Source organism: Mangifera indica, chromosome 3 (genome assembly GCF_011075055.1).
Source record: "Mangifera indica cultivar Alphonso chromosome 3, CATAS_Mindica_2.1, whole genome shotgun sequence".
Classification (NCBI taxonomy): Eukaryota; Viridiplantae; Streptophyta; class Magnoliopsida; order Sapindales; family Anacardiaceae; genus Mangifera; species Mangifera indica.
The window spans coordinates 20,850,940-20,915,389 of record NC_058139.1 but is presented as its reverse complement, the minus strand read 5'-3'; the positions used below and the strand labels follow the sequence as shown (position 1 = coordinate 20,915,389).

Below are 64,450 nucleotides of genomic sequence, written 5' to 3'. Positions count from 1 at the left end.
CACTGCGAATGCCAACAAGGAAAAGAATCATGTTGAGAACTACATTAATTGATCGTAGCTTTAGATTCGAAAACAATAAAATTATGTATACAAATTTTTGGTATATAATTTAGATATATAGATGATATATCATCATGTGATTAGATAATTTTGAATTAAAGATAAAATAACATCTATCATATGATGATGCATAATTTGTATATTCAATTTGGATATTAAAATGTGAGAAGATTTGTGCAATAATGAGGGTGAAAGCAAGAGTTTCTTTCGGTAAATCATAAAATTAAGGCCAAAGCACTATTTCCCACCCAAGTTTTTATATGTTTTCAAAGTCCTACCAAATGAGATTTGAAAAACTTAAAGTCTCACCTATAGGCTAATCACCGTTAAAATTTTCTATTAGAAGGAAGGATAAAATCGTTGTTTTATTAATTAACCCTAAAACCTTAAAAATTTATATTATTTTCCTTCTTAATGTGGAAAATAAACAATTTTTCCTCAGAAAGTTTTGAAAAAATCACTTTTCCCTCTCATAGGGTTTCAAAATCCCCTTTTATTTTCTCCGTTGTTAACAATGGACAACAACACCCTACCTCTACCAACGACAAGGCAACTTGGATGACGAATTAGACAACGAATCATCTGATTCATCTTGATGACTACAAAGATCTTGTCTTTGTCATCGTCAAGATGAATTAGATGATTCATCGTCTGATTAGTCTTTTGGATGACGAAGGCTTTGTCATCCAGATGAAGCCTTCGTCATCCTGGTTGTCTTGTCGTTGGCGCAAGTAGGGTACTAAAGCGTCGTTGCCGATAGCCGAGGATGGTGGCCAGAGAGGGGAAAAAAATAAACCCAAGGTTCTTTTTGGGGGGGAGAGGGAATGTTACTTTTGAAAGTTAGAAAACCTTAGGTAAATGTGAAGTTGTTAGTTTTTTAAATTTTGCAAGAAAATAAATAAGTTATATATTTTTTTAATATTATTAATAAAATAACTATTTTACTCTTGTCTCTAATAAACAGTTTTAACTGCAATTTATCTATGTGTAGGATTTTGGGTTTTTCAAACCCTGTGGGTATGACTTTAGAAACACATAAAAACTTAGGTGGGAATAAGTCCTTTGGCCTATAATTACAGCTCTCTCTTTAAGTATTCCTTGTTGATCTCCTTAAAATTCCCCAAACAAAACAAGGACAAATTGCATTATTAATGTCCCTACGATGAAAAAAAATCTTATCAAGAGTTATCAATATGATCATTTCTTAAGAGAGATTGATGTTATTGCAGGATTAGTGCTAAAAGAAAAGAAAGTATGGCTATAAGTCTAAAGGGTGTCTCTTTTTGCTTCCCACTTGAGAAAAAAAGGGGACGTGAGTGGTGTGAGGAGCTTCGTCAATGAGAGGCATTACCCCCTAATGATATAATTCTGAGCTTATATGGAAAGATATAAAGGAAACAGGGTTGGCCTGTTACAATTTTATCATACCCAACATTGACGTAAAGTATGAATGTCTATCCTTTAACTTTAAAAACTTATTTATCTACTCATAGATAGTTAAGTTTATTGGTTTTAAGAATAAAATCGTTATTTTACTTATAATATTAAAAATAAATTAATTTTTTTATTTTTTTTCTTTTAAATTCTAAAACTAATAATTTCATTTTAAGATTAAGTTTTAAAAAATAATATTTTCCCTTATAAGGTTTAGTTTTCAATTTCTAATAACATTTTTTACGATATTTAATTATATGATAATATATAATCTATATATTAAAAATATATATGTATAGTTTTATTAATTAAATAAATTTAATTGTGTAAACTGAATATTATATGCTAAAAATTTTGCACAAAACAAACACAAATGCAAACACTCCATTATTTTTGTAGTAAAACAACCATCAAACGGCCATGATTTCATTCATAATAGGGACCTCGAGAAAAAAAAAAATACAAGCAAATCCTAATTAACATTTAATCATATGATAATACAAGTTGAACATCCTCCATCATTTATTATCTCAGACTAAAATGCCTCATGATATAACAAGATTTTAATATGTCGCGCTAGAGAAAATTTAAACCCATTTTTCTATATATAAATTTTCTTTTTGTCATTTAAACTACCTTAATTTTCTTTTATTCAATTGAGTTAATGGTATGCTTAGCAAATTTTTATCTTTTTATATGGATTTGTAGCCCATGAAACGGGGATATTGATTAAAATAATTATTTATTTTACCTTTTATATATATAACTATTTTTTTATTATATAAATATAATTATTTTTTAAATTAATTTTGTTTTTAAAAGAAGAAGATTATGAGATTTGAGGTTGACCAAGTTGTCAGTTGGATGGGTCAGCTGGCCGACCAACCACTCAGCCAACCAATTTTTAAAAATAAATTGGTTGGCCAACCGATTTTTAAAAATAAATTGGTTAGCCAACCAATTTTTTAAAAATAATTTGGTTGATCGGATACTTGGCTGATCGGCCGATTGATTGACCACTTGGCTAACCTTTCCACCATCAAAGTCATCAAAAATTTTTATATTTTAATCTTATTTCACCTCATATTTTTGTCTTAGTTGAATGAGTAAGTGAATTTTATATCTTGATTGAATGAGTTTATACTTGACTGAATGAATTTTAGTTGGATGAGTACAAAACTTATGAATATTTTAAATATTTTATATTTTAGGTTATATATATATATATAAAATTAAAAAAACAGACTCTATGTATATATATATATATATATATATATATATATATATATATAAAAGTATTTTAATCAATATCCCCAAGAAATGACCCTTAACCATGAGTGACCTAGCCCATATGCAAAACAAAAAGTCTCACTGGTTAACCTTCCTGAGTATTTTTAATTATTTGTGCATGTTGTCTTGTCTGTATCTTGGAATGGGTGAACAATTCAATTACATGGTGGGCAAAAATATTGTTCTTTTCTTCTTGCTTAGACATTCTGAACTATGATTAAAACAGGGTCATGAATTCTACTTTTTTTTCTGTAGAAGCATATTGAATGTATCTTAAGCCTTACTCAACTTATGATGGACCTGTTAGAACCTGTAATTGATATAAAGCAACCTCAAAGTGTACCATCTGGTTTGTAATAAATCATTTTGCTCATATCTAAATGTAGTTTAAGATAACCTCAAAGGTTAGCAAAATTGGTGAAACATTATAACTTTCAAGGTGAAGACATGAGTTTAAACTTTTATCACACTTGTAAAACTTTGATTTATCTAGTACAATAATTATAAATCCGGTCATTGTGTCTCGAGTTTATCCGTTCAATAAATACAAATGAGGTCTTCAGTTATAAAAATAAATAAATAAATAAATGTAGTTTGAGATGAGCAAAATGATATATGCATTTACCTGAAAAGTAGTAACACAAATTGTTGATGAGAGGCTCGAACCCAGACTTTTTCTGTAAAAGTTCTAGCGCTGAAGTAACCCCTGAGTCTTTGACTAACAATTGTCTCTCCAATTGGGACATGTTCTGCTCAAAACTTTTTTTTTTGCTGTTTGAACACTTGATATAGCGCAACAGTAAGTTTTTTACGCCCTACCAACATCTTTTTCTTTTGCTTTTAGAGCCCGCTTTTAAGAAGCTACCCATAACCATTTAAAACAGATACTTAATATATTCCATCAAAGCACAATTTCCACCATAATAAAACCACAATTAGTGGGCTCCTCTGCCTCTTACTTTATACCTCTTCAATGGATTAAGTAACCAAATAGCACTAACATTACTTACAACACACTAAAATACAAACTGACCAATGAGTTCAGAATCTTCACTAGTTTCAAACATTTTGAAACCAATGTTACAAGTACAATTTGGATAATGTCACTGCACCAGATGAGTCCCAAAACCATATTGAACGGTCCTAGGCAACATGCCAGCACCCTCCGGCAGTTTCTATCCAGACAACCACTTCTCAATTCCAGATATCGTTTTCAAAACTCAGCCTAAAATTAATATATGGATAAGGTCATAAGAAAGAAAGAGGAAAACAAAACATCTGCAATGTTTTTCCATGCATCCAGAATCTAGAAGGAAACCGAGATAGATTTCTGGCAGCTGTGAGATTATTCATGTATAATTTGGAAGTACAAAGAGAAGTAGCATGATTATTGCATAATGGACTCTTTATATATAAACTGACATAAGTTACAGGAAATTTACACTTCATAATTACACAAACATTGCAACTTAAACAGAGTAAAATGCACAACCTCCAGAGCAGTCACAAGAAAACAAGAGAAAATAAAGACCTATTCCCTCTTTTAATAAATTAGAAAACTCACCAGAAAGTTAAGACTGGACATCAACAATGTCTGCATTACCATGCCCACTTACCATGGGCAGAATTACATCTTCCACATGACTGGGTTCATTGAGTTCACAATTGGAATAACCATTCTGGATGTCGCTTAAATCCTTTCCATCTGTGAAACCAAGGGGGTTGGTGTCTTCCAAGTATTTACCAACACTCTGAAGATTTCCCCGATGACAAGCTCCTTTCACTTTGTCTCCTTGATTTGAACTGACCGCATCACTAATGCTCTTTCTTCGTCCTAGCTTTGGTGATTTTGCACGAGTTGGTGGCATCTAGCATACATTCAGAGCAACAAAATACAATTTAAGCTGATACATATAGGAGAAAATAAATTTGCAATAGATGAACCCTGCACATAAAATTTTGTACTTCTATTCATCATTAAAAAGTCAAATTTTCTCAGCAGCTTTGAGGAGAAAGTGGTTTGAATAGCATCTCAGAATACTATACTTTTATATGACAAAAAGAACCAAACAAAACCATGCAATACCTTTCTCAGTTCAGCTTTTGGTGGTGGTCCCTCATGGTAGAAGCTTGGCATTGGGTTAGCCTTAAAAGTTAAACTCTTTCTAAATTGCTTGATAGCCGACTCTATCTCTTCCTTTAAATATTAAGATTTGGAAGAAGGTCAAGGTAACAAGATGGGTCAGAATCATCCAACTCAAAAAGGCTAACATAACTGATAATGGGAACACAAAGTAAAGAATTGCAAAATAATTAATTTCCATTAAAAATCATATGAAAGAGAGATTTCTAACTATCCTAATTTACATGAGAGCCATACCTTGGTCCTTGCTTCGCTCTGGCTTTTCTCAGCTTCCATTGCTTGATGTTTTTCCTCCAATTTTGAATAAAACTAAAAAAATGCAACATAATAGATACATTATATATGAAAAATCAAACTACAAAATCATGTGAAAAATAAAGGCAGTACCTCCTTCCGTTTCTCTGCACGTTCTGTACATCTAAATGCAGGAGCTGCTGCAACAGTCATCATGGACTTAATAGTCCGAGAAGATGCTGCAGTTTTATGCATAGTCAAGAGATAACATGAATTTTGAAAAGAAAGAGAGTGGAGAGGCAATAGAAAGAACAAGGAGGTGTAGAAGAATAAGATATCAAACAATAATTCCTGGGGGACAAAGGATATGAGGAAGCTACAGAACAAGAATCTTCCTCATCAGGATGCTTCTTGTTCTTGGGTTGCAATGGTATCCTCAGCACCATAGGCGGCTGCAACCAAACAAATGAAGCTAACAGGTCAGCAATAAACAATTACATCCTGAATTTGTCAACTCAATGATTTTAAATAAGACTTTGTAAAACTTTTAACCATATGAAAAGTTTACAATTAGAAAGCAAATGCAAGTTGCTCATGGACCGCCATGAGATTTATTTTGACCTGTTAGGAAAGTTTTTACCACAATTAGTTGTATTGAATGAACAGGCATCAAGTTAGGGAAACCAATCTAATTAATAATCAGGTTTTACAGTTGCAAAAGAGATTATTTATTATGGGAAATCACCTGATTCTTCTTTTTTGTGGTTGGTTGGTGCACACCATTTGCACTAGATGATTTATTCATTGCAATGGCAGCATAAGGTTCAGCTGCAGCAGGACGAGCTCCGTTTGAAGCACGCTTTTCAGTTGCCAGAGAAAATGGCTGTGGAATAGTGTGTTTTGTCCGAATATTTCCAGAAGTGGCATGTGATGCATCTTTTGGTGCACGTTTCATAGCTACTCGCGACTTAGTATTATCCTTTGTTTTCAGATTTTCTGGTTTGACCTTCTCCTTCGGCAAGCCAGCTTTCAGATTTGAGTTTGCCATGTGCCGCTCATCTTTATTTTTTTCCATATGATTGACTCCAGAATTTTCAATTGAGGTTTCAGTAGTACACAACTTCACTTCATATTCTTTTACTTCAACACACTCTTCCACACCCTGTTGTTTAGGATCCCCATTAACGTATAATCCCACACCATCATGTTGATTGGGAATCGTTTCATGATCAGAATCATGGGAAACACCGTTTGAATAAACTATGACACAATCAGCTTCCTTGTCCATACAAGCATCAGCAACTTCTATCCCCATTGCTCTGCAACAAAGCAATTTAGATGCCTAAGTTGTATCAAATTTGGAAAATTATCAGCAGTCACATATGATCTCTGTACCAAATTTATGGTAATCATCTCTTAAATTATGGTCATATTAGTTGGTCCAATATCATGCTGACACAAGAAAACCTCTATTTTCAAGGCAATGAGGAAAAGGAATACCTAAGCATACTCATATAAGAAGTAATCATAATGTCACAAGTCATTAAGATCAACATTATTTGACAAAATCCTTCTGAATCCACTATGTTATATATTTTATGTTATCAATTGTCAAAACAACAAATACCAGTAAAAGGACAAAACAATAACAATCTATAGAAGCCACTTTATAGTTAATAAGAATAAACAATAGAGACACAAAATGCAAGTAAGCTAGTACAACAAAAGGGAAAAAAACAATATTAGTCGATGCAAGACTAGAGAAAGCCTTCATGACAAAGTCTATTATCCTACAGGTTTAACCAAGTCGTTCCATACTAGAAGACTTGAAACTTTAGCTAGAGACAACACCATACTTTAGTTGAACAAGAATGAGGAATCCACAACATTGATTTTAGGACCACCAATACACATGCATATTGAATATGGATGTTGTTGGATGTAAAATGCTTTTCTGATATTACTATGACCTTATAAACCATGGGTGAGAAATAAATTTCCTTGAATAATATTGTGGAGAGCCATGTGTTTCCTACGAGAAAGAATTAAGCCTTTGGGGTGCTCAAAGAATTGGTTTTAATGATAAGGTAGAAAATATGATAGAAACATTGGAAATTGACTTATGATTCCAAATAAGAGTAATCAAAATTATCATATTTTACCAGGCAAAAAGAATTATTTCTGGTATCTGTTGTCAATCACTAGTAGCAAATAAATTTCCAGTTTGCAAAAATTCATTTTATCCTTGGCCCTTGCAGCTATCTACCAAATGGTCTCTTTTCTAGAAAAACAGTCCATTTTACATACAAAAGTAATCACTAAATAAAACTCATTTTAGTGGCAACTAAACATTATAATGATTTTACTTAAGACCAAAGTAGGTTACCCACACTAATAAAAGATATTCAAGCTTGACCAAGAAAAAAAGGCAATGTGGAATGTTGAAAATATTAGGAAAAAAAAAATTAACCACAAAGGCTTTGGCAAGCTTGAAAAACATTTTGTTGATTCTACAAGAAAAAAGCAGTGGCAAACAGAATCATTTTCCTTGGTAAAACCGAAACGTCAAGACAGATAAAACAAGAATAATTAGAGAAATGAATCTGCTCAAACTAATGATCATGAAAATTTTCCTACCAAAAACCAGATTATACTCTAAAAAGCAATAAATTAACCATGTGGGGACCTAGTCAAACAAGAAGAAATCAAGTTTAGATTCAATAAAGAAGAAAGCAAGACTCAACCAAAATTAAAAAATATTATTAAAATTGAAACAAACCATTCCAGAGTATATATTTGAAAATAAATAGACATCATTAGCTACAGAATTCATTCAAAATTCAAACCACCCAATCTTTAGTTGGTCACATTTATTAATATTTTTTGCACAATAAGGAATTGACACATCCTGAGCTTGAATTCATGTACAAACATGTACACGACAATGTTAAGACCTCACTAATTTATCTGTAGATACACAAAATACAGAAGAAGCATAAATCTACGGCCCAAAAAAAAAAAAAAAACGAATCCCATTCTGATTTCTGACCCAGAATATCTTTACTCACAATACTGCAGAAAACAATTTAAAAACATGAAATTTCAGCCCCCTACGAATGTGATATCAAGCTTCATACTTGACATTAACAAAGCTAAAACAGAATCAAATTTTAAAAATTTTCCCATCAAGGAAGAAACTTCTGATGGTAAGAAACACCCAAAAATTCCCAGAAGCAAACAAACAACATCTACAGATCGGTTGGCAACGGAATGCAGGAATCATTAAAGCTACATTACGTGCATGGAGATGAGAAACAGATCAAGAATTAGAACAGCGAGATAGAGAATGGAGAATAAGGAAAATTACTCACGGTTTTGATCGGATCTGTGAAGAGAGCAGAAGTGTGAATTATGGAAAATAGAGCTGTGTTGGAGTCGGTTGTTTCTATTACACACTATAGTTCTTTTTATACCGTCGTTTCTATCCTAGTTTCTCGTTGGCGTTAACGGCGTTACTTCACGGAGTGATTTGGTATTCGTTGGGACGGTAAGACTTCCAATTATCATATGTATTCTATTTCGTGGATATTTTTAACATATAATTTAAATTATAAATAATATATTATTATATAATTAAATATTATTTTATTTTTAATTTAAAATTATTTAATTACATAATAATATAATTAAAATTATTTTATCATTAATTTAAAAAAATATATACAAGTAGTCAGTTTACTGTTTAGAAGGGTTAACTTATAGATTAAATCTAGAGTTTGATTCCTTGAGCCCTTCATTCAAACTATAATTTCGAAATAATAAAACTGTATATATAACTTTTATACATAATTTTGTATACAAATAATAATGTATCATAATGTGATTGGGTATTATTTTATCTTTAATTTTTAACTATATAATTATATGATAATATATCGTTATTTATGTACAAAATTGTATACGTAATACTACTTATTTTGATAACCTCTTTTTCTATACCATAAGAGTAATAGTATATGTACAAAATTTTATTAAGTTATTTATAAACCCTAATTTAGTAATATGTGATTAAATGACTTCAAAAAGAGAGAAAAAGTAAATAATTACATCACTTAATTAGTCATTGTTATCTCAGTTTATGTAAATTAGTAAGATTTATTTGTACATATAATTTTATCATTAGCAAAATATATAATTAAAACTATTTGTACTAACAACGATATGTTATAATATGATTAAGTGATACTTTAAGTCTAATTCAAAATTATATAATTATATGGTAATTGTCCAAACACTTATTCCTTCTTGAGGTTTAGTCCATTCCCAAACTCCCACATGCTAAGTTTTGAAAACTTAAATACTCATCTGTTATCCAACTTTTGTTAAATTTTGTTGTTAGCATAAATGGTAAAAATGTCACTTAATGATTTTATATTTTTTTTAAAATTATCCCTTTTTTCCAATTTAGTTTTGAAAATTAACAATTCTCTCTAAGTTTAGTTATTAAAAAAGTTACTTTTTGTCCCATCTACGGTTTCTATATTTTAGGATTAATAGCTACCACCCTTAAAGTTCAAAATATTGTAGTTACACCCTCACAAAATGAATTCTCTATTTTTAAAGAATGTTATTCTCTATAATTCACTCTGGTATGCCATCAACCTCACCATTGACATAGGCAACCTAATCAAAATCGAGTGAGGTCTCTTACTTAGTTTCAATCAGATTCGCATCGATGCGATGTAGTAGGGAGGAAGACTAGCGTCGACAATGAGAATAGACCAAAGTTGCTCAATCACGGAGGAGAGTGACAAAACCCAGAGGAGGAAGAGATGCATAACAATGACTAGAAGGGGAAACGTTGTGTCGAGAGTGTGCCAGAAGGAGAGAAATTGCCAGATATAAAGGCTGGGTTGACAACGAATCAGTCTCAATAGAGGAGTATGCTAGAGACAAAGGGAGAAGGACGCCAAAGGTGATCTAGAAGGTTGGGGGTGGCTAAAAGATAAGAGTTTGCAACCCTAAACTTGGGGAGAAAAAAGTTATTTTTTAAACCTATAAAATATAAGTTAGGGGACAAACAAAAATTCAAAACTTAAAGGTAACCCTAAAATATAGAAACCCTATATGAGAGAAAAAAATAACTTATTAAAACTAAGGTAGAGGAAATTGTCAAGTTTTCAAAACTAAAGTAGGAAAAGTGAATAAATTTTTTTTTTTTTAAAATAAAATCATTAAATAACGTTTTTACCTTTTACACTAATAAGAAGATTTAATATAAGTTGGATGACGAGTGAGTATTTAAGTTTTTAAAATTTAACAGAGATAGAAGTTTGAGAATTGACTAAACCTAGGGTGGAAATAAGTCTCTTGTCTTATGATAAAATATTATTATCAATATACAAATTAATATACATTATTTGTATGTATAGATTTATTAGATATACCTGGATACAATTGTTTTTAAACTTCTTGTTCGGAAAAACCAATTTCAACAATTTAATTTTTACTTACCATTGAAATGATTATTTAAATTAATTTTTAATTTGGCATGATCAGTATACTCATTAGTCATGTCTTAATCTTAGTGTGTCCCCATTAACCCATCAAATTATAAACATGATTTAGAAGATTAGTTGAGATGCGGAATTTAAGAATTGGAGAAGGAGACTGTTGATATCTTAACCAAAAAGCAAATAAAGAGAAAATGTTCCATTCAAATGATTGCTTTGGCCCCATCTTGATTATTCCTTTTAACCCTTTTGATAAAGCCATAACACCCTCTAACTAATTTAATAATAATTAAAAAGAAAAAAAACCAAAGGACTTATTCCAACCCAAAGTATCATATTTTTTCAAGTTTTCACTCTTTAATTATAAAAATCTTATTTACCTATTTATGAGTGGTTAAAGTTAATGAAACTTAAACACCTTACAAATTTATCTCATTTTCTCCCCCTCAACCCTAAAAACTAATTATTTCATCTTTAGATTAAGTTTTAAAAAATAACATTTCCTCCATAGGGTTTAGTTTTCAAACTCCAACACCATTTCTGGTTCCATCGCCAGTAGCTTTCCCTCTCAACTCTTTCTCTCCCTTTAGTGATCTCTCTCCTCTCACCTAGACCTCTGACTGACATTGATTGAAATCGAAAAGATGATCATTTTCCTAAAAGAAGACGAGCGTCGTCTTCATAGACGAAAACGAGATCTTCGTTTTCGTTTAGGAAGAGAAAGAGCTTCATCTTCCTGACCTCAATCAACATCGATCGGAGTTTCTGGTGAGAGAAGAGAGATCATTGGAGGGAAAGAAAATGTTAATAGGGAGAGATCGTTGACGATGACACCGGAGTTTGAAAACTAAACCCTAAGAGAAAAATGTCATTTTTTAAAAAAATTGGTCTAGGAAGAAAATAGTTAGTTTTTAAGGTTTTGGGGGGGGGGGGGGGGGGGAAGGGGAGGAAATAAAATTTAAGTTTATTTTTAATATTATATTTAAAATGATGATTTTACTTTTAAAACTAACAGGCTTAACCACTTATAGGTGAGTAAATGAGATTTTCAAAGTTAAGAGGTGAGAACTTGGAAAAGCAGAATACTTTGGGTGGGAATAAGTCCTTTGGCTAAAAAAAACCAAATGACTATTTTCCACAACCAATGTTTGATGAAATGACAAATTTCCATTCCTTAAATTTCAAAAAGTTAAATTCTCATTTGTTATTAACTTTTGATTTGAATTTAATTTGATTTTTTGAGAAATAACTATTTTACTCTTTTATTAAAATTACGAAACTGCAATTAATATTTAATATAAATGTTAAATTACTAATATATACTAATCAATCTAAAAATTTATCTTTTGTGAAAACTTTACCAAACCTTAAATTATTGTGGTTTGTTCAAATTTTGTTTGGGTGTAACTATCATTTTGAAATATTGAAGGGTTTATTAAACTTTAAAAAATCTTGAAACACTCCCAAACCTTTTTTAAATTTCCAAAACCCTCTAAAAAATCTAATTAACACTTCTAATATTTTTAAAAATTACAATTTACCCTTCAAACATGTGCCATTTTGAAAGAAAAATAGGATAGAAAAGTCTATATAAAATAATTTTCTTGCTCTTCACTTAATGAAATTCACTAATAGAAGTGAATGGCGGATGTGAATCTAACTTTTTGAAACTTAAAATATGAGAATTTGCCATTTCAACAAATCTTTGAAGGGAAATAGTCTTTTGGCCTAAAAAACAAACACCCAATGCTTATTTTCTTCCTTCACTTTATGCATCTTCACCTAAAACAATGTTTGGTTGGTTGAATTCTTATTTTGAAGAATCAAAAGTTGTTTATGTATGAACTACTTCTACTTCTAACTACTACCACCTTTTGCAACTAATCCATAATCAATCACCAATCATGTGTTAGTATTGCATTAACAATTCATTAAAAGAAAAAAAAAACATGTTTTTGAGTTTAAATATTTTTCATATTGATTTTCTGAAGAGATTCTCTAAGAAATGTTTAAACGTTAAAACTTATGAAATTGTATTGATGCGATTGTTTCGAATATGCTTTACGAAAGTGGATTATAGTCTAATAAATCATGCATAAGTATCTAGTTTAAAGCTTAAAATGCTAAAAATGAGTAAAATATTACTTGAACATTCATCCTCCGTGACAAAATTATTGTATATTATCCTAGAAATCAATTTAGAATTAAAAAAAATAATGAAAAACCTACTTCTAGCAGAAGTTAAGTAGATGATATATATATATATTTTAATCATGTCAATGGTTGGCTTGAATTTATGCATATTTAATTTCATAAATCCAGATTGTTGTAGACAAAATCAAGTGGGTTCATCATAAGTTAATTAAATAATGAATTAATGCTTAATATTAATTAATGGGTAGATTGCCAGCAATTTGTAGAGAAATAAATTAAATGAAGAGGAAGAGGAAGAGGAGATATGGAGAGGGTAGGGGGAAAAGGTGAGGCCCATGGGCCATGGGCGTAGAGTTGCGAGCTGTAAGACTTGTTTTATAAGTCACATTAAAATTAAGGGCAAATTCCATTTGAATTGAGTTGATGTGAAAGTCTATTTGAGTTAAATTCAAATTCAAATAACCCTATTGATTAGTTTAAGTGGCGAAGTAAAAGGGTCATTTTATCAAAGGTCAGAGTTTGAATAGCATGAACTTCCTTTCTCATGTGAAAAAATTATGGGTTGACTAACTTGGGTCTAAAAAGTGGGACACAATATAGCGAAATTATGATTATAAAAATACTCATATTCAAATTAACTGGTTTGACTTCAAATTCACGTAAATAATTATATCATTCAGTCACATCTTTCCACCTTAGTTTGTATAAAAATGTTAATAAAATTTGTATATACGTATAGTTTTATTCATTCTAGAATTATACATGCTTGGTGAAACAAGATTTGGTGTGATATTGATTTTGAACCCAGTTCAAGATAGATGAGTGGAATTTTCTTAGAACAATATTATGTGCGTCCAATTGTAATTACCCAAGTAAGTACCCAAATAATGCAATCACCCAAACTCTTTTCATCATTCCTTTAATCTTAAATTTGAAGTGAATGATTTGATAATTGTATGAGTCCCATATTTTAGAAGAGTAATATTATATACACAAATCACTTGTTACTGATTTATCCATATAATCTCTATGACAATATGCAATTGATTGATTTTAAAGATAGATAAAAAATAAATAATGGCATCATCCACACACACACACACACATATATAAAACAATGGGGTTTGTGTATTGTCTTAATTAACTATTAAATAATGCCCCTGTTATGTTGGGTGGGTAGATGGGTACCCTACCCTAAACCAACTTCAATTATTCTAGCGATGATGTTAATATTTTTTCCAATTGCTTCTCGTTTTATATATGAATAATAGTATGTGTATATAATTTTGAGTTTATAGTTAAATATAGGTCAAAGGACTATTTCCTATCCAAGGTTTAATGAAATGACAAGCTCGCACTTTTTAATTTTAAAAAACTCAAATACTTATCATTATGTTAAAATTCACTGTTAGAATTAAAGGTAAAAATGTTATTAAACTAAAAATATAAAAAAAACTAAAAATTTATCACATTCCCCCCCCCCCCCCCCCCCCCCCCCCCCCACCAAGTTTAAAAATTTAGGCGAAACCTTGTGTTTGCTAGCCCTCTCACAAGCCTCTAGCATGAAGATGTCGCCATGAAATGACCACAAAGCTGATGAATCTATGTGGCATCTTCAAAGATCTATTGCATGATGGAACTCAACTAGGACGATTCGTCTCCCACCGTCAAGGGACAAATTGTCTTAGTCGAGATTTGTCGTGTGATGGATCTTCGACAATATCGCTTGGATTTGTTGTCATTTCATGGTGGCATCTTCATCTTGGAGGCCAGAAGGAGCACCGACATATGAGAGGTCAGCCAGAGAACGATCGCCGAAAATGAAGGAGAATGAATGAAACCCAATGAGGGAATGGGCACTTTCCAAACGTTAGGTGGAGGAAATTGTTAGATTTTTAAACCTAGAGGGGAAAATTGTGATAAATTTTTAGTTTTTTTAAATATTTTTAGTTAAATAACATTTTCACTATTAACCTTAATAGTGAATTTTAACAGAATGGTGAATATTTAAGTTTATCAAAGTTTATAGGTGGGAGTTTGTCATTTCACTAAACCTCAGGTGGAAAATAGTCTTTTGGCCTTAGATATATAATTGATATATCATTATATAATAAATAATTATTTATCCTTAATTCAAAATCACTTAATTGTATAATAATATATTATTTATATATTCAATTGTGTATATGATAATATATTATTAGTATATCTATATAATCATTTATGTCAAACTTCGATTTCATCTCATTTCAAGATAAGAATGATCCATTGAATAAATTTATAAACAATAATCCATTCAATATGCCTAAAAAAGAGGCAGATCAGAAAAGAAACTCACTTGCCAACCTACCATGCTGTTGTCGGCTGCTAATCAATGATATTTCGTCATCGGCCGATGATTGGTGAAGGCTTTTGGTCGTCACTCACGGGATTGCTCTTCCTTTGGTGCTTTAGTTATTTGAGTTGCCTTAAAAGTTAAAATTTCTCTTGAATTAATGACTCATAAGAAAGTAAGATGACAGAGATTCCTTTACAAGGTTGTAAGTGTCGCGTCAAGGGAGGGAATCCTCCATAATTCTAGACAAGGGTATTTTGGAGTTTTTATAGATTTTTTGGTATATTTGCTAAATCTATAAGATGTGTGGTATATATATATATAGGTGCTCCCAAATTAGGATAAAAATTTCAATATCCCTATGAAAAATCTCTACTCAGCATTGCATTTGGGTTGAATCCATGTTTATATTTCATAATAATACCAAAAGACCAATTTGGGTCTAGTTTTCCTTTTTGCTTTTGAAATTGTTACGTCGTTTAAAATTTAGAATATATATTTAAAAAAAAACATTATAAGCATTTAAACCTAAATAGGATTGAATTCGATCCAAATTAAATTCGAACAAGATCTAATTTGAGATCAACTCAAAATCAAAATATTTGGTTTGAGATTTGAGATTAATGAACAAAGACTTGAAGTGGTAAAAAACAATTTAATTTTAAATTTAATTCCAGTAAGTTCAAATTCGATGGTTTGAATTTGCTTGAACTCAACTAATTTATGAAAAACAAGCCCAACTTAAACTTAGTTTGTTTGACCTGAACTCAAGTCAAATCCAATCCTAAACCTAGGATATAAACTAACTCAATGCAGGTTAAAAAGTATCTATACAATGTACAAAAGATTAAACAAACCCATGCTACACTTGGAATTCTAAACAAATAATAAATGAAAAAAATTATGTGTACTAATAATGAGTACTACTTTGTGTGCTAATAATGAAGTTCATAATGTGATTGAATGTTATATTTTTTAGGCTAAAGGACTATTTCCCACCCAAGGTTTTGTGAAATGACAAATTCTTATTCGTTAATTTTAAAAACTCAAATACTAATCCATTTGTTAAAATTCATAGTTAAGGTTAGGGATAAAAATGTTATTTAGTAAAACTATTTAAAAAACTAAAAATTTATCACATCTCCTTCTTTAGGTTGAAAAATCTAACAATTTCCCCCCAACCCAAGGTTTGAAAAGTGATTAAATCCCCTCTAAGGTTTTCTTTTCCCTTCTCCAACGACCACTGACAAGCACTCTTCACTATATCTTTCTCTCTCATTAGAGATTAGGTGATGACATGCATTTTTATCAGACGAAGACAATTCATCTTCGTCTGACAATTTCAGCCAAAGATCAATATGTTTTGGTTGGAGAAGAGGAGTTTGTGCAGACCAACCATAAGAGATGATCACCGAAAAAAGGAAAGAAAAACCCTAAGGGGGATTCAATCACTTTTTAAATCCGAGAGAAAATTGTTAGTTTTAAATTTTAGAGGGAAATATGATAAATTTTTAGTCTTTAAAAATATTTTTGCTAAATGACATTTTTGCCTTAATCTTAATAGTCAATTTTAACTAATAGATGAGAATTTGAGTTTTTTAAAATTAACGGATGACAGTTTGTCATTTCATAAGACCTTGGGTGGGAAATAGTTCTTCGACTATTTTTTTATTTCAAAATCATTTACTCGTATAATGATATATAATTATTAAATACATAAATTAATACGAATTGTTAATAGATTATCTATATGTTATATTAATACTCATATGGATAATAGATACGATTAGTCTCTCTCTAAAGATGAACTTTTTTTTTTTCTCAGCTTAACTTAATTTCCTTCTTCCTTACCAAACCCTAAAATATCAGATTTAAGTTACTGCAAAGCCTGCCCTCAAACACCCAATGGATTAGTTGGGCCCCATAATATGGGCCTTCTTTTTAACCAATTTCCGTTAATTACTTATCAATCTACACTAACTTGCAAGGCTGGTCCCGCTACTTCCCAGCATTCTTCAAAGAGAAACAATCAGAGAAAAAATAATACAGTTCCTAACAGTATATCAGATAAAAAACTGCTGCTAATGGTACCACAGTGTCTAATACGGAATCAGACCAAGCAATTGTGTAAGAATTCCGTTTCCACCGTCTTCCATAGACATATAAGGGGGTTGAATAGCCGGTGACACGGTCCAGACGCCCCATTTTTGGCATAACCCGAGGATATGACTAGCCAAATTGCGGGTTTTGCAAGCTGTGTTGGGGGTTTTGGGGTAAAGTTTGCAGTTCTATCTAACAAAAATATATAATAAATAATTAAAAAATTAATTAAAATAAAAATAGGCCAAAAAACTTATTCCCACCCAAGGTTTAGTGTAAATCAAAACTCATATTTGTTAATTTTTAAAAATTCAAATATCTATCAATATATTAAATTTTATTATTATTATCAGAGATAAAATTGTATCATGTTTAGCCACACTTGATTCAGCCAAACATGACCTGTTGTCGTGTATAGTCTTTCGCATAAATGTGCTTGTCTAGTTTATACAAGTTTTTTATAGAGATGTAAATATGCCCATTAGTGTTTGGAGTTTCTATTAGAGGATATACTAAGATGATGATTTGACAGAGATGGAGACATTTAAGTGGAGCAAGATCTGAAGCTGAACCCATATGGGTTTCTTCGTATTGTTAAGAAGATTAATCGGGTGCTTAACGTTATCTTCAGTCTTCAAAAGTATTTATCTGACTAATGCTAGAGAAACAAAACATTTCCTGACTTAAGCACACATCTTTCTTGACAAGAAAACTTTAGAGCTTTATGGCAGAAAATTAGTTACGAGTTTGATCATTAAAGCTAGTTTTCTCAAACCGAGTTAAAATTTAAGTGCTATTGCATGATTACTATTCTAAGTCGAGGAACTTGGTATTTCCAACACTTTATTTAGTATTTGATAGCTTTGAAAACCAAAGGTCAAAGAAGGAGCTTGTAATTCATATCAAGTCTCATCTATTAATCACATGCACCCATAAATCCTAAGGCACAAGTCTTAAGAGAGAAAGAACCTTACCCTCACACAAAGATAAGGGTTTTATTGTGCTTCTCGTCATGGATGGCTGATAAGACCTTTCATCAAAATGATGAATGGATAATTTCCTACTTCATGCTTGAAAATTTCTATATGTAAGCTAACATTAATTATAGTTTTGGTTTAATAAACCAAGTACTAGAATAGTCCAATAATAGTTTATAAATGAATTTAAGTAATTAATGAAAATAAATTTAATATACTTATGTCATGATTTGGGTTGAAAATATTAGTGCGAGACTTAAGATTTTTATAACTTTATCAACTAAGAGTTGTCATTCAAAGATGTTTCAAGACTAGAAGACTAGCCATTTCGATGCAGGTAATCTTGATACTGTGAAGAATTTAAATTTTCAGATGGTATGATGTTTCATGTATTTTTGTTGACTCAAAGAGTCATTATACTTTTATTTTGATGATAACAAATTAATATGTCCCAAATTAGACTAACTAATGACTTTATTTGAGTGTGAGTTTAGATTGTAAGAATTCATAAAATACATTTGAAAGACTATCAAGATGAAAATCAATGGCAAGACTCAAATGAAAAATTCTTGAAAATTTGAAGAAAAACTCAAGTTTAGGAAGATATGTTTGTAATCTTGAAACATTTGTTTTGATTATAATATTTATTTGCATGGGAAAACTCACTCAAAAACTTATTATCATACCTTTCACATTTTGGGTTAAAATGCAATTTTTCAAACTTATTAGGTTAAACCAAATTTTTATCAAAATTTATTAACTCATTTAAAGTGATAAAGTTTTGTGAATTACATTTTCATATCTAAAAGTTGGTTTTGAAAGAGTTTTCAAAAATAGGTTAAATTATCACTTTTCAAAGGTTCAAGGGAAAATGAAATTTTAAAAAATTCAAGGGTAAAAATTAATAAAATTCAGTTGACTGAATTTGACCAGCTGAATTCTTCAATAGCACTTCTGAATTATCCAAAAGCCATGTATTTTAGCTTTTAGAATTTTGGTTGATTGAATTCCTTCTAGTTGACCGAATTGTGTTATAAATTTTCTAACGGTTAGTGTCACGTAGACACCACGAAAATGTCATGTCACATTCGGTTGACCAAATTATATCTGATAGACCAAATTTTGTGTTTCCTAGAAAATTAAAACAGCTAATTTTGTACATAACGGTAACTTTCCTTATTTTTCCCTATATAAACCCAATCAAATCTACTTGGAAAGGACTTTTGCCACTAAAAACTTGCATATATTTGAAAACAAATCAATTTTGAGCTATTGACTTACAAATCCTCTTTTCTATTCAAAACCCTTGCTTATATACTTTTGGATTTCATTTGTATTGAGTTGTACTAAGCTTAAATTTTTATATATACTTTTTGAGAGAGATTATATTTTGAATTCATACAAAAATTCACATTATAAAAGTGTAAGGTTCACTTTTAAAGAGACTCAAAAATTTTTAGTAAGAGAAATTGAATTCTAGCAATTGTAAAGGTTAATAACACCTTAAAAGTTATTTTTGTTGTAAAGAAAAGCTTGATTGAGGTTTTTTCAACCAAGGATTAGTGAAATACGTCAAGGGAGATAACTTGAAAGAGTGGATGTAGGTCAGATTATGCTCAACCATTGTATATCACGTGTTTGATTTTCTTATCCTTCAAACTTATATTTTATGTTATGTTATTTTTATTGTGTTAATTATTTGAAATATCTTTTGACATTCTCATAAATTACATTAAAATAGTCAACATTCATTAAATTAAATAAATTAGTTTTAATTCTTTAATTTAGTAAATATTAGTTTAGATTGCCTAATTCACCACTTTTTAGGCCATTCAACCCTTCAATTTTTATAATCATAAAGTTTTCACTTCAGCGTTTTTTAGCCTACGTCTATGTAAATAATATCTTGCATTTAAAAGATACAAATAGAGTGGCAATGAATTGGGTGCATAGGCTGCTTAGGAAACAGCTGCAACATCAAGATTCTTTAAAACTACCTATAACGCCATTGTTGCATAGAGTTTTTTACGGTAGAGATGGCGCTGGGACTATTGCTCATAGTAGAAGGGTTACTGTGCATCATCAATCTACGAGGAGTAACATGATAATCTTGACAATGCTACTGCATGTCTTTATCTGCACATACTGCTTCGCCCAACATACCCAAGTAAATATCACTTTCTTGGATCAATTATTTTGTGAAAGAAAATAACCACAAAAGTTTACTGATTCACATGTTCATTTCTTGTGGAATAGTTGGAATTGCTTTTATGTGTATTGGTTTCTTTACAATCTTGTGTAATGGGCTTAAGTTTTATTTTTTGTTCTTGGCTTGGTATGTTTGGTTGCCGAGAAAACTATAGGGGAAATATAATAAGAATCCTTGGATTTAGAAGAATTGAAGCTTTATTATCTTCCTCTACATTTTCAGGCTTCCCTTCTGAAATTTTTTGTTCAGTTGTGATTTTTTTCCCTTTTTCTTAAAGAATTCACATGAATGAAAATGATGGGGTTTCAAGACATTTTTAAGTTTTCAGATTTCTTTATTTACAAATAATCTTGCTTGGCATTTTATTTGAATTTCTTGAAACATTGTATGGTAGTAGGGATTTTCCGGGAGACTTAATGTAAGTCATGTGCTTTACCAATCTTGCCACTGCTACTGTATATCTTTATCTGCATTTACTGCTTTTCCCAACATACCCAAGTAAATAAACTTTCTTGAATCAATTATGATCGCTTGGATGAGAGAAATTTTGTATAAGAATTGCTTATTTCTTGTGAAATGATTGGGAATTATGCTTTTGTGTATATTGATTTCTTTACAATCTTGGGAAATGGCTTAAGTTTTTATCTTTTGTTCTTGGCTTGTTGGTTGCCAAGAAAACTATAGGGTTAGATTCTATACCCTTGGATTTTGAAGAATTGAAGTTTTCTTATCTCCCTCAACATTTTCAGGCTTCTCTTCTCCCTTTCCTTAAAGAATTCACAGGAATGAAAATTATGTGGTTTCAAGACATTTTAAAGGTTTTCAGTTTTTCTTTTTTGAACAAATAATCTTGCTTGGCGTTTTATTTGAATTTTTTGAAACATTTCATGGTAGCAGGGATTTCTTGGAGACTTAATGTAATACATGTGCTTTACTATGATATTCTAATACCTTAGACAAATCTCGTATCAACAAAACGTAATAAAGATATTGGGTTTAAAATTGTATTCCACATCACTAAAATTATCGTGAGTTCCTTAAAATATCAAGACGTCTTTTGGGTTGTAAAACCCAAAAGCCGTGATAAATTATTCTAATATGTATAATAAACATTGAGTCCCATAGCAACATATCTTGATATTGGATCAGACTACTAGACCATGAATGGTAAAAATAGTTATTCGAAATGAAAAACCACTCTGAAATTTTCCTAACCAAGTTTCTCTAATCTTATGTTGTATTGTAGATGAACATGCAGTGGCACAAGGATGATGCCCTTCTGAAAGGAGACAATGGAGGAGGTAAGAGGCCTGGCCACACCTTTTTCCTATAAAACAAATTTGCTCCTATTTTTAAACAATCACATACATGCTTTTGGTGAATGCAGCAGGGACAGACAAGATATGTTTGATAGCCTCCAAGCTTGAGGACAATCAAGGCAAGTTCATTCAGTGGCCTAAGGTTCAATTGCTTTCATCAGTCAAATTTACTTGTCACAAATTCCAGTTACTCATTTCCTACTAATACTTTCATCTCTTTCACTGTCTCCCAGGTTCAGAAGCCAATCTTTGAGAAACCCAATAGGATAACTGCTCCAGTTTACTGCCTGTAGCCGCACTAACAAATGCCTGGTGATTCAAATATTCATTGTAGTGATTTTCTTTCTGGATTTTCTTCAAGTTTTGGGCAAAGATATAATCATATCAAGCCTCATCCGCTTAGCATTCCTTCTAATATCACCAAGATGTCATAGAAATGCTGCGAAGATATAGTTGGTCACTCATTTTTCCTTTATTATCTTTTTATTTTTAGGAAGTTTGTTTGGTTAAAAATTACATGTTGTTATTTGGTGGGTGTCGAATCCACCAAAAATAAAATTTTCTACTCTCTCAATGAAAACTTGTAGATAGTGCAAGTAGAGTCGTATCCACAGAGATTGAGTTATTTATCTGAAATATAACAAAATAAAGCAAGAGGGATTTTGTTGTTTCGAATCGTACGAGTAAACAAAAATAAATTAATTCAGAATTAAATAGTCAAAGTAATCAAAAAACTAGATTGAAACAATTATAAGATGAGTTCTAGCCAAGTAATTCAGGTATGGTTCAATTCAATTGATCATCGATAAAAAGATTAATTTTTCCTTTTAAATAAACCGGTTATGAAACATCGAGAGGCTCGTTGTTCTGCTTTTCCTTAGGTGTTGGTAATTAAGAAACGTTCTTTAATTACTTCTCTTGTTTTTCAATCAGTTCTAGATACGATCTTAGAATTTAAATTAAAAACATAATTAAGAATTAGAAAAGCCACCGATTCTAATCAACAAAACACAGACGCTGTTTTTGTTTAAATTAGATTAACCTATTCCACTAACATACAATAATTATTCTACTTCACCAAGCATGTTAGTCAGCCACTTATGATTAAACCATCAAACAAATACGGATTCAATAATTTAATCTAGCGAAGTTGTTTTTAATCCAAAATAAATAAGACGTCTCCTATTTAATTGAACAAGACAACAATAAATAAAATCAGGAATAAATTAAATATTTAAAAGAAAAGAACGGGTAAAGAAGATCTCACAATCGTTGTAGAACCATGATCCTGATTACTCGACTAAAGAAAAGAGTTAGCCACTCATGTTTATGTTCATGGCTTCCCAGAAAATTAAAATAAAAATCCTATCCTAATTGAAAAAGAACCAGCGAAGAGTTGCGGTTATCTTTCTTTCTGAAAGAAAAGGATGCTAAAAACTAGAAAAAACCTAAAACAGAAAGCAATTGTCCTTTTTATAGTGCTAAGTCTGCTTCAGTCATTGAGAGATATTTTTGTGCCAAATATCATCCAAAGGACTTGAACTGCCTCCAATTGTTAATTAAATCTTCAACTGTGAATTTCTCAATAAATAGCGCGATTCTCTCCTTTCCACAATCAGTCATCTCCTATGTATTTTGCCGTTATTCTGTCTTGATACGTGACAACTCTAAATTCCTTTTATTTTGCATCTTTTCTCTAAATAATGCAATTAATGCCCAATTTCCTAAAACAAACAATTAATCAAATAATTAACGAATTAAATATCACAAATCAAAGAAATTAAATGCTGAAAAATATGGAATTTCACACACTAACAAATTCCCCCACACCATTCCTTTGCTTGCCCTCAAGCAAACATCAATTAGTCTCTTCTTCACCCTTTTCCTTCCTTTCAGTACATCCCCAAATAACTCAAAGTTAAGATGCATTAGAAACCCAAGTCCAAAACAACAATCAAGAGCACAAGTCTTTATAGCATGAATTTTTGGAAAAACATAAGCATCTCATCAATCTCAACAATCTCATCAAAATCAAATGAAACAAGATTCTACATCCTCACATTGGTTTCACTCTATACTCTCAAAGTGTTTAGGGTTTCATTGAGCTCTCAGATCAAAACATAGCAAGTCATTACCATAAGTTTGCTCATATATCATAACTCCACCACTAATAAATATGAATACGATGCAAAAATCAAAGGGTCTTAAGTAAGGTTGTAATGGGGCTTAGGTGAAGGCAGGAAAAAGAATGGAAATGTAGGTGTAAAGATCAAGGTATGAGTGAGTTCTTTTGCATGATATTTAAAGAATAACGAAAATAACTCCTTCAACCAGACTTTTCTCTTTCTTTTTTTTTTTCATTTCAGTGAAACTCATCCCTTCTTCAAAGATTTTTTTTTTTTTTTGCAACGTGTAAGAATAATTTGACTTCTTTCTATACAATTATGGATACTTCACTTTTCCTATTCAACACATAAGGACGAATATCTTACTTCTCTTGCCCCCCTTTTTTTTTTTTGCTTTTTTTTGTTTCATTTTTCAATTTTTTTTTTGTTTTTTTTTCATGCAATTCACTCTCACAATATCTTGATACAAGGGTTAACAAGATAAAACAAAAAGGCTAAAAGGTAAATATTTATGGGTTAAAACAAAGAAAAGGGATTCGGCTCAAAATTGGTTATCTACTAGAAAATATAGCTATGGATGGCTTTTTAAGAGTTTCAAAGTGGTTAATCCTAAATGCCCTTATCATCTTAATGCATGAATTCAAAAAAATGTGGTCTGGAAATGCATAACAGAGCAAATTCTAGAATAACAAGCCATGTTTGATAAACACTCAACAAGAAGATAATTAGAGCAAAGTGTAATGAAATGCTCATAGGCTCAAAAGCTCACATTAGTGTTCAACTTGTAGCAAACCTTGCACATTTTCATTCAATTCAATCATTAAAATCAATGAGATACTCGAAACATTTGAAGCAAAATCACTAATCATACTTGCCTCTTTCATGCATTCAAACTCGAACCAATAATGCATACTAACTTAAAGCAAATTCTAAGACAGCTTTCAAGAGAGTCAAGGGTTCCAAAGAGATTGAAAAATTATGCATTCCCTCCCCCACACCTGATCTTTACATTGTCCTCAATGTAGAAAAATTAAAGCTCACATATAAAAGAAAGAATGAAATGAAAGTTAAGAGGACTTCCCTGATAGGAGTGTTAGTGCAGTGGAAGAGTGATTGAAGCTATCAACATTTGATTTGGGCCTGTAGAGATGAAAAGAAATTGAATAGGGAGGAAAAGAGATTAGAAAAATAAAAGAGAAGACACAAAAATGAAATTTGCTCTTTTTCTTTTTTTTTTAATTTTTTCTTTTGGGCTTTTTTTTTTTTGGTTTTTTTTTTAATTTAAACCTTAATTAAAGACACAAAATGATTAAAAATAATGAAAAATAAGATCAATTGGGTTGCCTCCCAATAAGCGCCTTTTTTTAATGTCTTTGGCTAGACGCAACCAATTCATCAATTTGGGAGAGCCAAAGATATTTCCTCTACATTGTAGGCCTGAAATCCTTCATAATAAGGTTTTAGACGATGTCCATTAACCTTAAAATTTTTATTGGTAGAGGTACTTTGAATTTCAACTGCACCATGAGAAAATACATTAGTGACAACAAAAGGACCAATCCAACGAGATCGTAATTTTCCCGAAAACAATTTAAGTTTAGAATGATATAGGAGTACTTTTTGTCCAACATGAAAGGTTTTCCCAGAAATCATTTTATCATGGAAAAGCTTAGTCTTTTCTTTATAAATCCGATAATTTTCATAGGAATCATTTCTGATTTCCTCTAATTCTTGAAGTTGTAACTTCCTATGATTACCTGTCTCATTCAAGTCCGTATTGCATTGCTTGATTGCCCAATAGGCCCTATGTTCCAATTCAACTGGGAGATGACAAGATTTACCAAATATTAAGCGATAAGGAGACATACCTATTGGAGTCTTGTATGCAGTTCTATAAGCCCATAAGGCATCATCCAAGCGAAGGCTCCAATCCTTTCTATTTGGATTTACCGTTTTCTCAAGTATAGACTTAATCTCCCTATTTGAAACTTTGGCTTATCCACTCATTTGCGGATGGTATGCTGTGGAGACTCGGTGATTAACATTGTACTTCTTAAGTAATGCCTCCATGACCCGATTGCAAAAATAGGTTCCACGGTCACTTATAATGGCTCTTGGTGTCCCATACCTGGAAAAAATGTAAGTCTTGACAAATCCTACAACAGTTTTAGCATCATCAGTTCTTGTTGCCTTAGCTTCAATCCATTTAGAAACATAATCAACAGCTAAAAGAATATAAGAATTACCAAAAGATAATGGAAAAGGACCCATAAAATCAATTCCCCAAATATCAAAAATTTCACAAACCAAAATTGGGTTCAGTGGCATTTGATCCCTATGTCCTAAATTCCCACTCCTTTGACAATTAGCACAAGACTTACAGAACATGTATGCATCTCGAAATATAGTAGGCCAATATAACCCACATTCTAGAACCTTTCGTGTTGTTCTTTTCGGGCCAAAGTGACCCCCACATGCATAAAAATGGCAAAACTCCAAGATAGATTGGATTTCACTATCATGTACACACCTGCGAATTAATTGGTCAGAACATTGCTTCCATAAATACGGATCATCCCATATATAGTACTTAGAATCACTTTTAATTTTTTCCTTTTGGGCTCTAGTGAGATCATTTGGCAATGACTTAGTGACCACATAATTTACAATATCAGCATACCAAGGTGTAATACTATTTAAGTGAAAGAGATTCTCATCTGGAAAAGCATCTTGGAGAGGCATAAGGTCTTCGTCAGTCACCAATCGACATAGATGATCAGCCACAGAATTTTTGGCTCCCTTTCTATCTCGAATCTCCAAATCAAATTCTTGCAGCAATAGTATCCATCTAATTAGCCTCGGCTTTGATTCCCTCTTAGAAAACAAATACTTTAGAGCTGCATGATCAAAATAAACAATTACTTTAGTGCCCAATAAATAAGAGCGAAACTTTTCTAAAGCAAAAACTACTGCCATCAATTCTTTTTCAGTTGTAGAATAATTTCTTTGAGCATTATCAAGAGTTCTTGAAGCATAATAAATCACACAAGAAATTTTTCCACTTTTTTGGCCTAAAACAGCCCCTATAGCATAATTGCTAGCATCACACATAATCTCAAAAGGTAATTCCCAATTGGGTGGCTGAACAATCGGTGTAGAAATTAGGTGTTCCTTCAGCTGATCATAAGCTTTCTTGCACTCTCTATCAAACTCGAATTGGACATCCTTTTGTAGTAGTCTTGAAAGCGGTTGGGCAATTTTTGAAAAATCCTCGATAAATCTCCTGTAAAAACCTGCATGTCCAAGAAAAGAACGCACTTCCCGAACACAAGTTGGGTGAGGTAAAGATTTAATCAAATCAATTTTTGACTTATCTACCTTTATCCCTTTAGAAGACACTATATGCCCTAATATCAAACCTTGATCAACCATAAAGTGACATTTTTCATAATTTAACACAAGGTTTGCTTCAATACACCTTTTCAAAATTTTAATCAGATTATTTAGACAAGATTCGAATGAATTACCGTAAACAATAAAGTCATCCATAAATATCTCTATGATATTCTCCACATAATCTGAAAATATACTAACCATACATCTCTGAAAAGTGGCTGGGGCATTGCAAAGTCCAAAAGGCATACGTCTATATGCAAAAGTACCAAAGGGACATGTGAATGTCGTCTTCTCTTGATCCTCGGGAGCAATTGGAATTTGGTTAAAACCTGAATATCCATCAAGACAACAATAGTGAGATTGACCAGCTAATCTTTCTAACATTTGATCAATAAAAGGTATAGGGAAATGATCTTTTCTAGTAGAAGCATTCAATTTTCTATAGTCAATACAAACCCTCCATCCATTTTGAACTCTAATAGGAACATACTCACCATTATCGTTCTTTTGAACAGTGAAACCAGTTTTCTTAGGTACTACCTGTATTGGACTTACCCAATCACTATCTGAAATAGGATAGATCATACCGACATTCAAGAGCTTTATTATTTCTTTCTTCACAACTTCTATCATTGGAGGATTCAACCTTCTTTGAGCTTCCCTTAAAGGTTTAGTGTTCTCTTCCAGCAAGATTCTATGCATACAAAGTGATGGGCTCAAACCCTTGATGTCTGCAATGGTCTATCCGATGGCTTCCTTGTAATCTCTAAGGACTCTAATGAGTTTTTCTTCCTCAAGAAGAGTGAGTTTGTTAGAAATTATCACAGGAAGGGTCTCATTATCTCCCAAATATACATATTTGAGATGGCTTGGCAAAGGCTTAAGTTCTAATTCAGGTGCCTGCATAATTGATGGAAGTAATTTTGAGTTAGATACGGGTAATGAAATATAAGAAACATCATACCTGGTTGTTTCGAATGGTTCTAGCTCATAAACCGTATCACTCAATCCGTCATCTACCACAAGCTTCTGCTGAATTCTCTGTAATGTTCTTATGTTAAGTCCTTTATTAAGGACAACCTTCAAATTATCAGAATCCTGCAACTCAAAAATTTGTTGAGCTAGGGAATCGATTACATCAACAACAAAAACTGAATTGACATCACTAGGGAATCTCATGGCTTCATAAATATTGAATCTAATTACTTCACCATCAAATTCTATAGTTAAAGTACCTTCCGAAACATCGATTTTTGTTCTAGATGTCTTAAGAAAAGGTCTTCCTAGCAAAATTGGGACTGATTTAGATGAGTTATCATCTTCCATGTCAAGCACATAAAAGTCAGCAGGAAAAATCAATTCATTAACTTGAACAAGAACATCTTCTAACACCCCTTCAGGATATGCATTGGACCTATCAGCTAATTGGATTATTACACCGGTGGTTTTAAAGGTCCTACATTTAAAGAATGATAAATTGAGCTAGACATGACATTAATGGATGCTCCTAGATCTATCATAGCTTTCTGAACTTTAACATTACCAATCTTGCAAGGGATTGTGAACATACCTGGATCTTTACACTTTTGAGGCAATTTTCTTTGAAGAATGGCTGAAACATTCTCACTGACATGCACTTTTTCGTCCCCTTTTAGTTTTCTTTTTGACGTGCATAATTCCTTAAGGAATTTAGCATATCTAGGGACTTATTTAATAGCATCTAAAAGGGGAATATTTACCTCAACCTTGCGAAAGACTTCAAGGATCTCTTGTTCTTGTTGTTCCTTTTTGTTCTTTGCAAGTCGACTCGGGAAAGGAGGTGGAGTGACCATAGAAGGTGGCATGCACTTCTCTGTAGGAGGTGACAATTTTTGGGCTTCTTTTGGCTCACTTTCGCATTCAATCTCCTTTTCTCTTGCATATTTTGGAATCTTCTTTTCAGGATCCTTCAATTCTTTACCACTCCGCAGGGTGATTGCATTGATATTCTCAGTAAAATTTGCATCTTGCTTTGGATTCACCATAATCTGAGATGGCAATCTACCAGAATTCTGAGTTTCCAATCTTCCCACAACAGTAGCTAATTGGCTGACTTGATTTTCTAGATTCTGAATACTAGCCCTTGTCTCTTGTTAAAATTGTTATGTATTATTAGCAAGTGCAGTAACAATTTGTTCAAGAGACATACCTTTCGGCTGAGGTTGAGGTGTTGGATTAAATGCTTGAGGAGGGGGCGGCCTATTTTGGTATCCAGGCTGTTGGAAGTTATTGTTCTTTTGGCCATAACTAAAATTCGGGTGATCTCTCCATCCCAGATTATAGGTATTCGAGTACGGATCATACCTCTTTTGGTTTTGATAACCCCCTACGACATTAACATCCTCACGTGTGTCCTCCTGAAGTGTGGGGCATGCATCTGTAGAGTGCTCCACATTCGAACAGATGCCACAAGCCTTCACTTGTTGGTGATTCACTACAAATTTTTCTAATAAGGAGGTGAGTTTATCAAGTCTTTGCTTAAGAGGATTATTATTGCTTACCTCATTAACCCTTCTCACCGTTGCATCCTGTCTAATGCCAAATTGTTGAGTATTGGCGGCAATTGTTGAGATCAATCTCTTTGCTTCTGTTAGAGTTTTATTAACCAAAGCTCCACCACTTGCTGCATCGATCAAATTCCTGTCAGACAACAATAAACCTTCATAAAAATATTGAATTAATAGCTGATCAGAAATTTGATGATGGGGACAACTGGCACAGAGCTGATTAAACCTCTCCCAATACTCATAAAGTGTCTCCCCACTATATTGCCTAATCCCACATATTTATTTTCTAATTGAGGTGGCCCTAGAAGCAGGAAAGAATTTTTCTAAAAATTGTCTTTTAAGCTCATCCCAACTATTGATAGAACCTGATGGTAAATAATATAGCCAATCCTTAGCCTTATCAGTTAAAGAGAAAGGGAAAGCACGCAGTTTAATTTGCTCTTCACTTACCCCTTGTGGTTTCATAGTGGAACAAACAACATGAAATTCTTTCAAGTGTTTATGAGGGTCCTCACCTGATAATCCTCGGAAAGTAGGCAATAAATGGATCAAACCTGATTTGAGTTCAAAATTGGCATCGATGTTTGGATAGGCAATGCATAGAGGTTGTTGATTGATGACAGGTATAGCCATCTCCCTCAAAGTAAGCTCTCGTTCGGCCATTGCTGTTACTCTCGTATTTGGTAAATCCTCTCCTAAATTAATTCCAAAAGATGAAGAAGAAGAAGCTTTAATTAATTTAGTTTCCTTGCGGAGTTGTCTCGCAGTCTTCTCGATTTCAGAATCAAACTGAAGTTCTCTGGCAGGATTCAAACGGGTCATAAAAAAATTAAACAAAAATTAAAAAAAAAAAATTCAGACAAATTATCAACACCAATCCCCGGCAACGGCGCCAAAATTTGGTGGGTGTCGAATCCACCAAAAATAAAATTTTCTACTCTCTCAATGAAACCTTGTAGATAGTGTAAGTAGAGTCGTATCCACAGAGATTGGGTTATTTATCTGAAATATAACAAAATAAAGCAAGAGGGATTTTGTTGTTTCGAATCGTACGAGTAAACAAAAATAAATTAATTTAGAATTAAATAGTCAAAGTAATCAGAAAACTAGATTGAAACAATAATAAGATGAGTTCCAGCCAAGTAATTCAGGTATGGTTCAATTCAATTGATCATCGATAAAAAGATTAATTTTTCCTTTTAAATAAACCGGTTATGAAACATCGAGACGTTCGTTGTTCTGCTTTTCCTTAGGTGTTGGTAATTAAGAAACGTTCTTTAATTACTTCTCTTGTTTTTCAATCAGTTCTAGATACGATCTTAAAATTTAAATTGAAAACATAATTAAGAATTAGAAAAGCCACCGATTCTAATCAACAAAACACAGACGCTGTTTTTGTTTAAATTAGATTAACCTATTCCACTAACATACAATAATTATTCTACTTCACCAAGCATGTTAGTCAGCCACTTATGATTAAACCATCAAACAAATACGGATTCAATAATTTAATCTAGCGAAGTTGTTTTTAATCCAAAATAAATAAGACGTCTCCTATTTAATTGAACAAGACAACAATAAATAAAATCAGGAACAAATTAAATATTTAAAAGAAAAGAACGGGTAAAGAAGATCTCACAATCGTTGTAGAACCATGATCCTGATTACTCGACTAAAGAAAAGAGTTAGCCACTCATGTTTATGTTCATGGCTTCCCAGAAAATTAAAATAAAAATCCTATCCTAATTGAAAAAGAACCAGCGAAGAGTTGCGGTTGTCTTTCTTTCTGAAAGAAAAGGATGCTAAAAACTAGAAAAAACCTAAAACAGAAAGCAATTGTCTTTTTTATAGTGCCAAGTCTGCTTCAGTCATTGAGAGATATTTTTGTGCCAAATATCATCCAAAGGACTTGAACTGCCTCCAATTGTTAATTAAATCTTCAACTGTGAATTTCTCAATAAATAGCGCGATTCTCTCCTTTCCACAATTAGTCATCTCCTATGTATTTTGCCGTCATTCTGTCTTGATACGTGACAACTCTAAATTCCTTTTATTTTGCATCTTTTCTTTGAATAATGCAATTAATGCCCAATTTCCTAAAACAAACAATTAATCAAATAATTAACGAATTAAATATCACAAATCAAAGAAATTAAATGCTGAAAAATATGGAATTTCACACACTAACATTATTCATGTTTGATAGATACAATATTGCTTCATTTTACAACAAATACTAGGAATAGAAAAACAAAACTTCTTAGTTTCTTTATCTCTACTTCTTGCCGAATGAAGAAAAAAAACATGCATACACATATACTTGCAAATCAATTGCAACCTTAGGATCAACTGCTTTGGATAATTTTGATGAGGACTTTTAGTTGAGAATTGTAAGGCAAAAGCCAGACGGATTTTTTAGCATGATGACATGTTCCTTTCATTTCATTAAATAAGCATTTTTCTAAAATAGACAGAGATGTTCCCATAGAAATTCAACAACTCTTTTTCAAACTCTTGTCCAAAATCAAGACATTCTACTACTCATACTTTCCTTAAGTTACCCCAAAAAGTTACTAATCACATAACTGTAGATGTGAGTTTCTAAAAAGGAGGTTAAACCACGTTAAAAAACCTAACTAATTGTCCAATCCTCACTTCATTTAATTTACTCTCACCATTCTAGATAATAAGATTGATTAACTGATGCTTATCGTAAGAATGAATTTGAATTGAGCTAAGTTGGTCATAAAAGTCAACTAAGCTCGGCTTAGTTTAAATTCGTTTAATTTGAATTTGAGTCGAGTTCGAGTTAGATGAGTTAGATCGTCTTCTAAACCAAATCAAACTCAAGCCAAGGGATATTCAAATCGAGTTTGACTCAAATTCATAGTTTGAATATGTAGTTTGAATTATGGCTTGCATCTGTAACTCAAATTTATGACAAAGATTCATGGTTCAAAGTTCACAACTCATTTACAAAACAACGTCCTTTTATCTATTATTGGAGAAAACGATATCATTTGGTAGGGAGGAGAGATATAGAGACTAAGAAGTTTTGTTTTTTAATTCCTAATGCTAGCTGCAAAATGAAACAATATTGTACATGTCCAACATGAACAATAGCGTAATTTTTAACTGAACACACTTCCTACAAATAAAAAGATAATAAAGGAAAAATGAGCGACTAACTATATCTTCGCAGCATTTCTATGACATCTTGGTGATATTAGAAGGAATGCTAAGCCGATGAGGCTTGATATGATTATATCTTTGCCCAAAACTTGAAGAAAATCAAGAAAGAGAATCACTACAGTGAATATTTGTATCACCAGACATTTGTTGGTGCGGCTGCAGGCAGTAAACTGGAGCAGTTATCCTATTGGGTTTCTCAAAGATTGGCTTTTGAACCTGGAAGACAGTGAAAGAGATGAAAGTGTTAGTAGGAAATGCGTAACTGGAATTTGTGACAAGTAAATTTGACTGATGAAAGCAGTTGAAACTTAGGCCACTGAATGAATTTGCCTTGATTGTCCTCAAGCTTGGAGGTTATCAAACATATCTTGTCTGTCCCTATTGCATTCATCAAAAACATATACCTGATTGTTTAAAAATAGGAGGAAATTTGTTTTACAGGAAAAGGGTGTGGCCTGGCCTCTTATCTTCTGCATTGTCTCCTTTCAGAAGGGCATAGGCATAGGCATGATAGAAAAGTTAAGCAGAATAGGCATGATAGAATTACATCTTTGCCCAAAACTTAAAAGAATTTTAGAAAAGTTATCTCTGCCACAATCTTGCCAAGGTATCGACGTTTTTTCTTGTTTTCTTATTAGCTATATGTTTCGTCATAATTCCTCAAAAAGGTATCATAAAATGTAGAATTGAAAGCTCAATTTTGATTATTTTTCCTCGATTTTTGATCTGCACTGACTCTTAGACGGATGGTTTTAATTCATTTTTCTCTCTGCATTTTACTTAAATGAAAAATTAATGAATGAAAATCTGCATATTTTCTAAATGGGGCTTTGTTTAATCTTATTACTATGCACTTGTTGCAGTGTTACATAGAGCAGTACAATAATGTTGAACTCTTAGCCATGGACATGGGTACATACTAATTCTTCATCCTTTTCCTTTTATATTATTGTTATAATCTAAGTCTAACAGATAACTTGCAGAATTGCAGACAATTTTTAATTACTGCTAAACCTTAAAGTTAATCTTTTCTCTAATGGACTGTCTAGTTGGATAACTTTTCCTAATTCTCTGTATTAATGCAAATACTGGTGTGATTTAATGCAGCCTTTCCTACTGTTACAAAAATGATGAGTACCTGGGTAATTCTTTACACCGCCAAATCAACTCTAAGCAGAATCACACAACAACTACTCAAACAACAATCTGACAGCAATGCACAGCAACGAAATTTTTAGCCAATGAACAAAAGAACAAGTATTAGTGGGATGGGCAGAAAATATGTATTGTATTGACTGATTCTTCAATGTAGTTACAATAATCCTTCATCAATACAATGACTATTTCCCAGCTATTACAATTGATAAATACCCAAAAATACAGACTTAGACTAACTTCAGAACATTCACAAAACACAAAATACAGTGGGTTAACACTGTCCCTGCTCAGCTTCCGAGAGGCTGGTACTCTCCCGCCAACATCCAGTCATTTCTTCTCTTTCACCTTTCTGCACATGCACCTGCTCCCTTTTTCTCCATTCCTTCAACTAATCTTTTCTTCTTTTCCTCTAATGTTGTGCCACGTATCCCTTCATCCTGTTGCTGACTTGTTAATATGATTTGAGGCCATTCTGTCACCCTCTTTGCTGCTGAATGCCTTCCTCTTTTTATTTTCTCTTTTCCTAGTGATGCAATGCCCAACCTTTGTAAGTACTAATGTGTTAATTCTCCACTAGTTATACCTCCTGCAAAGAGAGACTTATCAAATCCAAGGCTCTTCATATGATTTATATAGTCAAGATATCTAACCCAAAAATCTAAAGCTAAACATTACAAGGACTGTCATACAAAACAAGTTGACATTCCCCATCACGTACATATTCAAAACTTATTACCAAACATACAACCACAAACAGTCAGGCTCTATCACTATCACCACCTAATAAATAGAACCCAAGAATTTAAGCTGTCAAACTATTATCAGTTTCATACAAACTATAGCTATGTACACAAGCTCTCCTACAAATTGATGTGAAATAATATTCTTCAGCTAAACAATAAAGCTTAAACAATTCAATAAGTCATTACTGCAGGATTGCTCATCTGCATGAATGAATATGTTTTTTTCAACTGTAGTTGGGTCTCAAACTCTGAATTGGTAACAACCTATCAACTACAGTGTAGCCTCCAACTGCCAAAGACAGAGGGTCAAGTATGTGAGGAGTGAAACAAGGTGGGGCTTAAAAAAATTTTAACTTTGAGGTTTTTTTTGAAATAATGCCATATGTACATATAATTATGCAATTTAACGATCTACAAATGTTTGTAAAGCCTACAACAAATTGCCATGAAAATAAAGTTTATGGGAAATACCTAAACAAGCATACTTACCTCACTAATCCCACCTTTGTCGATTTTGGATATTTGTTATTAAATTGGAAACTTCATAATGTAATAATATGACAGGAAGTTTTATTCTTCTCTTTGTTGCTTGGGGGGGGGGGGGGGGGGGAGTCGAATTCCTATTAATCGAGTTCTCCTTCTTCTCAGGGATGTTGATTTATCAGCCTCATCAACATTTGTTATATCTACAGCTTCCTCTACATGATAGCCAGTAGAATTTTTTGTATTTATAACAGCTTCGAAATTCTTAACTACCACACTTTCATCCTTTCCAATCCAAGCAAGTGCCTCATCCTCAGTTGCATTTTCCATCCAAGTAGCTTCCTCATCCATAGCCCCCTCGACACCCTCAAACCTATAGTAGGTAGTTGAGTCTCTTTCAATCTTAACTTCCTCATCCACATCCTTCTTAACTAACTCATGCATAACCCCTACAACAATATTATTATTTTGTTCCTCAGCAAAATTGTCTTGTCTAACTAGCCATTGCTGGTCTTCGATGAAGGTCTTAGCTACTAAAAAATCATCGCAAAATTCTAGATAGTTTACTACATCTGTAGATTTTAGTGGAGAAATCAGTTATCAAGCATATGCAAGAATTAAAGGAAAAATAATAATAAAATGAAGCTTTGATTAATGAAAAAAAGAAGACTTACTAGGACCACACATTGACTTTCCCTTTATTACAACCTCACGACCATACTCATTAAACCATTGCCTCATAAGAGTAGTTTGTTCCGGCAACAATCCATATTATTGTAGAGCTTCTTGTGGCACATGATAAACACATGTGTCAAAGCAAAGAAGTGGCAAAATTGCAAAGCTCCAATATTTTTGCCATTCCAAATGTGTTGGTAAAAAGGCTTGAGGCAATCGGTCATAAGGGGAAAAAAAATATCCTTAAAAAAATGTATCATTTCATATTAAAATAACTTATAATATGTTTAAATTATTTATTATACCTATATAAAATATATGCTAGCTTGTCTAGAAAAAATTTAAAGAAGTATTACCTCTTCCATTATTGTTTGAAATAATGTCAATACGGTATCTTTATTTTTCAAAGTTGACCATGTATTTTTCATCGGTCTTTCTAATTGGGGAGACCACCCCATAGACAAAGGAAAATCCTCTGGTAACTCAACTAAAACATTCTTAAAAATTTCAGTTCGGAGAATGTTTATACGCTCTAATGCCTAAATCTGAAATAAGAAAAAAATGGTTAAATATAAAAATGTAATCAAATTTATTCCTATAAAGATTTTAACAAAAAACTATACTATTAAGGCATAAGAACTACCGTTAAGTGTCTTTGTTTGTTTCCGTTGATATAAGGTAAGACTTTTATGGATATTTACAAACAACAACTCCCCCCATGCATTATCACCTAATTCATGGAGGTTTGTCAATAATGATGCATAACAACTATTTACATAACAACCGGTGTGATTGGCTACTATTGTATTTCCTAATATGTACATAACAGTCGCCCTTATTTTGTACATTAATTCACCCCTATCAGTTGCTATATCTTTCAATATCTTCAGGGAATAGTGTCCTAGCCAATATTCTACCATTAGATTTTATACCTAATAGGTTTGCCAATAATTGGTAAACCTATAATGTACAAAATATCTAATAAACCAAAATGTAAATTTATTTGTTCATTTATTCTAAAACAAGAGGTATTCACATCATAACACGCAACTAAGGCCTCTACAGTACATGCAGAATGTTTCAACATATTATATAATTTAAGAAGATTGTCGAAGCCCATCCTTTGTAGGGCTTCCATAACATTATCTGCAACATCAAAATTTTTTAAACCCTTTGCATGTTCACAGATTCTGAAAGCCATTTTTCCTAAAACAAAAACCAAAAATAAACAATATAAATAAATTTTATATTAATGCAGTATGTAGAATTTCTTAAAAAAAAAAAGATAAAGATAACCAATACTACTCATTTAGGACTAAACCTAACACAATAAACAAAATACCCCTTTGACACAGCCAGTAACAAATCAACTACACAACAACAAGCTAACAACACAAAAGCAACCCTTCGACATAGCCTGCAACAAATCAATCGAAAAATAATAACAAAAGTTGAAAAAAAAAAGTTAACATAGCAAACAAAAAACTCTATGAAAAAAAATAAAGATAACTAATGCTACTTATTTACAATCACAGTATAAAAAAAAAAGGGTTAGCACAACAAACAAAATACCTGTTTGACACAACCAGTAACAAATCAACTACACAATAGTAAGCCAGCAACACAAAAGTAACCCTTCGACACAGCCGACAACACAAAAGCAACCCTTCAACACAACCAGCAACAAATCAATCCAAAAATTATAACCAAAGTTGAGAAAAAAAAGTTAACACAGCGAACAAAATACCCCTTTGACATAGCCAAAAATAAATCAACTACACAATAGCAATCTAGCAACACAAAGCAACCCTTCAACACAGCCAACAACAAATCCATCCAAAAATCCAAACAAATCAATCCAGTAAAATTATATAACCTTGAATTCTAAATAAATTAGCACAACAAAGGCCTAAAATTATGAACCTTGAATTCTAAATAAAGGGAGGAGTGACGGTGGATGATTTTGTAGGAGACTGAGGGGTGGAGTGATAGTGCAAGATGTGAAAGCAAATAAATTTTAACATAGCAAAGACCTAAATTTATAAAACCTTCAATTCTTGTTCATACTTACTTGAAATGCCGTGGAAATCTCCCACCCTAAGCTGATGAAGTTGACTGAACGGAGTTGAATCGACGAGACACTGAAACGGGAAGGTGGACGGAGTCATCGGAGGCAGAGATTGAGATTGAAAGAAGGACAACAAAGAGACAGGGGGACAAGTGACGGTGGAAGATTTTGTGGGAGACTAAAAGGTGGAGCGACCGTGGAAGATGTGAAAACAAATAATATATATATATATATTTTAATTTGTAATATATATTTTATAATATATATATATATATATATATATATATATATATTATATTATATTATAGCATATATAATATAATATATAATTCAAACTATCAATTTGAACTAAACCAAACTCGAATCACACCGAGTTAACTCAAATCAATCAATAAACCATGAATCGAATTGAAATTTACATTGAATTACTTAATTGGTAATTTGTATTGAATTACTAATTGAATTCAAATCGAATTAAATTTGGTATAATACAATGTATGTATTGTATAATGTGATACATAGTTGTTTATATACAATGTATGTATTATATAATATGATACATAGTTGTTCATATACAATGTATGTATTGTATAATATGATACATAGTGGTTCGTGTCACCGAATCATGTTCGTGTTATGTCAATTTAGATTTTAGATTGAAGACTTAAACCTTAACCGTACTCTATAGTTCAAAACGAACAAATCTTTTCGATTTGAATATAGCTTCAATTCAAATTAAACAATAATTCAAATCGAATCAAATCGAGATTTACATTGAATTACTTAATTGGTAATTTACATTGAGTTACCTAATTGAATTCGAATCGAATTAAATTTGGATACTATTTCTTTGAAATGAACAAAACTTTTTGATTTGAATTTAGCTGAATTCAAATTAAACAATAATTCGAAGAAAATCAAATCAAGATTTATAATGAATTACTTTATTGGTAATTTATATTTAATTACTTAATTGAATTTGAATAGAATTAAATTTGGATAGTATTTCTTTTAAATGAACAGAACTTTTTGATTTGAATTTAGTTTGAATCCAAATTAAACAATAATTTGAATTAAAGTAAATTGAGATTTATAATGAATTCAAAGAGCTTTCCAATGAGCTATAACAACACTGATGATTCATTAGATAAGACAGTCACAATGAGCTTTCTTAAGCTATTATTGGGTCCTTTGCACCATCAAAATTTTGAGACTGGTGTATACTAGAGAGGTTGAAAATAGGATGCAGTTAAGTCCTCACTAGGGTTGCTAAATATGTTGAAGTAATCTCCATCATATCATGCCAAATTTTTGAGACTGGTGTCACACTAAATTTAATTCGATTCAAATTCAATTAAGTAATTAAATATAAATTACTGATAAAGTAATTCATTATAAATCTCGATTTGATTTGATTTGAATTATTATTTAATTTGAATTCAAGCTAAATTCAAATCGAAAAGATTTGTTCGTTTTGAACTATAGAGTTCGGTTAGGGTTTAAGTCTTTGATCTAAAATTTAAATTGACATAATACAAACACGATCCAATGACATAAACTACCAGGTCTAAACACGAACCACTACGTATCATATTATGCAATACATACATTATATATGAACAACTATGTATCATATTATACAATACAAACATTGTATTGTACCAAATTTAATTCATTCGAATTCAATTAGGTAATTCAATACAAATTACCAATTAAGTAATTCAATGTAAATCTCAATTTAATTCATGGTTTATTATTGATTTAAGTCAGGTAGGTGTGATTCGAGTTTGGTTCAATTTGAATTGATAGTTTGAATTATATATTATATTATATATGCTATAATATAATCTATATTATTATATAATATATATATTAAAAATTAAATAAATATATATTATTTGTTTTCACATCTTCCACGGTCGCTTCACCCCTCAATCTCCCACAAAATCTTCCACTGTCACTCGTCCCCCTGTCTCTTTGCTGGCCTTCTTTCTATCTCAATCTCTGTCTCTATCGACTCCATCCACCTTCTTGTTCGAGTGCCTCACCAATTCAACTTCGTTCAGTCAACTTCATTAGCTTAGGGTGGGAGATTTCCATGGCATTTCAAGTAAGTATGAACAAGAATTCAAGGGTTTATAATTTTAGGTCTTTGCTATGTTAAAATTTATTTGTTTTCAAACCTTGCACCGTTGCTCTACCCCTCGGTCTCCCACAAAATCATCCACTGTCAGTCCTCCCTTTATTTAGTATTCAAGGGTTTATAATTTTAAGCCTTTGTTGTGTTAATTTATTTAGAATTAAAGGTTTTATAATTTTACTGGATAGATTTGTTGGGTTTTTGGATGGATTCGTTGTTGGCTGTGTTGAAGGGTTGCTTTGTGTTGCTAGATTGTTGTTGTGTAGTTGATTTGTTTCTAGCTATGTCGAAGGGGTATTTTGTTTGTTGTGTTAACTTTTTTTTCTCAACTTTGGTTATAATTTTTGGATTGATTTGTTGCTGGTTGTGTCAAAAGGTTTCTTTTGTGTTGTTGGCTTGCTGTTGTATAGTTGATTTGTTACTGGTTATGCCAAACGGGTATTTTGTTTGATGTGTTAACTCTTTTTTTTTTTTAAATTGTGGTTGTAAATAAGACATACTGGTTATCTTTATCTGTTTTTTTTTTCATGAGTATTTTGTTTGCTATGTTAACTTTTTCTTTTTCAACCTTTGTTATAATTTTTGGATTGATTTGTTGCTAGCTATGTCGAAGGGTTGCTTTTGTGTTGCTGGCTTGCTGTTGTGTATAAATTCTACATATTGCATTAATATAAAATTTATTTATACTGTTTATTTTTGGTTTTTGTTTTAGGAAAAATGGCTTTCAGAATTCGCAAACATGCAGAAGGTTTAAAAAATTTTGATGTTGCAGATGATGTTATGGAAGCCCTACAAAGGACGGGTTTCGATAATTTTCTTAAATTACATAATACGCTGAAACATTCTGCATGTATTTTGGAGGCCTTGGCTTCGTGTTATGATGTGAATACCTCTTGTTTTAGAATAAATGAACAAATAAATTTACATTTTGGTTTATTAGATATTTTGTACATTATAGGTTTGCCAATTATTGACAAACCTATATTAGGTATAAAAAATGATGGTAGAATATTGGTTAGGACACTATTCCCTGAAGCTTCTGAAAATTTATACACCAGGTCAAAGAGATTTAGATTACATATATTGAAAGATATAACAACTCGTGGGGTGAATTAATGTATAGAATAAGGGCGACTGTTATGTACATATTAGGAAATACAATATAGCCAACTACATCGGTTGTTATGTAAATAGTTGTTACGCATCATTATTGACAAACCTCTATGAATTAGGCGAGTATGCATAGGGGGGTTGTTGTTTGTAAATATCCATAAGAGTCTTCCCTTATATCAACAGAAACAAACAAGGGCACTTAACGGTTGTTCTTATGCCTTAATGGTAAGAATTGTTTTTTATTAAAATCTTTATAGGAATAAATTTCATTACATTTTTATATTTAACCATTTTTTTCTTATTTCAGATTTGGGCATTAGAGCGTATAAATATTCTACGAACTGAAATTTTTAAGAATGTTTCAGTGGAGTTATTGGAGGAGTTTCCTTTGTCTGTGGGGTGGTCTCCCCAATTAGAAAGACCGATAAAGAATACACGATCAACCTTGAAAAATAAAAATACCGTATCGACATTATTTCAGACAATAAGGGAAGAGGTAATACTTTTTAATTTTTTTTTAAGATAAGCTAGCATATATCTTATATAGATATAATAAATAATTTAAACATATTATAAGTTATTTTAATATCAAATGATACAGTTTTTTTTTTTTTTTTTGCAGAATATTTCTTTTTCCTCTTATGACCGATTGCCTCAAGCCTTTTTACCAACACATTTGGAGAGGTAAAAATATTGGAGCTTGGCAATTTTGCCACTTTCTTGCTTTGACACATGTGTTTATCATGTGCCACATGAAGCTCCACAATAATATGGATTGTTGTCGAAACAAATTGCTCTTATGAGGCAATAGTTTAATGAGCATGGTCATGAGGTTGTAATAAAAGGAAAGTCAATGTGTGGTCCTAGTAAGTCTTCTTTTTTTCATTAATCAAAGTTTCATTTTATTAATTTTTTCCTTTAATTCTTGCATATACTTGATAATTGATTTCTCCACTAAAATCTACAGGTGTAGTAAACTATCTGGAGTTTTGAGATGATTTTTTAGTAGCTAGGACCTTCGTCAAAGACCAGTAATGGCTGGTTAGACAAGACAATTTTGAAGAGGAACAAAATAATAATGTTGCTGTAAAGGTTGTGCATGAGTTGGTTGAGAGGGATGTGGATGAGGAAGTTGAGATTGAAAGAGACTCAACTGCCTATAGGTTTAAGAGTGTCGAAGGGGCTATGGATGAGGAAATTGGTTGGATGGAAAATGCAGCTGAGGATGAGGCACCTGCTTAGATTGGAGAGGATGAAAGTGTGGCAATTGAGAATTTCGAAGCTGCTATAGATACAAAAAAATTCTGTTGGCTATCATGTAGAGGAAGCTGTAGATATAAAAATGCTGATGAGGTTGATACACCAACATCCTCAAGAAGAAGAAAGAGAACTTGATTAATAGGAATTCGATTTTGTCCCCTACAACAACAAAGAGAAGAATAAAACTTCCTGCTAGATTATTACATTATGAAGTTTCCAATTTAATAACAAATAACCAAAATCAGCAAAGGTGGGATTAGTGAGGTAAGAATGTTTATTTAGGTATTTTCCATAAACTTTATTTTCATGGCAATTTGTTATAGGCTTTACAAACATTTGTAGATCGTTAAATTGCATGATCATATGTACATATGACATTATTTCAAAAAAAGACCTCAAAGTTAAAATTTTTTTAAACCCAACTTAGTTTCATTCCTCACATACCTGACCCTCTGTCTCTATCAGCTGGAGGCTACACTGTAGTTGATAGGTTGTTACCAATTTAGAGTTCGAGACCCAACTACAGTTAAAAAAAAAATATGTTCATTCATGTGGATGAGCAATCATGCAGTAGTGACTTATTGAATTGTTTTAGCTTTATTGTTTAGCCGAAGAATATTATTTCACATCAATTTGTAGGAGAGCTTGTGTATATAGTTATATTTTGTATAGAAACTGATAATAGTTTGACAGCTTAAATTCTTGAGTTGTGTTTTTTAGGTGGTGATAGTGATAGAGCTTGATTGTTTGTGGTTGTATGTTCCAACCACAAACAGTAAAGATGTTGTGGTTGTGTTTATTACTATGATATTCTAATACCATAAACAAATCTTACATCAACAAAATATAGTAAAGATGTTGGGTTTAAATGTGTATCCCACATCGCTAAGATTATTGTAAGTTCCTTAAGATATCAAGACCCCATGATAAATTATTCTAATATGTATATTAAACATTGAGTCTTATAGCAACATATCTTGATATTGGAGTAGACTATTGTACTGTGAATGGTAAAAATAGTTATCTGAAATGAAAAACCACTCTTAAATTTTCCTAACCAAGTTTCTCTAATCTTATGTTGTATTGTAGATGAACATGCAGTGGCATAAGGATGATGGCCTTCTGAAAGGAGACAATGGAGGAGGTAAGAGGACAGGCCACACACTTTTCTTCTAAAAAAAATTTCCTCCTATTTTTAAACAAACAGATACATGCTTTTGGTGACAGCAACAAGGACAAACAAGATATGTTTGATAGCCTCCAAGCTTGTGGACAATCAAGGCCAATTCATTCAGTGGCCTAAGGTTCAACTGCTTTCATCAGTCAAATTTACCTGTCACAAATTCTAGTCACTCATTTCCTACTAATACTTTCATCTCTTTCATTGTCTCCTAGGTTCAAAAGCCTATCTTTGAGAAACCCAATAGGATAACTGCTCCAGTTTACTGCCTGCAGCCGCGCCAACAAAAACTTGGTGATACAAATACTCACTGTAGTGATTCTCTTTCTGGATTTTCTTCAAGTTTTAGGCTAAGATATAATCATATCGTGGCTCATCCACTTAGCATTCCTCCTAATATCACCAAGATGTCATAGAAATACTACGAAGATATAGTTAGTCACTCATTTTTCCTTTATTATCTTTTCATTTTTAGAAAGTTTGTTTAGTTAAAAATTACGGTGGTGTTGTTCATGTTGGACATATACAATATTGCTTCATTTTACAGCAGGTACTAGAAATAGAAAAACAAAACTCCTTAGTCTCTTTATCTCTACTCCCTGCCAAATGAAGAAAAAGAGCATGCATACACATACACTTGCAAATCAATTGCACCCTTAGGATCAACTGCTTTGGATAATTATGATGAGGACTTTTAGTTGAGAATTGTGGGACAAAAGTCAGACGGATTTGTTACTATGATAACCGATTATATTATAACATGTTCCTTTCATTTGATTAAATAACTTCACTTGATTTACCTTAAAAAGTTACTAATCACATACCTGTAGATATAAGTTTCCAAAAAGTGGGTTGAACCATGTCAAAAAACCTAGCTATTTATCCAGTCCTCACTTCATTTAATTTACCTCTCACCATATTAGATAATAAGATTGATTAACCTATGCTTATCGTAGGGCTAGTTTAAATTGAGCTGAATTGGTCAAAAAAGGTTAGCTCAGCTTGGCATGGTTTAAATTCGTTTAGTTTGAATTTGAATCAAATTTGAGCTAGATAAGTTAGACATTTTTCTAAACCGAACCGAACTCTAGCAATGGGGTTTCAGATCAACGGTGTAATTTTTAACTGAACACACTTCCTACAAATAAAAAGATAACAAAGGAAAAATGAGCAGCAAACTTTGATATCTTGGTGACATTATGAGCAATGTTAAGTGGATGAGGCACGGCATAATTAATCTTAGCCCAAAACTGAAAGGAATTTCAAAAAGGTCATCTCTACAGTGAAGATAATAAAGGAAGCCCTTCATTTTCTACCACAATCTTGCTAAGGCATCTACGTATTTTCTTGTTTTCTTTTTTTAACTATATGTTTCATCATAATTCCTCAAAAAGGTACCATAAAATGTAGAATTGAAAGCTCAATTATGATTATTTTTCCTTGGTTTTTTAGCTGCACTGGCTCTTAGATGGATGGTTTTAATTCATTTTTCTCTCTGCATTTTATTAAAATGAAAGATTAATGACATGAAAATCTGCATATTTTACAATTTTCTAAAGGGGTTTATTAGTCGCTTATTCCATCCAGACGAGCTAATTTCATTGGTTCATGCTTTTAAAAACCTGCTGTTTAAAGAGCTGCTTGCTACCACTTCGTAATTCTATCAGACGAAAATAGCCAAAGACCGCTGTGGCATGCCCTGTTTACAGCTGCTTATCTTCTTCTGTCTTTCCGTCATCTCAACCTTGCACCTAAGCATCACATTCCTAGAGACAGAGACCTTCAAGCTCTAAGGCTATCATAGTAATGCCAGCATGGTTACATCTAACTGCCTACTGGGCAAGCTTCCACTTTCTTAAGATGTACTTGTTGCAGTGTTACACAGAGCAGGACAATAACGTTGAACTCTCAGCCATGGACATGGGTACATACTGTTCCTTCATCCTTTTCCTTTTATATTATTGTTATAATCTAAGTCCAACAGATAGCTTGCAAAATTGCAGACATTTTTTAATTACTACTAAAGCTTAAAGTTAATCTTTTCTCTAACAGACTGTCTAGTTGGATAACTTTTCCTATGTCTCCGTATTAATGCAAATACTGGTGTGATTTAATGCAGCCTTTCCTACAGTTACAAAAATCGCTTAGATTCTGAAAGGAGATGGACTGGCTATTAACAATGGTAGGAGGTCACATTCTATTCATGTTAATTAACTGAAGATCCTTTAGTATTGAAACTGATTAGATTTACATGTTGTGGTGCTACAGATGTGAAGATATCTACAGTAAACTCCAAGCAGGTTCATGGAGGTTCTTTCATTCAGAGACCTATGGTTGTACTGATTAATTGGCTTCCTTCTTCTATTTCATTAGTTAAAAGTTCTTATTCTTCATCCATCTTACTGGGTTTTCAGATCCAAATTATTTTGGGGAAGGCTCAGAATTTGGACAAGATCACAACTGCTGCTGATGGTGTCACAGCACCTAATGTGGAATCTGCTACGCAGGCCTGACCCAGCAGTTGCTTAAGAATTCCCTTTCTTTCTTTTCCAGTTTATGTAAGTGTTTCAACATATAGGAGAAAATAATTTTGTAATAGATGAGCCCTAAACTCAGACTTATATGCTTCTATTCATCAATTAAAAAGTCAAATTTTCTCAGCAGCTTTGTGGAGAAAGTGGTTTGCATAGCATCTCGGAATCCTAAACTTTTATATGACAAGAAGAACAAACAAACATAACTGATAGTGGGAATACAAAGTAAAGAATTGCATGATAATTAATTTCCACTAAAAATCATAAGAAAGAGAGATTTCTAACTATCCTAATTTGCATGAGAGCCATACCTTGGTCCTTGCTTCACTCTGGCTTTTCTCAGCTTCCATTGCTCAATGTTTCTCCTCTAATTTTGAGTAAAAATTAAAAAAGGCAACATAATAGGTACATTAGACATGAAAAATCAAACTACAAGATTCATGATGAATATATATAAAAAGGCAGTACCTCCTTCTGTTTCTCTGCACGTTCTGTACATCTAAATACAGGAGCTGCAGAAAATAGTCCTTGAGGATGCTGCAGTTCTATGCATAGTCAAAAGATAACATGAATTTTGAAAAGAAAAAGAGTGGAGAGGCAATAGAAAGAACAATAAGGTATAGAAGAATAAGATATCAAGCAATAATTCCTGGGGGCCAAAGAATATGAGTTTCTGCAGACACACAAAACTGGATGGTCAAGACAAATATAGGAAGAATAATTAGATAAATGAGTCCGCTCAAACTAATAATCATGAAAAAATTCCTACCAAACAACCAGATTATACTCTAAAGAGCAATTAATTAACGGGATATTAATTAAAATAGGCAAAAAAATTTCCGCTTATACCTTTTTAAGCAAACGCACAGTAGTTTTACTTTTATAAGCAAATTTTTTTGTAACTCCAAAAATACCCTCCTAGCCCTGTATACGTAAGCACTGGAAGGAAGGTTTGAGTGCGTGGGTGCGTGCGGAGTACGCGCAGAGTGCGTGAGTGCGTGGGTGTGTGCAGTGCGTACAGTGCATATGCAGTGTGTGCAACAGTGCACAGTACCCGCACAGTGCGCGCACTGTGCACAATACACTGTACATATATTATATATATATAAAATATTATATTATTATATATATTTATTGTATTATAATATTATATATATAATATATAATAATATAATATATATTTAAAAATTATTATTATTATTATTTATATATATTATATTAAATATTATAATATTTAATATATATATTTATTTTTTATATTATTTAATATATATATATATATATATATATATATATATATATATATATATTTAAAAGAAAGGGTGTGCGCACTGCACACGCACTCACGCACTCAAGTTTTCCTTCCAGCGCCTACGTGTACAGGGCTGGGAGGGTATTTTTGGAGTTATAAAAAAATTTGCTTATAAAAATAAAATTACTGTGCGTTTGCCTAAAAAGGTATAAACAGAAATTTTTTTGCCTATTTTAATTAATATCCCTTAATTAACTGTGTAGGGAAGAAATGAGTTTAGTTTCAATTAAAAATAATAGAAAGGAAGAAAGAAAGACAACCAAAATTAAGAAATGTTACCAAAATTGAAAGAAAACTTTCCAGAGTATATATTTGAAAATAAAGAGACATCACCAACTACAGAATTGATTCAAAATTCAAGCCACCCGATCTTTAGTTGGTCACATTTATTAATAAAATTTGCACGATAAGGAATTGAACTCATAAACAAACGTGTACCATTTTAAAAGCTTACTCATTTATCTACAGACACACAAAATACAGAAGAATTATCCAACTTTAAAAAAGCATTAATCTATGACCCAAACTGAATCCCATTCTGACCCAGAATATATTTACTCAATGCTGCAGAAAACAATTAAAAAACATGACATTTCTGCCCCCTACGAATGTGATATCAATCTTGAAACTTGAACTCAACAAAGATTAGAAAAAATCTAATTTTAAAATTTTTCCCATCAAGAAAAAATGCTTGCGGTGATAAGAAACTGTTAGAATATGCCCTAAAAACCAATCGCTTTAATTGGTTTTAAGGATTGTATATCTTGCATATACATTATTAATAAAAGAAAAGTTCTGTTATACTTCACATGTTTTCAACGTCACTTATATATATATATATATATGTTGTAGTTGTATATTACATCCATATTAACTACATGCATACAACATGTGAAAGGTCCCGATGAGTTTTAATAAACGTCATTAAATCGTTCCCTACATAGACAATTTGTTTGGGCAATAGTATTGCATAGTGGGTGTGTGCTATATCACCACAGTGTATCAATGGATGATATTAGACATGGTGGATATACACATGGGTAAACAATGAAACCATTTGATGGTTAGAGAACTGATCAAAGGTTATTTTATTATATTGTTTATCGAACGTGACTGCTGAACGATGATCACATGGGCATTAATATGTAGTCAATGATACATCGTGAATCATACTAGTGTATAGATCCTTTGACTTGAGATATCACAGTTGTGCTTTGTTCCGGAACGTATGGTTCATATGGTGTATACCACGAAGCTAATCATGTCTCGTTCAGAAGCCGTTTTGATCATATGTTGCTTGAGTGAGAGGACAAGTGATGATCATACAAGGATCCGTCAGCTCGACTGCTCCCGAGTTCCCATACGAATATCGAGAAACATGAAAATCTAAGACACTGGCCAATGTAGATAAAAGACCACAAGAAAAGAGTTTCGATGTGGCACGTTATGATGTATTACTCGATATTCGAAAAGATTAAATATTGGATTTTGACATTCCATGAATCCAAGTTTAATCGGGATGTAATGACGAAAGGATTGGACTACATGGTAAGTGTGAGTAAGAAAGGTTCATTTGATATTATGTGAAACTTGTATTTCATTGTGATGTAGGGGTCATAGGACATTGCTAGATGATACCACATGATCAGTGGGAGCTTTATTTTTTAGCAGAAAATGAAGTATATCGGTTAACGACAGTTTTAGGTTATATAATGATATAATGAAATGTATCGTCCGATATGGGGCCCACGACTACGTTACTATGAACCTTAAAGGTCACACCTATATTTCAAAGAAGAAAATGGTGTTATGAAGCTGAAAATATTTATCCATGGTTGGCTAGCACTTTCCGAGGATAAAAATTGTGCTTTTCGAATAAGATTCAGAAAAAGGGCAAAATTGTCATTTTACACCTTTTAAATTGTTTAGAAAGTTAAAATGATTAATTTTGGGCACAAATGAGTTAACATGTGTCAAATTCTCATTTCTCTTATTTTTCCACCAATGAGAATTAAACATATGTTTTAACTTGATAATTATCAAGTTTTAATGCAATAAATATGAGAGAAAATAAAGAAAAATACACATTTTTCTTTTCTCCTTCTTCTTTGCCGGGAAAAGCTTCTCCTTTTTCCATTTTTCTTCCTTGAATGGTGTAAGTCAAGAGATCACTTATTTTAGTGATTCAAGCTTCCAAACTTCAAATCAAATTACAAGGTACAAGGTAGTTTACATGTTTCTATGTTTTATTTCTTGAAAAACCATGTAAACTTTTCAATACCATTGTTACATATGATGTGAACATAAATTGAAAATTTTAATTTTGTTGCCAAAATCCTTCAGAAACACCGAAAAAACAAATCCCAGAAGCAAACAGACAACATTAACAGATCGGTTGGCAACGGAATGAAGGAATCACTGAAGCTACATTGCATGCATGGTGATGATAAACAGATAAAGAGTTAGAAAAGCGAGATAAAGAATTTCAAACAAGGTAAATCACTCACGGTCTTGATCAGATCTGTGAAGAGAGCAGAAGTGGAATATGGAAAATGGAGCTGTGTGTGAATCGGTTGTCTCTGTTACACACTATAGTTCTTTTTATACAATTGTTCTATCCTTGTTTCTCGTCGGTGTTAACTGTGCTAAGTCATGGATAGATTTGGTAGACGAAGCGATGATTTATAGAAGGCCAAAAGACTATTTCCCACCCCAAGTTCAGGTGCGATTCCAAAGACATAGCAACGGGGGTTGAAAAATCTGAAATCTCATCTATTGATCAATTGGAATTAAAAATTTCAGTTAAATATAAAGATCAAATCGTTATGTTACTAATAATATTCAAAAAATATAAAATTTATTATATTTTTCTCTCCTAAGTTTTAAAAATTAATATTTCACCCCTCCAAAAGTTTTTAAACTTTGAAAAATCACATTTCTTCCCCTAAACCTTTGATTTTTTTCTTCCCTTTTGGCCACTTTCTTCGACGATCTGGAAATGACGACGACGAAGCTTGTTCGTTGACGAAGTGAGATCTCTTCATTGGCAAAGAATGAAAAGATCATCGATAAAGAGATCTGGATCTCTTCGTCGACAAGGAGATCTGGACGCTTCGTCATTTCTTTGCCCAAATCTCGTTGATCTCTTCATCTCTGATGAAGAGATCTATTCCAGATTTGTTTACATGCATTGACCAACAGTTTAAGGTGGAGAGTAGAGGTCGTCGGCACTGGAGATGGTGGTTGGAGAGGTGAAGAAAAAATTTGGGAGGAAAATATGACTTTTCAATGTTAAAAAACTTTAGTTAATGGTGAAGTTGTTAATTTTTAAAACTTAGGTTGGGAAATGTAATAAATTTTTTTTTTTAATATTATTAATAAAATAACGATTTTGCCCTTATTTTTAACTGAGAATTTTAATGATAGTTACATCATGGGTGGGCTTCAGGTTTTTCAAACCCAATGGATATAACTTTGAGAACACACTTAAACTTGGGTGGGAAATAGTCCTTTGGCCTTTATAGAATTATCACTTTTTTTTTTTTTTCAGTTGAAGAGGTTAAAAAGACTTATTTCCACTCAAGATTTGGCCAATTCCCAAATTTCTATCTGTTAAGTTTTTAAAATTTAATATTCATTCGTCATTCAACTTCTATTAAAATTTATCTTTAGTTACAAATATAAAAATGTCATTTAACAAATATATTTAAAAAAACTAAAATTTTATCTTATTTCCCCTTTTAGTTAAAAAAACTAATAATTTTTTTTATCTAAAGTTTGAAAAGTTATATTTTCCCTTTAGGGTATTTTTCTCCTTCTCTGACCACCTTTTTTGTTTCAACCAACAACCAGGCCTTCCCACCCATCTTCTCTCTCACTTGAGAAACACTATTGGTGGCTAAAGAAGTGGATGAAGACGAGTCGTCGTCAAAGAAGGAAGGAGAAAAAAATGAAACCCTAGAGGGGAAAAGGTAACTTTTCAAACTTCCGGGTGGGGGCAAATTATTAGTTTTTTAAACTAATAGAAGAAAATGAGATAAAATTTTAGTTTTTTAATATTGTTGGTTAAATGACTTTTTTAACTTTATAGTTAACAACAAATTTTAAAAAAAGTCAAATGATATGTGAGTATTTGAGTTTTTAAAATTTAATGAGTGAGAGTTTGAGAATGAACTAAACTTTGGGTAAGAATAAGTCTTTTGGCCTATTAAATAAATTCTACTTTATTTTTTTATCAGAGAATCTAAATATTTAAGTTTTCCATATCAAACTTTCATAACTCCATCAAAAATATTAAACTTTTATTAGTTTTTATTAAAAATATAAAATTAATAATATTTCTTTCCAAATAAAATGAAATAAATAATTTTAGTTGTGTTTGTCCAATATTTTCAATTAAAAAAAAACTAAAAATTTGATCTCTTTTATAAAAGATTTTGAAAGTTTAGATTCTTTAATTAGAAAATCTGAATTTTCAATTTAAGTTTTGTTCATTAAATAAAAAAAAGAGAGAGTTCAATTCTAAAAATAAAAATCAAAAGAAAAAATAAAAAATGTGATGATATTTGCCGAGTTGTTATCTCATATGTGAAAATTAAAGATTACATACCCAAATTTATTGGGCCAAAAAAAAAATTACCCAACTCTATTAACACATAACTAATATACCCAAATATTATGAATTGATGAAAATGCGCCCATATATAAACAGACCTAAACAATTTCAGCAAACCCATTTCTCTTGCGAATTCACTGTTCCAATTAATGAAAACGCAAGGCAAACTTGTGAGGCAATGTCTAGCCCTTTTCTCTGATGATTTTTTGAGTTTTTTGATGATAAAAATGGAAAAAGAGGTTAGTCCATCATTCCTTGTCAGATTTTATTCATTTTGGTGTTGAGATTTAAGCAATTAGATAAAGATTTTTGGCCTATTCTAGGTTAAGGTTTTCGGATTTGAACAATTGATTATATGGGTTGAATCTTTGGTGTTTTGGATGAATTTTGTGAGGGGTTTTGTGTTAGATAGGTGGAGATTTGATTGTTATTAAAATGAGAGTCAAACAAAGGATTTTGGGTCTGGAAATTTAACCTCGCAAGCTGTTGTCTCAACTCGCGATTTGTGAGGTGAAATCAGTTAGGGATAGGGAGGTTTTTGCAAGTTTTTGCAAATAGTGTTAGCCTCGTGGGCTCTTACAAGATAGTGAGCAAAGAGTCAGTTTTGAAACTTGTTAGATTGTTGGGATATCAAGTAAGAGGCAAAGAACCACTTTTTAGAACTTGAGAGAATTGTGGGATCATGGGGAAGGGGGAAAATGTGAGTTTTGATATAGTTTCCACCTCTTAAAATTGTGAGTTTAGGGTTGGGAGTGTTGATAATTTTCATGAGGGGCCTTTTGCTATTTGCCATTAAAAGGTTTTGTTTGATATTTTTCACTTGGGGGTTATGATATTTACCATTTAAAGGGGCAAATTGATATTTTTTCATTATAGGTTTTTTGATGTGTAGTTTTTGGATTTGAGGTTCGTTTTTCCAAATTAAGTAGTTATTGAGAAAATTGATATATTTTTTTGGTTATTTTGGATAGTTTTAGTTTAGGGTTTTTGGACATGTAGATTCAAAAAAAGAATTTGTCATTACAACTAAAATCTTTTTAAAAATGTTGTGCTTTTCTCATGACTTTGATAAGGATATTGTGTATCATTGATGAACTTGTGATGAGAATGAATATATACATATGTTAGAGAGGAGTGATGTGTTGATTTGATGAATTAACTATGGTTGTGATATTGAGTAAGTAAGGATGAATTCAAAGTGAGTTTGTTCAAGTTTGAAACGAACTTTGCTTGAACAAGCTCGAATGCAAGCATGTAGTAACGAGCTCGAACCTGAATACGAGGTCAAGAGTAAGGACAAAAACAAACCTGAGCTCGCACACGAATAGGAGCCGTGCTCAACTCGCTTAGCTTGCTTTTGTTAAAAAAATTAACTTGAAGCGATGTCGTTTATTGATTCTTGAATAGTATATCAACTCTTCAAAGTTTTCAAAATTCAAACAGTGTTCATTGACTTCTCTTCCACAAACAGAAGTGAATATGAAAACCTAAACTGAAACTCACTCACCACCACTGCCTCTTCAGCTCTTCTCTAGACTCCAGTCACTACATCTTCTCCACTCCACTGCTATTCGTGACAGTCCAGCTCTGCTAGTGCTCCTGTTCACCATTCGTGCTAGCTCATGTTGCTCCACTGTTGTGATTCTCCACATAAACAGACAATATGGCTCAACCGTGGCGTTTCTCTTGTGTTGCTCAGTTGTTTCTCCAACGATTCTTCAGCAATCTTGTAGCATTCAACAATTTCAAGTTAACAGAGTAAATTCTATTTCTTCTCTTCCTAATTCCTATATTAAGAAAATCATTTGTTAAATTCTATTAAACATGGTATTGTTGCTTCTGCCATAATGTTATGGCATGAATAGTTGGTCTTTATTTGTTTTTCAAATGCTGTAGGATGGTTTGTTACTTTATACTTTCTATCCATTTCAAGTGATTGAGTTTTTTGAATTGATTGGTATAAATTTATGAAAAAATTCTATTGATACTGAAAAATGGAAATGGAAAAGGGTTCTAATTCAAATTAAATCAATGAGAATCTTCATTATTAGACAACCACAGGGACGCAAATTGTATTTTTTACCTTCTCCTTTCTCTTGTTGGTTGTATACCTGCAAGGCAGGTTGCTTTAGCCTTTATGTTTTGGCATGAATATTGAATAGTTAGTTTTCATTTGTTTTTAAAATGTTATAGTATGATTATACAAACTTAGTCAAACATTACCACTCTGGGTTTAGTTGTATGTGATCAGTGTATAAAACATGTGCCTTTTTCCTTTCTTTTTATTTATTTTCTTTGTCAAAAAATATATTATTTGTGCTTGGCGATGAAGGTTGTCTATTTCTTCTAGTCTCATGTTTTATATAATTACTACAAATTCCAGTACATCAATATATTTACTAGGCTGTCATGCAGAAGCTCGGAAGGGTTAATTATATGATTCATTTTCATAATTGGTTGTAGTACAAAGGATTTGGTAAATTTAAAATGCTAGATACCTATATGGTGTGATATCCTCTTGTTGTGTGGTTTAAGTGATGAATTTTATTTTGCTTATATTAAATCAATTTTATAATTAATCCTTTTTGGCTTCTACAAAATAGCCTACTAAATATATTGATGTTTCTGCTTTAGATAAGTTTGGATTTGGTCAAGAGTTCAATAACAGTATTGAAGGTGTCCATAGTAAGGTTTTTGAATGAAGTAAATGAACATTTTATAGTGAAGAGTAATATAAAATTGTGTTTAAGTTTATGGTGGAGAGAATGGTGATTTAAGTAGTTTGTAGGTATGTGGAAAAAGGATAAAGGTTCATCAAAGTTCATTATACAAACCAAGTCAGACATCACCACTCTTGGCTTTAGTTGTATATGATCAGTGTATAAAAATATATTATTTGTGCTTTGTTCAAAATGTTTTAGTAACCTGAATGTCTTTTGGGATATTGAAGCTCCTTTCATAACACAACGAATTTTATTTTTCATCATGTAATGGTGGTGCACCAAAAAAATATTAGTCAAGGTTTCTCTCATGTCTCAACTGCAATTGGAAAAAAATGTTCCTATTTGTCAAGGTCATTAAAGGGGAAAGGAATAACAATTCAAGAACATCAATCATGTGATTTAGTGAAAGATTCAGAAGTAGAGACTACATTTATAGAATATTATGAAAGGTCTAATGATATTGAAGATGAAGATGTCTGAAGGGAAATCTAGCTTACCTACTCAACCAGTTATCTCACCCATTAAGAAAAGAAAGAAATTTGCTGTTTGGGAGTGCTTTCTTGAAGATATGATTGTAACAATAAGGGATAGACGATTTGCTATATATAAGTTTTGTAACAAAAACTTGAAGCTACAAAAGACACATTCAACAACATACCTTTCTACCCATATGAGACAAATGTCATGAGAATGAAGGAAATAAGGAAATAAAGTGCTGATAAGGGACAAAATTGTTAGGGTTTCAGAGAGTAGAGGGAAATTGCCCAAGACCCCTCATTCCATCGATTTTGAGACTGAACACAAATTGGATTCAACTAGTATGACTTAAATTTTTAAGTAGCTTGTTTAGTTATTTACTATCAATTTTATACTAATTTGTGTTAAAATGCTTAACTAGTTTTGTCATTCAATATACAAATCCAAGAAGCATTGGCTCACATGATTTTGATTAATGAATTTCCATTCTCTTTTGTTGAGCATATTGGATTCAACTATTTTTGTAGTATTCTACAACCCCTATATGAGAGAATTGGCAAAAAACAAGTAAAATCTAACTGTGATTGAGTTGTACAAGTTAAAGCCAAAGAATTGAAGAAATGTTTTAAAGAGTTAAGAAGGGTCAGCGTGACAATAGATTTATGGAAGTTAGATCCACAAAAAATTGCATACATGGGAATCACCATACATTAGGTGGATCAAGAATGGACATTAAATAAATTTACTATTAGCTTTGTTCATGTACCTCCCCCAAGAAATGGGGAAACTGTTTCACAGGCTCTGTACATTTGCTTTGAAGATTAGGTTATTCAACACAAGGTAAAGTACTTAAAATCTAAATTGATAACACATGTTATTTTGCAATAGGGACTAATATATCTTGATTGATAAATGTGTTAATTCTATGTTAACAAGTATTTAACATCACAGTGGATAATGCACCTATGAATGACAAGTGCTTGAAGTCATTGAAAAAAGATTTTAAGATGGACAAATCAATAGTTTTTGGGAGAACATTATTCCATATTAGGTGCACAACTTACATTGTCAATCTAATTGTTTAAGATGGTATTGCTAAGATTCAAAAAGTTATTAATAAAATAAGAGACTATGTGAAATATATGTAGGCTAGTAAGGTTTGGCAGTGAAACTTTGCAAGCACTATGAAAAATATGTGGAATTAAAGAAAGAAAGTTGGTTTTCGATTGTCCGACCAAGTGGAATCGCATGTATAATATGCTTGATATGGTATTGATTTTTCAAGAAGTTTGGCTATGATATGGAGCTAAGGATAGAAACTACTTGCAATACCTCTCTCAAAGAGGATGAATGGAACAAAGTGGCTAAAGTTTGTGCTTTTTTGATGAAATTTAACAATGTAAGTAAGATTGTATCCAAAACTGACTATCCAATAGCCAAATTGTACGTCATGGAGGTTTTTAAAATCAAAAAATTGTTAAAAGATAGAGAATTTGATCTAGTTGTAGCCTCAATGGTTAGATCGATGATGTTAAAGTTTGATAAGTATTAGGAAAAGGTTAATCTACTCATGTCGGTTGCAATTGTTCTAAATCCAAGGTAATCATCTTGCTTATTGGTATGATGTTTATTAATGTTGATCCAATATATATGGTGACAAACTAATTTCACATTATCGTAGGTATAAATTTGAGTTTATGAAGTATTCTTATCCTATTTTGTATAGGAAAGTGATACGGAGATTGGTTGGAAAACCTCCACCACACAATTGACAAGTTATATTGTAAGTATATGAAAATTTCGTCAACAGAGAACCCATCTCTTGTCCCCACATCATAGATGGAATCATCTACCTCAGGTAAATAATTTCATTATACATTAATATTAATTATAATAAATTTTTTAGATTTATTTATAGTCATGTAATTCTAATGATAAACATTGCAAGAATCCATTTCAGCTCCATATCATCATAAGGAATGACAGATGATTCTGATATTGTGTTGCAATGGCGTGCCCATCATTAGAAAAGTTTAAGTGAAGCCTTGGGAAAGTCGGAGTTGGAAATGTACCTAGAATTCGATGTTTTTGAGTTTGACACATCAAAGGGTGCAAAGTCAAATAAATTTAACATACTTCATTAGTGGTTTGTTAATCAAACTAAGTATAAAGTTTTGTCGCACATGGTGGTTGAGATTCTTGTAGATTCAATCTCTACAACAATTTCAAAAAGTGATTTTAGTGTTGGTGGTAAAGTGATTGACCTGTATAGAGCATCTCTAGTACTAAAAATTGTAAGTATGCTTATGTATGGAGGTGATTAGATTTGAGCCAAGCATCGGGTTAAAAACCAATATAGGTATAACTTTAACTTTGTAAGTTCATATACTTAATGTTTATAATATCAATAACTGATTTAATAAATCATGCTTTTACTTTATTGAAGATTGACTTTGATACTGAGTGACATAGTAGACATTTAAACAGCCACGTATTAGAAGATAATGCAATGTTCTTGTTTAGGTAACAATGGATTATTTTCCTATTTGTCTCAGTTGATTAAACTTTTTTTAGTTTGAGATATTGCATGATGTTCATATATGTTTATCCCTAGTTTCTTCTACAACTTGCTAGTGGAGTGGATCTTGGGTGGATGATATGCTCTTAATTTAGATTGTTAGTTGTTTATTGTTACATATGCATCGGGACTATGGGTTATTATATGTTGGCTAATTTGTTGGCTTGTGCTTTTGCTATTTCAACAATGGTATTTAGATGTTTTGTAGTTGTTGTTACATGTGCAGTTGGGACTAAGAGTTATGATTTGTTGGCTTTTGCTTTTGCTATTTCAACAATGGTAACATTTTACAGTGGTTTTTTTTTTTTTGGGCTTGTACATCACTGTTTCATGAAGAAATGATTTTACTATGTTTAATTTTTTTAAGTTAAGTGATTTAGAAATGTATATATGGTTTGGAGATGTTAGCATGTAATAGGTGATAATTTAAGAATATCTATTTGAACCAATGAACCTTTTCTTCTTTGTGGTAATATATAAATAAGGTGTTTCAAAACAAGTTTCTTTAAATAAGCAGGTTGCATATGATACATATTATTATACATTTGGATAATCCAGAATTTGAAATGAGCCTAAAATGCGAGGTTGAAGCTGAGCCTGACAGTCGAGTCAAATATCTTGTGTGAAGTTGAGTAAGTACACACAAAGCCTAGCCAATCATGAATAGTAAAATTATCAAGTGAGCCAAACACGAACAAGTGATTGAACAAGCTCAGTGAGCCCAAGCTTAGGTTAGTACCAAATGAGTCAAAATTAAGCTTGACCTTGTTCGGGCTCAGCTCAACTAATTTTTGGCCTTACGAGTAAGGTATGATTTGTGATTGCTCAAGAATGTATAAGTTGTATGGTTGATTGGGTATCATATTCAAGATATAATTCTTGTCCTTAATTCATCATATAATATGGAATTATCTGTAGTGTGTGTGAAAATATATAGGGATTAGATGGGTTGTGAAATTTAAGGTTCCTCGGTCTACTTATTGAGTTGGACACACGATCATGTGGTATGAGGCATATGCCTACGTATAAGAATTCCAGATTTTATATTGAGTTTTCCAATGATTCGATAACTATTATACACTATTGATAATTGAATAGTTAACCAAGGTAGTAGGTTCACTTGTGTATGATTTTTTCATGATTTTGTGTGGGGTGAAATGTCTAAAATACCTTTGAGAAGTAGAGCGATCTAAATGAGTTTAGGTTTGAAAATTATGCTAATTATAGAAAAAGAACACACATTTATAGCTAGAGACACACACCCCTTGTGTATGACTGATTTGGTTTACACAATGAGACGCTATGAGGAAAAAAGGTCATATACGATTACCAGGTTAACATGCTTATGTTTAAGAAGTAACACGCCTATGTATATGGCACAATAAAGACACACTTTTGAAAGGGTAACTATGTCTAATGCATAAAGAAGATACATACCCATGTATCCTAGAACACACGCTCGTGTATAAAAGGCATAATAAAGAAAGATAAAGGAAACTAGGCTGAAGGTTTATGGGTTATTTTGAAAGGTAGTATAGAAATCTTGGGTATGTAATAGTATCCAATGTGCCTAAGAGATAAGACTTTAGAAGGGCATAAGATATGGTTAGGATGAAAGCTAAGTCGAGCCAGAGATGACATGAGGCTTGAGATGCATGCATGCTAGATATTTAAGATTATTACGACAGGGTACTGTGTGTACATTTTTCTTACATTGCCTGTAATAGGACACGTTCACAGTAGGATACCGTACCTACAATAGGGTACTTGCTTGCAGTAGAGCCCAAATGAGACATGCTCAGGTGTAATAGATCAGTGAGTGCTCACATGACCAATATGTCAAATCTTTGTATTTGATCCAATTCAATCAACCTAGTATACAACTATGGAACAAGCTTCTAGATGACAACGATTTTACCCATAGATAATATGATCATGTCATATAAAAATCTAGAGGAGTAATTTCTTAATGATCGAGTGAGATAAAGTTGACCCTAGAAATGATATGGTCACACCAGTTAGAAATCTGGGGAGTGGTTCCTTAGTGACCTTGAAAGTCTTAGTTTGATTTGAGAATTATGATGCATAGCCTAGAGGCTCCTAAGAGCAATATGAGTACAATTATAAGATGTAAGACCTAGTATCATCCTAATGGGACTATAGGGACAGACTCCAGATGACAAAGTTAGTATAGGTCGAAGCAAGGACAATTCCAAAAATAAGTAAAAGTTAGTAGTTATAATAATTGTCTTGATAGAAGAAATTATAATTAATTTGAACAAAGTTTGGAAAGTTAAATTATTCATATGATTTCTTTCTAAGTGAAATGACTATTTGGTTTTATTGACGAAATTGAACAAACCTACTCTTTTCATATTTAAAGTGTGGAAATAGTTTGTTGGGCCTAATTGAATTAGATGCCAAAACAAGACCGAAAAACTATTTCCCATCCAAGTTTAGATGCATTTTTAAAATCATACTTATAGAGTTTGAAAAACTCAAAATCCCACCCATTCATTTAAAATTTTAGTTAGGATTAAAGGTAAACTTGTTATTTAATAAAAAACATTTTACAAACTAAAGTTTTATTATGTTGCCCGCTAAGTTTAAAAATCTCATAACCCAAACTTTGAAAAATCAATATTTTCCCCCTAGGGTTGCAAACTATCATCGAAGATGACCATTTTTGATCGTGTTAGCTCTCCTTCTTAACTTATCCCTCCGACTTACTGAGTGTTATCACTCACTCTCTTACTTTTACGTGTAAAAGTATAGATGATTATGATGGTTGTGAGATGAATCATGGTCAACCAACATAGAGCAACTAGGGGCATTTTTGTCATTTCAAGATTTTATTAGTTTATGTATTTCAGTTATCTTTATGTTTTGGCTATACACACCATGTTGATGTTAATGTTTTTATGTTGAGAACATCTTTTCTACACTTCTAATTATTATGTTTTTAGAAGGGTATTTTTGTAATTTTACTTGATTTATGATTAATATTTTATTCCAAGTTTATATCATTTATTTATGTTTTAAAAATTTATGCATACTAAAATAGCTTTTTTAGTGACATCTTTCTCTAAAAGACAGTACTTATAAAAAAAATGTTATAATATTACACTTTTAATTCTAAACATATAATAAAAGAATAAAATTATGTGCACTAATAATAATAATAACTATTTTATATAAAAATAATGACATGTCAATATGAGATTGAGTTTGCTATATCTCAAACTTCTAAATCATTTCATTATATAGTGAAATAACATTTTTTAATGTATAAATTAATGCTTATTGTTAATACAAATATCAATAATAAAGACTAATATTCTATCTCTAAAGGTTAACTTAATTTTCTTGTTAGTTACCAAACCTAAAATATCAGATTTAGCGAATGGGTTAGTGCAAAGCCTGCCCTCAAATGCCCAGTGGATTAGTTGGGCTTCTTAATATGGCCTTCTTTTTAACCAATTTCCCTTACAAGTTACAAGGTTGTTCCCTTTTAAAAATAGCAACCCACAAAATTATGCCAAATTGGAAACCTCTTGTAACACCTTATTTCGGAAGCATATGCCTAGTCATAATTATCCTAATATAACATGTTACTTGTGCATATAAAAAAAAAATTAAAGCAACAATTTAATAAAAAATAAATCTTATGCCTTTATTGAAAATTTATATGCATGCCTAAAAATTGTCCTGAAATTAAATTCAATAGTTACAATAATAATATTAATCCCATAAAAACATTGATTGCAACTATAAATTTATAAAAGAAAACAATGATAGCCAAATACGAAGCTTAGTATGCTAATTCACCCGCCTCCCCTTTTGCCTTACTGTTTTCCCTATCTGCAAAACCCAGAAATAAACGTGTGATTTGTAATACGCAGTAGGCATTTACAGTAAACACGATATTCCTCATGAATATTTTCGACGGAGTCTCACTATCCCATGCATCCCTGAAGCACCCGTCTTAGGTGCCTCTTTCACCTTCATATTAGATGGGACATCTGTCTCAGATACCTCTTACGTCTATATTTATCAATTTTGAATACCCGTTTTAGGTGTCGCTTACATCATCATCATGCATTAGGTTAATTCTATGTCCTTTTATTCAAAACCAAGACATCTTATCAATCGATTCGTGCATTCTCAAGATCGAGATATCCCATCAACTGGCTCCCAATATGACTTATAATTACCTACACCCATAATTAGGACTACATTTTTTAGCTTGGTCCTTTATGGACTCTTATGGGTACTAAATCTATCCCCACATTTATGAATATTGCTAACATTACTTTTCCAGGATTCAACTCGAATGTGAAAAGCTTGGCATGGATGCATTATTGGCTGTTAGAGTGTATTTTAATAGGTTCAAGTGCACCATAACACGTGGGGGTGCACATATAGCACACTAGCCCAAAGTATGCATGGCTAACATGCTATAATACCTAATATAAATTTTTTTCCCATGAATTTTCTCTCCCTGAAGCACAATGGCACATCGGCCCGGAGCTTTTGCACATCTGACTTTCATGCAGTATGTTCGGCTTGTGCGGTACATGCTTGGTGTGCATACTACGTTGCTGCCATGTGAGTTACTCATCGATGACACTTCTACAGGTGAATGTCCGACACCCTAATGAGCTTAGCTATTGGCAATGATGAGTGGTGACCCAACCATGGCATAGTCATGCAATCCTTATGCACAGGTGCACCTGCTATCAACTACCCCATTCCACCGTCACTTTTTAGTGATCTAAGAAATTCAGGGGTCCTAACATCTCTAACCATCCATTACAAATTCTTATCTTACACATTTTCATGTTCATACACCTTCAACGAACAGCAAATCGCCAAACTTTACTTTGACATATATATATGTATATATATATATATATATATATATATATATATCATCTGGTTCCTGTAATCCTCACAAACGTCACAAACACATGCAATTTCTCAAATATATAAAAACTAAGTGCGTGAACGCGCACACACACACATATTATAACATACATGATCTTCATGCCTTAGAAATATACAAAACATAACATACAATGACCCTAATTACAGGACTTAGATGTAAGGAAATTAGTGATTGATGACCTACCTCTCATCTAGCAATCACGACGGTTTTCTTATAGCAAAGGTTTCCCTAACGATTTCCTACCCCAGTCAGCACAACGCAACTCAGCTCCCTTCTTCTCTGTGTAAGGTTGGGTGCTGTGAAAATCATAGGATCCTTTTTTGGTTGTTACTTTTGAATATAAATAGGAGATAATGCTTTCCATGGTAACTTTCTCCTATTCCCTTTTTTTTTCTTGACGCAATTTTTGGAGTTATAATCATGATGGTGTAAAGTCTATGGGACTTTTATTTTAATTGACAAAATTAAATATTAAACACACACACACACACATACATATATATAAATGTATGTAAAATTGCACGAGCATACACAATCTCTAAATATGGGCACATGTACACAATTTAAAACCAAAATTTTAGCAATAATATGTAGTACCAAATAATAGAGAAATGACCTAATTGCCTTTTACATTCATCCAGGGTTATTACACCTCCACATGTTTATTCATCATTGACAGTATGCGCCTCCGATCATAAGCTTCTCACTAAGTAAATCTTGACAACATTTCCCGCTATTTCCTAGCACCCTAAAGAAACAATCAGAGAAAAAATAATAAAGAGTTCTTTACAGTTTATCAGAGAAAATGCTATTAAGCTGACGGTCCACCCTTTCTTTTGATACAACATGCATGACATGATTTGCAAAGTTATAGGCTGTTCCAAGAGCTTTGGGATAAAACCTATAAATCGATCCGTTAAAAATAACAAAAAATTATAAATAATGAAAAAGAAAAAAAAATAATTTGGCCTATCAACCCGTCAAGGTCCCGTCAAGGTTTCATGAAGACATGGACTGAGACTTTTGCTCGTGCCACGGGCCTAGCTATGCTTATTACCATGATTAAGTGTAACATCCGAATTCAGGTGTGTCAGTAAACTCCACCTCCAAAATTACCCGTAGAGTTGATTTTATAGCTTGTTGTGTAAAGAAACTGCAAAAGAATTATAGAAAACTACTAAATGAGCAATATTTTTCAAAGGGGGTAAAATGGTCATTTTATAAAGATTCAAGGGACAAAGTGGGAATTAAAATTGAAGGGCACACTTGAAATTATATGGTGGTGCTAAGGGTTTTTGGTAATTGGCTAAGGATAAAATAGTAATTTATGGAAAAGGTTAAGGGCAAAATGGTCCAAAAGGCTTATAAACTTATGCTATTCATTTTCTCTTTCATTTTTGCCGAGAACTCCATGG

General features: G+C 32.1%; 1 protein-coding gene and 1 long non-coding RNA gene across 6 annotated transcripts; one reads left to right on the top strand and one right to left on the bottom strand.

Annotated features, from left to right (window-relative positions):
• Positions 1–3,708: 3,708 nt before the first annotated feature.
• LOC123210244 (protein WVD2-like 3) lies at positions 3,709–8,602 on the bottom strand. 3 transcript variants are annotated; one of them, XM_044628492.1, is made up of 8 exons: positions 8,533–8,602; positions 5,907–6,480; positions 5,531–5,613; positions 5,315–5,408; positions 5,165–5,236; positions 4,871–4,981; positions 4,349–4,652; positions 3,709–4,009 (listed from the first exon to the last, which is right to left on the bottom strand). In XM_044628492.1, the coding sequence occupies exons 2-7, from the start codon at positions 6,474–6,476 to the stop codon at positions 4,356–4,358; spliced, it is 1,227 nt and encodes a 408-aa protein (XP_044484427.1). In that variant the 5' UTR covers positions 6,477–6,480; positions 8,533–8,602; the 3' UTR covers positions 3,709–4,009; positions 4,349–4,355. The 3 variants fall into 3 exon arrangements, with proteins under 3 accessions (XP_044484427.1, XP_044484426.1, XP_044484428.1); XM_044628491.1 differs by lacking the exon at positions 3,709–4,009 and having other exon boundaries at positions 4,172–4,652; XM_044628493.1 differs by lacking the exon at positions 3,709–4,009 and having other exon boundaries at positions 4,172–4,652; positions 5,315–5,405.
• A 31,476-nt stretch (positions 8,603–40,078) lies between these two features.
• Positions 40,079–46,446, top strand: LOC123210884. 3 transcript variants are annotated; one of them, XR_006501300.1, is made up of 11 exons: positions 40,079–40,265; positions 41,008–41,633; positions 41,716–41,904; positions 42,031–42,274; positions 42,376–42,932; positions 43,758–43,812; positions 43,896–43,972; positions 44,064–45,772; positions 45,968–46,030; positions 46,117–46,158; positions 46,263–46,446. It is a non-coding gene; the product is annotated as an uncharacterized LOC123210884 (long non-coding RNA). The 3 variants fall into 3 exon arrangements; XR_006501299.1 differs by having other exon boundaries at positions 46,117–46,181; XR_006501298.1 differs by having other exon boundaries at positions 46,117–46,446.
• The last annotated feature ends 18,004 nt before the right edge of the window (positions 46,447–64,450 follow it).

Bases quoted from the DNA above. Each gene is read 5' to 3' on its own strand.
- LOC123210244 (XM_044628492.1), bottom strand. From the start codon at position 6,476: ATGGGGATAGAAGTTGCTGATGCTTGTATGGACAAGGAAGCTGATTGT. The intron at 5,237-5,314 runs GTACTGCCTTTA...GCATTTTTTTAG, and splicing joins GTGCAGAGAAACGGAAGGAG to TTTTATTCAAAATTGGAGGA. The intron at 4,653-4,870 runs GTATTGCATGGT...AATGTATGCTAG, and splicing joins CAAAAGCTGAACTGAGAAAG to ATGCCACCAACTCGTGCAAA.